At 35.6% G+C, this 72,089-nt stretch overlaps 3 protein-coding genes and 1 long non-coding RNA gene across 5 annotated transcripts; all 4 read left to right on the top strand.

Moving 5' to 3' along the window:
• The first annotated feature begins 17,760 nt into the window (after positions 1–17,760).
• On the top strand, positions 17,761–19,387 carry LOC132130823 (uncharacterized). Its single transcript, XR_009428785.1, has 3 exons — positions 17,761–17,905; positions 18,644–18,718; positions 19,325–19,387. It is a non-coding gene; the product is annotated as an uncharacterized LOC132130823 (long non-coding RNA).
• Positions 19,388–22,777: 3,390 nt separating this feature from the next.
• Positions 22,778–29,378, top strand: LOC132130819 (trichohyalin-like). Its single transcript, XM_059542635.1, has 3 exons — positions 22,778–22,795; positions 23,337–24,600; positions 29,100–29,378. The coding sequence occupies exons 1-3, from the start codon at positions 22,781–22,783 to the stop codon at positions 29,144–29,146; spliced, it is 1,326 nt and encodes a 441-aa protein (XP_059398618.1). The 5' UTR covers positions 22,778–22,780; the 3' UTR covers positions 29,147–29,378.
• A 3,883-nt stretch (positions 29,379–33,261) lies between these two features.
• On the top strand, positions 33,262–38,986 carry LOC132130371 (GTPase IMAP family member 9-like). The gene is made up of 7 exons (XM_059542069.1): positions 33,262–33,755; positions 33,976–33,999; positions 34,086–34,103; positions 34,209–34,232; positions 34,562–35,779; positions 36,489–36,623; positions 38,018–38,986. The coding sequence occupies exons 1-7, from the start codon at positions 33,734–33,736 to the stop codon at positions 38,053–38,055; spliced, it is 1,479 nt and encodes a 492-aa protein (XP_059398052.1). The 5' UTR covers positions 33,262–33,733; the 3' UTR covers positions 38,056–38,986.
• Positions 38,987–41,956: 2,970 nt separating this feature from the next.
• On the top strand, positions 41,957–53,787 carry LOC132130737 (programmed cell death 1 ligand 2-like). Of its 2 annotated transcripts, XM_059542529.1 has the most exons (9): positions 41,963–42,131; positions 44,090–44,152; positions 45,335–45,688; positions 46,290–46,568; positions 47,999–48,106; positions 50,504–50,578; positions 51,404–51,457; positions 51,725–51,836; positions 53,183–53,787. In XM_059542529.1, exons 1-9 carry the CDS (start codon positions 41,978–41,980, stop codon positions 53,658–53,660), a joined length of 1,677 nt encoding a protein of 558 aa, XP_059398512.1. In that variant the 5' UTR covers positions 41,963–41,977; the 3' UTR covers positions 53,661–53,787. The 2 variants fall into 2 exon arrangements, with proteins under 2 accessions (XP_059398513.1, XP_059398512.1); XM_059542530.1 differs by lacking the exon at positions 51,725–51,836 and having other exon boundaries at positions 41,957–42,131; positions 53,183–53,341.
• The last annotated feature ends 18,302 nt before the right edge of the window (positions 53,788–72,089 follow it).

Below are 72,089 nucleotides of genomic sequence, written 5' to 3'. Positions count from 1 at the left end.
ATTTGTCCGGTGACAGTCCGCCTCAAACTACCTCCAGCGTACAGGAGGATACACCCCGCCTTTCATGTGTCCAAAATTAAACCCGTGTTTTATGCACGTATTAATCCGCCTACTCCGGTTCTCCCGCCGCCGCGTCTCGACTTATTCGGTTAATCGTATTCTGGACTCGAGACGGAGGGGGCGAGGATTCCAGTACCTGGTGGACTGGGAAGGTTACGGTCCGGAGGAGAGGAGTTGGGTACCTGCTAGGGACATATTGGATCACTCCCTTATTGATGATTACAATCAGCAGGTAGGCCCTTCTGGGAACTCCAAGAGGCGTTCTTAGAGGGGGGGTACTGTCATGGTTGGTAAACCGTGATCTCTGGGTTTTGCACTTTGTGGTGAAGTTTGTGTGTTTCGCGTCTGCACTGATTAGATTGTGGGCGTCTCCGTTAATTGTCATCAGCAGCAGCTGTCACTCATTACACTCTCCCTATATATTGGCTTGTCTCACGTCTTGTGTTTGTGAGAACGTTGTTTCGTGTATGGTAACTGTCTTATGCTTCTGTGTTGTTCTGCATTGGATGTTCGTGTCTTCCCCCGGAACCTCATCCACTCTTCGCACCTCCACAAGCATCACCACTTACCTTCGGCTCGATTCCCCGCAGTTCCTGTGCCATCCTCTCCTGCTGCCAACTCACCATCACCATCCGGATTACTCACCGTCTCCCCACCATCTTGGATTGTCGTCTTCCCAGCATTGTTTTGTACTCTTTTTTTTGTTTATTTAATTCTCATTAAATTGTTGAACTCGCACTTGTTTCCAGCTCCTCCTTCACCCAGTCGTCACAATAATGCAAGGTATTACAGGTGCTAGTCATATAATTAGAATATAATCAAAAAGTTGATTTATTTCACTAATTCCATTCAAAAAGTAAAACTTGTATATTATGTTCATTCATTACACACAGACGGATATATTTCAAATGTTTATTAATTAACATGACAACTAAGGAAAATCCCAAATTCAGTATCTCAGAAAATTTTAATATTACTTAAGACCAATACAAAGAAAGGAATTTTTTTAAATCTTGGCCAACTAAAAAGTATGAACATGAAAAGTATGAGCATGTACAACACTCAATACTTAGTTGGGGCTCCTTTTGCCTGAATTACTGCTGAGTCCATCAGTCTGTGGCACTGCTCAGGTTGCTCTGATAGTAGCCTTCAGCTCTTCTGCATTGTTGAGTCTGGCATATTGCATCCTTCTCTTCACAATACCCCATAGATTTTCTGTGGGGTTAAGGTCAGGCGAGTTTGCTGGCTAATTAAGAACAAGGATACCATGGTCCTTAAACCAGGTACTGGTAGCTTTGGCACTCTGTGCAGGTCCCAAGTCCTGTTGGAAAATGAAATCTGCATCTCCATAAAGTTGGTCAGCAGCAGGAAGCATGAAGTGCTCTAAAACTGCCTGGTATACGGCTGTGTTGACCTTGGACCTCAGAAAACACAGTGGACCAACACCAGCACATGACATGGCACCCCAAACCATCACTGACTGTGGAAACTTTACACTGGAGCTCAAGCAACATGGATTGTGTGGCTTTCCTCTCTTCCTCCAGACTCTGGACCCTGATATCCAAAGGAAATGCTCAATTTACTTTCATCAGAGAACATAACTTTGGACCACTCATCAGCAGTCCAGTTCTTTCTGAAGCGAGACGCTTCTGACGCTGTCTGTTGTTTAAGAGTGGCTTGACACAAGGAATGTGACAGCTGAAACCCATGTCTTGCATACGTCTGTGTGTAGTAAGAACTGTGTGGTTCTTGAAGCACTAACTCCAGCTGCAGTCCACTCTTTGTGAATCTCCCCCACATTTTTTAATGGGTTTTGTTTCACAATACTCTCCAGGGTTCGGTTCTCCCTATTGCTTGTACACTTTTTTTCTACCACATCTTTAACCTTCCCTTCGCTTCTCTATTAATGTGCTTGGACACAGATCTCTGTGAACAGCCAGCCTCTTTTGCAATGACCTTTTGTGTCTTGCCCTCCTTGTGCAAGGTGTCAATGGTCGTCTTTTGGACAACTGTCAAGTCAGCAGTCTTCACCATGATTGTGTAGCCTACAGAACTAGACTGAGAGACCATTTAAAGGCCTTTGCAGGTGTTTTGAGTTAATTATCTGATTAGAGTGTGGCACCAGGTGAGATACTGAATTTGGGATTTTCCGTATTTGTCAATTATAGTCATCAAAATTAAAAGAAATAAGCATTTGAAATATATCAGTTCGTGTGTAATGAATTAATATAATATACAAGTTTCACTTTTTGAATGGAATTAGTGCAATCAACTTTTTGATGACACCTTTATACCCACACAAGAATGCAACTTCATAAATACATTAAATGAAAATTGAAGAGCATTACAAACATATATTAAATTCATTTAGCAGTAGTCAACAACTGACGTCATGCTCGTGCACGCGGAGAACAGACGAAATTCAGCACCACAGCGGTCTCAGTGCAGGCAACAACGGAGAGAGACTGATGCGCATTGATTAATACTGTGCAGCATGTAGTTATATAGAGCTAGACCGCTGCTCAGGATCCTACATCAGAACAGGTAAGAACAGATTTTCCGATCACTTTCCATTTAAAAAGGATGCTGTCGTTTGTTTCTGATTTGTAATGGGCTAGTAGTTCATTGATTCTTATCCACCGTTTGTTTACAGCACAGTGCAGGTATTTGTGAAGTTAGATGCATTGTGCTTATTATTATTATCATTATTATTAAGCGTATTATATTTTATTTATTTTGTCATTTGTGTTTTTTGCTCCATCTTGTGTACTAGATAATACCATCTGCCCTGACTAAACATGTAACAGATTTAGTGCGACAGCATGAAAAATCAAAACGTCCATAAAAAATTGCGATCTGCCAACGATGGTTTCGGAAATTGGCAGAAGAATAAATCCAAAGCTCAGTGATGCCTCATCTTGCAAGAGTAATTTAGAAGAGAGAGTAATAAATTAGAGAAAGAATATTGCTTAGTCATAAGAGCAGGGGCGTAGCCAGACATTGCTTTCAGTGGTGGCCAGATAAGACCCAGTGGTTTCTTTAAAAAAATAAAAATAAATAAACAAATAAATAAAATAAAACATTAAAAATAAACATTTTTACAAAAGACTCTTATTATATCTACATCCACCACCGTGCTCATGACTGTATATTTTGTTGCATTCGAACCGAATTCGAATCCGCCTTCTGCTGAGCTCATTCTTTTCTCTTTTCCCATCACATATCAGATCAGAAAGACAATTGGAATCGGAATGATAATTTGCAATCAATATGTTATTACTGGAAATTGTTTTATAATGTAGCCTACTACAATACTGAGGTGCAAATATCTTCAATTTTTGTATGAGATGGTAAATAAATGTAAATAGAATATATTGTATAGTGTAAAGTGAAAGTGAAAGTGACTTAACATAGACGCATAATCAGAATTCGTGCTCTGCATTTACTCTCCAAAGTGCAGACACACAGCAGTGAATACACACACCGTGAACACACATCAGGAGCATTGTAAATAGCATATCACTAACAAAATACTGCTATTTTCACTTAATGTAAATATAATCAATTTCTACTTGCACTTAAAGTATAAATATAATCTGCTATGCGGCCATATTAAAGCTGCAATCAGTAACTGATTTAATTTTTTCAAAATCAAATTTAGCGCAAGTAGCCTACATAACTAGCCATTGTGCAAAACAGTAGTGGCTCCTGACCATAAATTTAGGTGGGAAAGATTCTGGGTCGTAGTGCTATGAAAAACAATTTGTCCAGAGATGGCAGAGATGTCCTTGCTTTATCCTGTGGGTGGCACGCTAACTTTGATTGACAGAATCTAAATATAAGCATGTTTTATCAGTGTTCCGGTAACATGTTATAATGAACTATACGTCTTTTTAATAAACACCGTAATAATAATAGTTCAAAGTATGAATATTTTAGTCAGATAAAATAAAAAGACAAGATCTGTCAATGACCTTTAAACTTTACCCAAACAGCAAGTACTGCAAGAGAAACAGGCACCTTTGTTTATATTGCTTTGTGTAGAACAACGTTAGCTACATTTTTTATATTTCATAAATATTTACTAATTTTAATAAAATGTAAATTCGTCCACTGCACTTTATTTTGGCAGGTGTGTTCACATAGGGGTTTCTAGATTTAAATCTAGATTTAAATTCAAAGAGACAGTATCAATAGTCTTTGCATGACCTGATGTTTTATTCATATCCAAAATGAGGAGATGTGAATATCAGGAGCACTGAACACTCTCATGCATTGCATGTTTTATTCATACTCAAAGCCAGAGGGTGATCTCGCGCAGAAAGTCCAAAACAGACTCATCACTAATAGACAAAAGTCTCTGACGGACAATAAATACTGATGCTGAATGCCTGTGCACAGAATTGACAAATAATGTCTACACTACACGCTCCATTTCCAAGACCCTTCTTCCCATGCCTGGGGTAGCCAGCCATACCATTTACAACATTTACAATGTTCTGCATCTATCTACTAGTGATTAATGCATCCGGTGATGAGTGGCCCGAGGCAAGGAAAAGGGCTCTTCTATTTCACTGTCTTGGAACAAGGAGGGGCAACAAATTTTCTACACTCTTCCTGACACACTGAAGTGACACACTGGACTCAGCCATTGCTGCATTACAGACACACTTTAATCCTAAAATCAATGTGGTAGTGGAGAGACATGTATTTCGTAAACTTACACAAGCACCCAGTGAATCAGTTCTACATTATGTTGCAGCTTTAAGACACTCGGTTTCAAAATGTGAGTTTGCCGCTAATACAGATGACATGATCATTGTCAAAAGCACGTTATCAAAAGCAATTACAATCGCTACTTAGAGCAGACCGCTAAAGATGCAAGAGTATGGCAAGCCGTTTTAACATTTAAAACCTTTTTTTGACTATCCAAAAATATAATTTCGGATAGTCACAATTGTAATTCCAGATATCTATATTGCAATTATGACTCGTCGTAATTGGAATTAAGATATCTACAATGTGATTATGACTAGTCATAATATGCATTGAAGATATCTACAATGTCATTTTGACTAGTCATAATACACATTCCAGATATCTACAATGCTATTACGACTAGTCATAACCTTCCATTGACTTCCATTGAAAAATATTTTCAGATATCTTCAATTGAGTTTCGACTAGTCGTAATTCCAATTCAAGATATCATTAAATATGATTTGCCTAGTCAAAATACAATTTAAGATATCTTTAATTCAAAATTTTTAAAGATATCCAAAATACATTTGTAGATATCTGCAATTCATTTATGACTAGTCAAATTACAGTTGCAGATATGTTGAATTGGAATTATGACTAGTCAAAACTCATTTAAAGATATCTGCAATTTAATTATGGATATCCCAATCAGATTTGTGACTAGGAGGAACTAGATTTAGAGATATCTGCATTTAGCTTTGTTACTAGGCGTAATTGCAATGTAGATATCTGGAATTAACAATTTGACTAGTCAAAATACGTTTATAGATATCTACAATGTGCATGCAAATACACCTTTGCTGAGCCCCACCTTAAACATTTTATTTAACCAATCCTAGCTTGGAAACTGTTGTCATCTGCAATTTTGTCAAAGAGTTGTATAATAAAAGTCCTGCGTCTTTGGGTGATTTTAAACTGTTTTATACAGAAGTAATTCAAAAGTATGGAAATAAAAATGTAGCTGGAGCATGTGTAAAAGTGGTAGGCTATAGAGAGAGGACTTAAATAGGCTTTTGTCCTGTTTTATATCGTAATGTTGAGATGTGTGTGCTGTGGATTACATTTTGTTAGCCTTTATTTACAAATGAACACATGCATAAGCCTCATGTCAGCCGTTGCAACATTTGATATAATGTTAAAAGAATCAGTATCTATTTACACTAAGTGCAAGCCCGATTTGTTGTCAGAAACTACTTACACTGTCGTCCACCAACATATGATATCAGTTAAGACTGATAAACGATGTTGGATTAAGGCCACCTGTAGTGGTGTAGTGGTTACAAGCAGTGCTCGTTGGTACATTAGATCCGTGTTCGCGTCTGTTTTTGGCCAAACATTTTTCTACTTTTTCAAAATCTCATATCGTACTTGAAAGGCATTTATTTTCAATAAAAATTAAGGAAATAATTAAAAAGTTGAAAATAAATATTGGTTAGGGTAGGTGTAGGCAGGGCTTTTTTTGTCCCAGTAAGGTGGCATCCATTAAAAATGTTTAGCTAATTAAAATGATCATTTACACTCACTACGCTATTATTGCGTACTGTTTTATAATGTACTACAATACTGAGATGCAGATAATTGCCACTATTTGAAATAAGTAGTATAAATAGCAGAAAATCTTGCTATTTTAACACTGTAAATATAATCTACAGTTCTTTGCACTTAGTATAAATATCATCTATCGCTAAGAAAATATGCAATTTACACCTAGTGCAAATAGCCGCTGCCTAAAAGAATACATTGGCGCTCATCACTATAGACAAGCAGAATATCGTCTTCATGGATCTCTTGCTATAATACAATACAACTCCCACCTTGTGGGCTATTTATGGAAGCTCGTTTCCACCACTAAATAAAGAAATTAATTAATAAAGAAAAAAGCTACTTTTTATCTCACAGTTATAAAATTTATATCTCTTATCGTCTATATATCACAATCCTGATAAAAAAAAGTCAGAATGAATGGTAAGAAAATCTGCAAATTAGGCCTACCTTTCTTTAAAAAAATTAATAAAAAGCATTGTTTTTCATTGTCTAAATATATAATAGATAAATTCAGACGAGCAGTTTGTGATTTTCTGCCTTTATTGAACATTACACTGCATTTGGTCTATTTTTCAACATGATTCAATTAAAACGATGGAGACCTTTTACCACACAAGGCTGCATCCAGATATATTCATTAATCCATGAAGCACTTCATCCAGTAGCTTTTCTCTCCATGACAACAAAAGCAGACTTTTATTATGTTGTAAGCAGTTAGTAGAGTAGGCAGGGAGGAGCTGAGTAAATTTATTCTGATGTCACACAACAGCAATTCCACTAGGAGGAATTGCAATTCAGATATCTCAAACTATAATTGTTACTAGTCGAAATCTAATTAGAGATATCTCTAATTACATTTGTGGATGTATGACGCATCTATTGAAGATATCTATAAAGTATTTGAAGATATCTTAAATGGAGTTTTGACTAGTCATAAAGTATTTAGAGATATCTCTAATCCGATTTCTTACTAGTGCAATTACAATTGCAGATATCTCTAATTATCATTGTGACTAGTCGAATTATAATTATGACTATCCGAATTACAACTGTGACTATCCGGAATTATATTTATGGATAGTCAAAAAAAGGTTTTAAATGCTAAAACGGCTTGCGATACAAGTGTGTAGTTTTTCTTCACCAAAAATTACATATTTAAGGACGTAGTATAAATAGGCTCATTGGGATGCAGAAAAAGGTGTACGTATGAACATGAGGAATCGTCCTGAATGCGATCATCAGGTGAAAGGTCATCATGTGTTATTACACTTCCGGGTGAACGCTGGCGCTGTTAGCTGCCGCTGCTCAGGGAGGGAATTTTAAAACTTTAAAACTTTTAGCGCTTCAAAATCTTCCTGCACTTATGAATGCATGGATGCATCTATGAACTGTTTTTATATCATTTTAAGGCGTCTGACCTCTGTATCCACGCTGATTTGGCGGGCTTGTACGCTGGTTGATCTACCTGCGTACATATGACTGCTGATGCTCTGTGCGGTTGCCGATTAACTGCCGGTTACTAAGTGTTCTTTGCGGTACCTCTGGCACGCGGTTCAACTATGAAGATCACTGAGCTACTGGTGCGGATGAACTACATCTCGGTCGTTCTTTCTGCAGTATACCACTCGGTAGCATGGGCGATACTCCAGTATTCTCGAGGTCGGACATCCGGGACTTTTACTCCCATAATGCACTGCGCGCGCATAGCAACCGCGGCGAAGGGTAAAACAAACAAGCGCTCGCCATTAAGCAACACGAAGCGGAAGACAAACGAGCGCAGAGCTGTCGAGAAAACTGCCGAGAATCATGCCTAAAAAATTAGCAATGATTCGGCAAATTAAAGAATAACAAAATAATACCACTGCAGAGATGGCCACTCAATTTTCTGTTGCTATGATATGACATTGCTATGCATAATGGTCGGCAGCTCTACACTGATAAGCAACAATGAAATGCACTAGTTGTGTGGGGAATAAGATACGTTTCTGCAGTTAGTCTATTTTTGCTTTTTTGAAAAAACTGTGTCCCTCACTGACACTGTACAAGCTGTGCCACTGACAGATTGAGCCCAATACAGCCATTGTGTAACACAGTGCTTTTGAATAAACATCTTTTTTTTTTTTTCTAAATGAAAATAGTTAATGTAATCGATGCTTGATGGGTATTTAAACATGACTGCAAGTGTAGGACACATGGTATGTACACATGGTGTTCACACCAGGGGATTTGATGAGGTAATTGTCTGGATACTCGAGCCTGGGCCATGCCTTTGGGTTGTTCTCCCAGGACTCAGCTGGATGTCGATAGGGACAAGATTGTAACATTAAACCTACAAGCGACAGCTTTCTGTGGTACCTGGTCAATGCAGGCGCAAGTAGACTTTCTATATATTGATAAGATATTCTGTAATAGAAGAAAGAAGATCTGTATTTGTATAGCTGCTAGCGCCTTTCACATACATGTAACGTTAGCTAACGTTAGTCGCAAAGCGCTTTACATGAGTGTTTTATTACATTCACTTCACTTCTCACCACAGACATACATTCGCATACACAGATATCATTCATCATTAATACAAAGTAGTCCGTTAGTATCCATAACTGACATAATCCACAACAAAACTTCTGTGAATAGATACCTTTTTGATTTTCCTCGGGCTTTGCCTTGATTGCCTTCGGTTTGTTTTACCCTTCAAACACGGCGGCGGCTTGTTGCTATGCAGGTCACATGATTTGTGACGTAACGCCGACCAAGAGAATTCGGCGGCGGAACTTACTCAGCTCCGTTTGCGTCATTTTAATCTTCTGTCAGCTCCACATCTTCCCTTGGATATTGTGAACATTCCACGTCGGAAATATATACATCGCGGGTCTCGGCGATGAGTTATAACACCGATGGCTCATGTCAAATACGGTCCTTTTGGTCATCTAAACCACGCCCACCTAGGAGGCTTACACGGACTCGCAGTGTCAATCGCAGTGTACTAATCAACCCGGCCAGATCGGTTGGCAACGATTCTGGTAAAAACAATTTTTTCTTTGGATTACTTAATATACGATCGCTTTCCACTAAAGGACCCCTGGTGTACGATCTACTGTCTGACCGTGAGTTTGACTTTCTCTGTCTAACTGAGACATGGCAGAAACCAGACGACTTTTTCCATCTAAACGAGTGTGTTCCCCCAGGCAGTGTTGGGAAGGTTACTTTAGAAATGTAATAGGTTACAGATTACAAGTTACCCTGTTTAAAATGTAATAGTAGTGTAACTTTTTCAATTACTTTATTAAAGTAATGTAACTAATTACTTTTGAGTACTTTTTGATTACTTTTCTAAATTTGTGAAAATTAAAGAATAATAAATGAAAGCATATACATCAACTTAAATACATTTATCTAATAAGCATGTGACGTATTCTGTGTAATAAACTCCTGAAACAATGGTCTTTTTTTAAACTGCTGTTTCTTTGTATATGATGATAGTTTTCTCAAAATAAGTAAAATGCACATGAAGTAACACAGAGCAGTTCTAGAAATTATGTTTATGTGCTCGTGTACTCCTATACTGAGGCGGCAGAGGTTGAAAACACTGCGAGCTTCAGTAGGCCTATGTGTAGAAAATGAAACCATGTCTTTGCCATTAATTTACAGGAGGGGCGGACTGGGAAAAAAAATCAGACTGGAAAATTCAAACTCATACAAACAAATTCATGGACAAAACTATTTTTTTATGGACCTGACATAAAAAAGGTTTAAATCTTTAATTTGGGGACATGCAAAATAATTAAAAGTTCTCTCCTGAACTGCACCTTCACTTCCTTTTTTCTCTTCAGTCTCTTTATTTTGCCCTGTTATCCATCTCTCTCATGACTTTAATACTCAAGATTGAACAAAACTATACTTTACAATACAATACTCTACAATACTACAATATCTTTATAGAAAAATCCTAATACTGTACACGAGTCATGTTTTTCCCTTACAAAAATTAACCATGCTTTTATATAAAAGTAAAATAACCTTGGTTGTTTTTTGTTTTTTTTTTGCAAATGGATTTGTATTTATTTTTAAATAAATATATTTGTAAAATAATTTTACATTTTTGGTTACCACAGTTAAACAATAGTAACCATTTTCTCTGGATTTATAGTTAAATATTAAAATGTTAATTTTCGTAAGGGTTGTGTTGTTGTCTGTCGTAGCTCCCCCTAAACCTATAAAAACAATCTGAATTTTTTTCAGCTAAATTCCTACTGTAACATTACAACAGATAATAATGATGTCCTTTATATAGTATTTTGAGTGATGACTGATGAGCAACGTGCTGCTGCTTGATTAAATAAATAAAAAAAACAAAGACAAAAAAGCATCTTTACAGATGAAACTGACCTGAAACCCTAAACAGGAGTTCTGCTTCTCTGCTCCAGCAGTCCACTGTATTCTCTATCTCTCTCTCTCTCTCTCTCTCTCTCTCGCATTGATTACTCGGAGTCTGATCCAAACCGTTTGGCGGAGGCACGGAGAGCGTGCGAGTCATCACTAACACTTCATGACTTATTAGAGATTTAATTATCAAATGGCGGATTCGCAAATGATCGCTTTAGTACATTCGGCAGGCAATTATACAATAATGATATTAAATAGTGGGGCAAAATCGGCTGCCAGGCCACCGGGAATTGTCCTGGTTCTCCCGGTGTCCAGTCCGCGCCTGATTTCCACAGACACGCAGAATGTGGAAGTCATATATTGCATTTTTTGGGCTTAATATTCACAGACACTAGTCGATGTCATGTTTTGATTCAAGTGTACTGACCTACTTTTGATTTAGTCATCCAAAATGTGGCATATTCCGTCCGCGTTAGGCATTCCGTTTTTATGACTGGATTCTACGAACCAGACTGTGTTTCCGCATCCCGGAAATTATTAGGGCGTATGTCTTAGAATAGTCAGTGCAATTTGGGAAAGAAATCAGTTAAATCTGTAGGTGGATGTGTGTAAATATTCAAATGTAATCCCCTTTGTAATAGTTAAAAATTTCATAAGTAACTGTAATTTAATTACTCATTTTTTCGTAGTAACTGTAACTAATTACAGTTACAATAATTTTGTAATTAAATTACGTAACGCCGTTACATGTAACTAGTTACTCCCCAACACTGCCCCCAGGATATAGTTATGTTTGTAAATCTCGTGATACGGGAAGGGGAGGGGGGCTAGCAATACTCTATAAAAAGAAATTGAAAGTATCTCAGTTAGCTTTGTCTACATATTCTTCTTTTGAGTCAATTGCCATAAAAATCAATGGTGCGATTCCAACCATCCTCATAACTATCTACCGCCCTCCCAAGAGCAATAATGCCTTTTTAACTGAATTATCTGAACTCTTAACTTACCTATGTTCCATATCTTCAAATGTTATCCTTCTGGGTGATTTTAACATTCATACAGATAATGTCAGTAATGCATTTACAAGCGAATTTCTATCATGTTTGGATTGCTTTGGTATACAACAATTTAACACACTTCCCACTCATACTAAGGGGCATACTCTTGATCTTGTTTGTTGCTCTGGTATAACACCTTTTAATTGTACTGTTTCTGATCTATCCATATCAGATCACTTTCTGGTCTCATTTTGTGCCAAACTGGCCATTTTTAAGGTAAACCTGTGTCGCCCGATTACATTTCGGAATATTAAGAACATTGATTTGCCTACTCTTGCTGATGAACTTGCCATCTTTTCCAGTAAATCTGATTTCACTACTGTTGATGAACTGGTAAAATATTACAATGATGGACTGAACATGCTTTTAGATGAATTCGCACCCGTGAAAACTCGAAGGGTTTCGTTTGTGCATTCAGCTCCTTGGTTTACACCTGAACTGCGTGAACTTAAAACTAAAGGCCGTAGGTTAGAGCGGCTGTACGTCAGGTCTGGCCTTACTGTTCATAAAGACATGTATGCTTAACATATTCAAAATTATAAAAATGCACTGACTACAGCTAAATCCGATTTCTACTCCAATGTAATTGGAGTTAGCAATGGGAACTCTAGGTCTCTTTTCTTGGTGGTAAACAATATTCTGAAACCACCTGATTCTTTGCCATCTGATATGTATTCCACTGACTTATGTGATCGCTTTTTGACTTTTTTTTACATCTTAGGTTGAAAATGTACATCGGCAATTACTTACTGGTACTCTTCACAATGACTCCTGTCAGTCTATCACTCACATACCCCCCCACTCTGTCTTCTCTAACTTTACACTACCAACTATTTCAGAGATAGTGGGTCTGATAGGTAAATCTAAATCTTCGACTTGTCAATTAGACCCTCTACCAACTCCTTTAGTAAAAGCTTGTTTACCAGCCCTTTTGCCGTTGATTACTAAAATTGTTCATGCTTCACTTGGTTCTGGTTTTGTATCTCCATCGCTTAAATCTGCTATTATTACACCCATACTTAAGAAACCAGGGGGTGATCCATTTGATTTTGAAAATTTTCGTCCAATTTCCAATTTACCATTCATCTCTAAGGTAGTTGAAAAGTGTATTGCAATTCAAATTCATGAACATCTGTCCAATAATAACTTGTATGAACAATTCCAATCTGGTTTTCGTCCCCACCATAGCACTGAGACTGCTCTTGTCAGAATAACCAATGATCTACTGTTGGCAGCTGACTCTGGGCTTTTAACTATACTTGTCCTTCTTGACCTGAGCGCTGCCTTTGATACTGTCTCACATAACATACTTCTTGACAGATTAGTTTCCATTGGTATTACTGGCACTACTCTGTCTTGGTTTAGTTCATATCTATCTGGACGCAGTCAGCGTATTCAATTAAAAGGTTTTAGTTCAAGACTATCTACAGTCACCGCTGGTGTTCCCCAGGGTCATGTTTTGGGCCCGCTTCTCTTCATTATATATTTGCTCCCTCTTGGTGATATTTTAAGGAAATATGGTATTAATTTTCACTGTTATGCGGATGACACCCAACTTTACCTGTCCGCCAAACCTACCGGTTCTTTTCCTCCACCATCTTTGTCAAGCTGTTTAGCTGAAATTAAAGACTGGCTTTCAGCGAACTTCTTGAAATTAAATGGCAATAAAACTGAGGCTCTGCTTGTTGGCACTAGATCTGCTGTGTCTAAATCTAATTGTTTCTCTTTACACATTGATAATACTGCAATCTGTCCTTCATCATGGATAGCACACTATCTTTTAAAGCTCAGATTAATAATATCACACGGATAGCATACTTCCATTTGCGCAATATTAATCGTCTACGTCCTTCTCTTTCAAATAATAATACTGCAGTTCTCATTCATGCACTAGTCACCTCACGTATAGACTACTGCAATGCTCTTCTTACAGGTATTCCCTCCGAATTGCTGCATAAGCTTCAATTGGTTCAGAATTCTGCAGCTCGTGTTCTCTCTAGAACACCTTATACTGATCACATTTCTCCGGTTCTCCAGCAATTGCACTGGCTTCCAGTAAAATATAGAGTTGAATTCAAAATCTTGCTACTCACTTATAAGGCACTTCATAATCTCGCATCACAATACCTTACTCAACTTCTCCAGATTTATACTCCTTCACGTGCACTTAGATTTTCATCTTTAATTTCTCTTGCGGTACCTCGCATTCGACTTACTACTATGGGTGCCAGATCTTTTAGTTATGTTGCCCCCCGCCTATGGAACTCTCTTCCCCTCGATGTTCGCAATAGCGATTGCTTGTTGACTTTTACAAAGCGTCTTAAGACATATCTTTTTATACAGGCTTTTTTATAATATTTTTTTATTGAGACTTAAATCCACTTTATATGTATATGCTGTTTGTTTTGTTGTTTGTTTTGTCTTATGCAGTGACCTGTATATTGCTTGTAAGGTGACCTTGGGGTGTTCTGAAAGGCGCCATGAAATAAAATGCATTATTATTTATTATTATTATTATGTGGATAAATTTATTTACAGCTAAATTATTATGAGATTTAATTATTATTAATGAGTGAAAGTATATAAATGGTTTAAATGATTATTATAAATGATTATTTGTTTAAATCAAATAATAAAATGATTCAGTGATAAATGATTATAAATTAAAGAATGAAGAATAAAAGAAAGAAAGTAAAACAACAGAAATGTATGGTTGCTCTCCTTAAGCTACACACACAGCTTACTACAAAGAGAAATCCAGGTTCCCATCTGTTCTTGAGGGTTCTGGAGCCCCCACAGTACACATCTGAATGTTTATTTTATGACAAACCCAATGAAGCAGCAAAGCAGCTTTAAGATGCAGTCAGTGAGGTTTGACAGTTCTGACTTGTGCTTGAGTAAAAAATACAGCAACAAAATGCCTTATCAATATAATTAACTGTTTCATTTCTAACCCTTGATATTTGCATGCACTTGTGATGTTTATATTATCTGGGTGTAATCTGCAAAACAAATTAAACATTTAAATATGTTGAAATGCAAATCTAAATTTTTTTTTTCTTTAGAAAATCTAAGAAAAAATGAATCGATTTAAAATGTCAGGCAAAAAGATATTGATTACTGTGACTTTTGTTATTTTGACTTGCAGGTGAAAATGGGGGTAGCAGAGGTGAGTCATGTTTATATGTAATTATATAACATATGATATAATTTAAATATTTGATACAGTTTACTATATTCAGCTTTATGACCTTCATGTGTAATTCACATCCATAAATTATACAGTAGTTAATAAAAAAAAAGTATGTAGGGGTGTAACGGTACGCAAAAAATCACGGTTCGGTACGTACCTCGGTTTTAAAGTCACGGTTCGGTTCATTTTCGGTACAGTAAGGGAAATAAATGGAAACATTAAACTGCAGGTTGTTTATTACTAAACTTTTTTTTTTACAATTTGTTTACCCTTTTTTTAAATACTTTTTAATAAAATATATGTAAAATTAAAAAAGAATAAGAAATAAAATACTGCTGCAAAGTTCTCCACTAAATAAAATACTCTCAGTCTCAAACCAATATCACGTAATAAAATATAATGAAAAATATAAATAAATAACTGATTACAGTGCAGCATTACCAGACCCCGCTTGTAGGCCTGCCCATATTTAAAAAATATATATCACTTTTCCAAACTGTAAAGTGCAGCATGAACAGTTTCAGTTTTTAGACCTGCTCAGATTTCGTTATTGCGTTGGACCGATCGGAATTAAGAGCAAAGGTCTGTTTAAATGCCGACGGGAGCTGCGTTTGAATTACGATCGTTTTTTTCCTAGTTGTAGTGATGTTCACACTCGCGTGATGCCTTTTGAAAACCTTAGGCCGGTGACACACTGGCATATTGCACCTGTCAAACATAGTCTATTTTGCCGTCAATACTGTTGACGGTGTTCTTTATCAGTAGACTTTATATTTATGCTCAACATGAAGTATAGATATTGTTGTCGTGAAGACAAGATCCTGGTCTGTCGGCGGCCTCCCTCTATGTCACCTACAGTAGCGGCAGCGCGCCAGCGCCGCGTCAGGCACGTTTCTGGTGTGTAATGACACACAACAGAAACGCCACGCTCATGCCTGGCGTCTCTGCTGCGTGTCAGGAGTGTGGCGGATGCCTCGCATTTTCTGTGTCTTTACACACCAGAAGCATGCCTGACGCGGTGCTGGCGCGCTGCTGCTACTGTAGGTGACAGAGGGAGGCCGCCGACAGACCAGGACAATATCAACTTTCTTTTTTACACACCTACACCTATGCCCAGGGCCGGCTCTAGGTTATTTGGTGCCCAAGGCGAGAGAGCACACACGGCCCCCCCAACCTCCCCCCACCCCCCCACCCCCACCCCCCCGGGAAAAAACAACTCCACAGTTATTCCATAGTTATTCATTTTTAATTTTAAATGTTCACACAACAACTCTTTAAAAAGCAACAACCTGAAGGATACAGTAGAAAACAATAGAGAAGCAGCTTTCATAATATGATACATATATTTAATTAACTTTTTTTTTTTTATAATTCTGCAATTTTGCACCCCGTCCAGCAGATGGCGCCCCAGGCGGCCGCCTGTGTCGCCTGTCGGCAAAGCCGGCCCTGCCTACGCCTACTGATAAAGGACACCGTCAACAGTATTGACGGCAAAATAGACTATGTTTGACAGGTGCAATATTTGAAAATCGATAATTGTTTATTTATTTATTTGTAAAAAAATTTTTTTTTTTTTTAATTACATTTATATCTGAATTTATGTGCCTGAGACGCGCGTCTCACGCAGGCAGTCTGCAAGCTCTAATATGTTAACATGAGAGCCGAATTAAAAACAGACACGCCACGCAGCTGAGACGCTTGCGCCATGCATCCAGTGTGTCACCGGCCTTGAATCAGCTGCAGGGCGGGATTTGCGCTGAACGCGGAGACTTCCGCCACTTAATATGTTTGTTTGGAAACACAAAAATTTACTTATGTTCCATGGGCAAAATATTGCATTCAGTCATTCGGTACACACGTGCACCATACCGGAAGCCCTGTACCGAAACGGTCCGGTACGAATACACTTACCGTTACACCCCTAGTATATAGTAATTCTACTTATGTGATACTATACATTTACATTCCTTCATTTAGTGGATGCTTTGATCCATTGGGACTTACAAATTAGAAATATGTGTAAATATATCATTAAACTTTTAAAATTACTCATATATGTTGTATTTAGGTAAAGTGAGACACTTTTGATGTACTTTTCAATGTCAAAAAGTAGCTCAGTTAAGCTGAATTCATCACAAAACATTTGAAGTGTTTTAGAAAATACAAAACATATTTTAAAGAATATGTAACGAGGTGGCAATTTAATATGAATTTAATGTGAATCAGACATTTTTAGAAAAAAATGTGAGCATGAAGGTCTGCCTTTAACATCACTTTTAAACAAACATCACTGCAGCGTGAGCAAATTTTACAAAGACTTATGAATGACATCATATAAATTCATACAAATTAGTAATGTTATTATTAGTTATGAATTGCCATGAAATGGTGTTAGAATGTGAGAAAAAAATTATAATAAGCTGAGGAAAAAATGGACAGAATTTAGAAGATATAAAAACGAAGCTGTATGTTGCTGAAGGTAGAGAGATGACAGGATGAGTAACGTTCCTTTAGCTCAACAAGAGCTAAACAAATACAAATGTATTGAATTCACTTTAAGACACTTTGGATAATAGAAAGATTTTCCCAATGAATGAATGAGTGCGAATGCAAAATAATCTGTGATAAGCAAATGTGTAATGTTGCATCATACAGTCACGTCCATCACCTCCAAGATCTCCACCTGAGGAGAGGAAGAGAGAACTGGAAAGAAGAGAGAAAGAAATGGACAGAAGAGAGAGAGGACATGATAGAGAACTGGATGAAAGAGAAGAAGAATTGGATAGAAGAGAGAGAGCACTGGAAAGAAGAGCGATGGAACTTGATAGAAGAGAAAGAATGGTTGCTCATCAAGAAGGTGATGAATTGTCAGCGTCAGCAGAAAACCGACGGGGCACAAGCTCAGGTGAGATGACACTATACACTGATAAAAGTGTGTTGGATTTACATGTTTTCATCAAGTACATTGTTCCACATGAATCTCTGAGGTTTAACAAAAATAATTTGTTCACGTAAATTCAACATGTTGGAATGAAGTCATTTAAAGTTACCTGATTAAGTAATCTCAAATTGATTTCACTGTGTTCCCTGACAGAATGAATTGGTTCAGTTTCATATATTTTGCATCACATGACTGAATTATAAAATTGTACAATAGCACATATAATGCTAAATGCATTGACTGCTCCTTGAGCAGTCACAACAGGCCCTGAACCAGCCCACAGCCATAAGCAAATGCTCCACTTTTCTCCACAATGGTGGTAATTTAAACAGTCATAATAATAATGCCAACATTAAACATTAAACACTATCAAGTCTCCACCTTTTGCTAAAAATCACATAAAACAACACTTAATGTCATCAATTTTCCTCTCCTCATTGTGTCCAAAGCAAAGAATGCTGGGAACTACAGTTTAAAAAAAAAAAATGTTGAATACTTGATTGGGTCAAATTCATCCTGACTAATTTAATCTTGTACAGCAACCACATTTAAGAGAATTACATTAATCACAAGCAAAGAAATCAAGTTTAGAAGAGAAAACACAATTTTGCTGCGTAGATCACAAATAAGATGATTTGATGAGTAAAATGAGACGATATGTGTTTTCCTGTTTTCTTCTGGTGGATGGAACACAACTGGCAGACGAATCAAAGAAGATGCCGACTGAAGAACTGAAACATGTGCGACGACAGAGCATTGACAAAGATTACCCTAACAGTAAGAATTATTTAATCAATGCACATTTCAATAGACATGATGACAGAGGATCATGAAATAATTATAATTTCATAGGATACACTAAACTTTTACTTTTGATGCCAGATCACACACTGGGCCTCCAGTGAAAAGATACTGAATAATGTTATCAAATCACAACTCGACACAATGGAGTCCATAAAATAAATCCAACATACATTTAAAGTACACATGCAATTTTTCTCATTGTTGCAAGCAACACGTTACAAGTAAAACACACCACATCATCAAATTCGGTTTTAGTTTAATTTATTGACTAATAAAATCTATTGAAAACTTCTCTTCCCCGCAGCATTGTCACACAGACCTATGCAATGCATGAGTTCTGCATGAAATCCATTGTTTGCTACTAAATGTAAAGGTTTTCCGCTCTCTTGATCCACCTTGCTTTCAGTTCTTTACTGTCCTGTTTAATTGTTAAAAAAAAAAGTCAGTGGAAAACACATTTCAGTGTTAGAGTCACATTTAGATGCAAAGTAATAGTAACAGATTAATGTAGAATTACATTCAAAGTAATGTTTCACAACACTGCTGTTACAACTAACTAAACTGTCTATTTGTCATCAGTGTCTGAAAGTGTGGACAAACCTTCATCTTCTCCCTGAACAGACTATGATTACACTGGAGCATCCAGTGAAGGTTGAGTATAAATGATTATAAATGATATATATAACCTTACTGTTAGACACAGACTAATTTTTTTCTTGCATGATAGTATGTTCATTCACAATTACTACCACAGGGATCACCAGATCTTTATAAACTCTTAAAAAATACAAAAGGTTAGTGGTATTTAGATTTTTCATATTCAATTCAATTCTGTGATGTGTTATAGGTCTAACTTGTCAGGTCAGAAACAATATTATTATATGTTTTATTGTGATTACTGTGTTTTATTATGTGTACTGTATAGTGATGTTTTCTGTGATATATGTTTGACGACATGCTTCAAAACATTTTTTGCTTACCAATATGTATCAAAAAAGAAAAAAAAGAAAGAACGAAAAGATAGAAAGAGGTTTTCTTTTCTTTTTTTTGGGCCAGAAAACCCTAAGGGGGTGAAGTATATCTCTAACTTTCTTTTATTGAACTTAATTTGTCTGTTTCTTTATATTGTTTTGGAGATTTTAACAGTATTGTGATCTGATTTTAGATGTTGTCTTTTTAGATTGACACAACCAATGTCACAGAATTCATAATGTCCGTTGCTAATATACCGAAGTTTCAACTGTTGTTATTTTCAACAAAATTAAGTAATCTGCTGGAGGAGGATGTCATTATTGAAAGGGATATTTAGGCCCAAAATGAAAATTATCTCATTTATTTGCCATCATTCACCATCATCAAACGCCTGCAAACAAAATGTTTTATTGTAAACCTTAATCTATAGATGGAAAACAAGCCAATGTACATCCAATACTCTTCAGGATCAGGCAGTTTATACTGTTCATGGAGCAGATAAAATGTATATCATTTTTCTCATCATTAAATTTTTTTCTCATCATTTAACGGCTGAAATGTGAGGTTTATAATTTATTAATAAATTTTTTATTTATAAAATCTTTATTCGAACAAGTAGTAAATGTTACATGACATGTTATGTTGTAACATATTTTTGCATTTTTTTAATCTATCCATAATATTTAATGTCAATTTTTTTTAATATTTATGAGCACATAAAAATGTGTATTGTGGTGTTAATTTTTTGTTTGATGATTTTCAAAACAAAACTTGGTGAAATGATTTCAGTGCATCTATGAGTTCTTATTGAACATGTCCAGTCTATTGTAACGTAATGATAAATATGATAATTTGGTCACTATAATCATGATATGAAATTCCATATCCTTTCATCGGTTTGTAAAATACCTCGCATATTTCAAACAGATTAAAACAATGTGTCAGTTTTATTTTTTGTTTTATTTATTCATTTATTTGGTTTTTGGGCAGCTGAACATCAGGGATTTAAACTCATGTGGAGCAAATGTAAATATCATTTGTGAATGTTTGAAGACAATGCAGAAACATAATATATTTTATGTTTTATCGCATTGATGAGGAGAATATTAAATAAGTAAAGAGTATAAATGAGTATTTCTGCTATATGAAGAAATGTAAACATTCAAATAAGTATTTTTCAATGACTATCACATTATTCTTATATTTATATTCTAGAGATAATGACATAAATAAAGACTTTTTGTTATTAAGTGTCACTTTCTCTTTCCTGGACCTCATGCCTTTCTGCTGGAGATGTGTAACACTGGTGAAGAAAATGATCTTTTGCATGATGCTCTCATGAATGTCTTTGGGAAGGAGGCTTTAGATTATTAAATGATATTGTTCATGCTCAAGGTTGATGTCCATGATTCAATAAAAAATGGCTGCGTTAAGATGTGATGAACAACAACTGCAAACCATAGAACAACATTTGCATGAGAGAAAGAGAGAAAGAGAGAAGATAGTTGAGGTCAGAGAGAGAATTGTCTGAGGAGAGAGACGTCCAGTCCAGTGGATCAAACCATGAGCATCATTCCCCTGATGTTTTCACATATTTACAACTACACAAAGGAAGATTAGAACTATATAGATATTTTAACTCAGTAGTTAGTCAGATTAAAAGTTCAAATTAAATTGGGCCACAACTGAATATACAATTTTCCTGTTAGACCCTTCATAAAAAAGCTGATATGGTTAATTTTGATGATAGCAACTGAGCACAATGAGGAAAAAGATGGAGAAGCATAGGACTTTACACAAGTGAATCACAACAGGATGATGACTTTAAAGCATTTAAGATATTTAGCAGCATTAATTAATTACATTACATACATAACATACATTGGAACATTAAAGAAAAGATCTCTGTGACTGTGCTATTTTATTTATACCCACATGAGTATACAATAACTACATAATAATAAATAAAATAAATGAAAATGGAAGGGCATCACAAACATAATAAAATGTACTTAGGCGCATGTAATGAATGACGTCATGCGCGCGCACGCGGACAAAATTCTGCATCATCGCAGTTCAGACTGAAACGCTGATGGGTCTTGAACCATAGAGGTCTTGAACACACACACACACACACACACAACTGAGACTGTGTATATTTCAAATAGATTACATTGATCCAGACTGCGGCTCCAGATCCTGGTGTGCGTCACAAACTAACAGGCAAGCTTTTCCTTGTACTTGCGATATAAAAATGATTCTGATGTTTGTATAGGGCTTGTTATGGTCGTGTTGTTTCACCGATATTTTTTACATTTATTCCTAATTAACCATTTTTGTTTATTCTTGATTCTTTTGTTGATTTTGTCACAGGATGCGCAGTGTTGCCAGATTTTGCATGAGTCAGAGTTTTAAATCATAGAAAGAATTGCTAAGTGATTCATGATAGGAATCATAAAAACTGGCAGCATCAATTAAGCAAGGGCAAATTATGTATTTTAATAATTATTATTAAGGTAAGACACTACAGACTAATACGTTTTTTTATGCATTAGTCAATTATGAGATTTTTATTTAGTAGTCGATCTGCAGCTGTAAATTTCAGTTTCAGATCTTTTAATGCCATCGAGTTTTAACATATATGCATATCCTACACTCTGATTTATATGTGATTTATATGAGATTTTATTCCTAAAAACATGGTGTTATATTATGATTTATGGATTGACGAAAGGAGATATCCATAATTCCATTTGTAAAAAAATGTAAAACTAATTTTGACAAAATTACATAACAAAATGAATCAAATGAATCAAGAATTTTAAACCTGTTTTTTTTCCAATGTTCAGATTTATTCCGCAAATGTATGCTAATAAGTGCATATTTTATAGGAGTATATCTAATTTGCATAGCTAAACATGAACTTTTAGAAAACTTATAATACAAAAAAATATAGTTTTTTTTTTATTGTTATGATTATCCTGATCAATTGAATAGACTTGCCATTTTTGGCAAAAATCACTGATCATTGTGACATGACTGTGTTTTTACTTGCAGGAGAAAATGGGGGGATCAGAGGTGAGTCATGTTATTTATAGTAATTCTAATAACATATTAATGTAATAATGTTATATCATTTACAATAATTAAATGGATAGTTCACCTTTAATTGCTGGTCCCCGCTGACTTCCATGGGGGAAAACACTGTGCAAGTCAATGGGGACCAGGTGAAAAATCCCTTTAAATTTATAATAATTTTAATACAGTTTACCATATTCAATTTTATGGCCATCATAAGTAATTCACATTCATAGATGATGCCGTTGTTTATAATAATAAAAGTTTGTGATACAGTTATTCTTCTGTTTTACTTATTTGCATTGCTTTAACTAAAATAGGGCTTTACACAAGGTCACAAGTTCAGTGCCAATGTCTATTCCCACGAACAAACAGAGATGAATATATACCTTGTATAACCTGAACCAAGTGCCTTTGGATTAAAGCATGTTTTTCCCCAATGAATAAATAAATGTTAATCTAAAATAATCTCTGAGAAGCAAAGTATAAAAACAATAAAATTAAAATTTTAAAAATAAAATTTTAATGTTGCATCATACAGTCACATGCAAGAGCTCAATCCGATCCAGATATTAGAGAGAGAGACCTGGAGAGAAGAGAGAAAGAACTGAAGCAAAGAGAAACAGAACTGGATAAAAGACTGATGGACCACCAGAAAACGCAGATGGGCTGGTTTATACGTCAAATACTGGGGAAAAGAGAGATGGAACAAGATATAGAGACAGAACAGGAGAAAACAGCAATGGATCCAGATATTAAAGTGAGACAACCAGAGAAAAGAGCAATTGAACCCATTATTACAGAGAGAGAACTGGATAGAAGAGCGATTGAACTGGATAGAAGAGCGATTGAACTGGATAGAAAAGTGATAGACTTGCATGTGGAACTGAACAGAAGAGGGATGGAAATGGATATTAGACAGAGAGAAATTGAGAAAAGAGCAGAGAAAAGACAGACTGAACTGGATAAAAGCTTGATGGAACTGCATGTAAGGCAATATAAGTTGTATAAAAGAGACAGAGAAGCAATGGAACTGGATGGAAGAGAGATAGGACTGAAGAAAAGAGTGATGGAACCAGATATTAGAGAGATAGAAATGGAGAGAAAAGAGATGGAACCAGATATTAAAGTGATAGAAATGGAGAGAAAGGAGATGAAATTAGATTTTAAAGAGAGAGGACTGGATATTAGAGAGAGAGAACTTGACAGAAAAGAGAATGAAATGGAGAAAAGAAAGTGTGAAATTGATAGAAGAGAAAGTGAAATGGAGATAAGAGAGAGCAAAATGGAGGGAAAACAGAGCGAAATGGAGGGAAGAATGAGAGAACTGGAGAAAAGAGCAAAGCAACTGGAAAGAAGAGAAATGGATCTGCATTGGGAACTGAAAAGAAGAGTGATGGAAATGGATATTAGACAGAGAGAAATGGAGAAAAGTGCAGAGAGAAGACAGACTGAACTGGATAAAAGACTGATGGACCTGCATCTAAGGCAATATAAAGAGTATATAAGAGACCAAGAAGCCATGGAACTGGATGGAAGAGAGACAGGACTGAAGAAAAGAGTGATGGAACCAGATATTAGAGAGATAGAAATGGAGAGAAAAGAGATGGAACTGGATATTAGAGAGAGAGAATTGTATATTAGAGAGAGAGAACTGGATAGAAGGGAGAGCGAAATGGAGAGAAGAGATACCGAACTGGAGAGAAGAAAGAGTGAACTGGATAGAAGAGAGAGTGAACTGGAGAAAAGGCCTGACGGAATGGAACCTGTTCGAAGTAGCAGCAATGAGTTAGACCATCCTAACAGTAAGAATTATGTTATTTATGCACAGTTTGATTTATGCATGTGATGATAGAAGATCATGAAATTATTATAATTTAATTTGATACACCAAACTTGACATTTATTTTGAGGTCAGACCACAGACAGGACCTCCTAAGATAAGATAATGTACAGTTTTATCAAATCATTACTCTGCATAATGATGACTACATCTCAAGAAGACTTACAAAAGGTCTACTGTATATTACGTCATCAGATTTCTATTTTTGAAGTAATATGTAAACTAACATGCATTTTAACTTTACACTATAATACCTAATTATTGAATAGATGTAGCACACATACATTACACATTCATATAACCACTGTGCTGTTACGTAGACATATGCAATGCATGCTTTGAGACAAATAGTGAGGATTTTCCCCTCTGTTTCCATTCTAGACTAATAATTTAATCTAATGAAATAAAAAGTATTTGTAAACACTATATGGTGCTATATACACATTTGAATGCAAAGTAATAGTAGAAAAATAATGTAACATTACATTTAAAGGGGTCATACACTGAGAAACATCTTGGTTACGTATGGTAACCCTCATTCCCTGAAGGAGGGAACGGAGATGTCACATCGGGATTGGGATCCCTACCAAAGCGCCATAGGTGCTGCCCCTTCCAGAGCTGTCTGTACTCCTATTTGGTGTAGACCGGGGCTCGGAACAAGTAGTTCCACATAGGGATCAGGGCTATTAAGATGGGAGCTGAAATGAAACGGCTCTTAAGGTTGGAAAATACAGTTTCAGCTGTATAAGACCACCTGAACGTAGTACTGGGGGAGGTCAAGGCAGTCAGAGGTGAGACTAGTTGGCTGAAATTACGAATAAAACGTCGAAAAAAAATTGCCGAACCCCAGAAACCGCTGTAGGGCCTTACGGGAATCTGGACTTGGCCAATCTATCACAGCCTTAACCTTGTCAGGATCCATATGTATGTCCTCGGACGAGACTATGTACCCTAGGAAGGGAACAGACTGTGCATTTAATACGCATTTCTCCGCCTTGACAAAAAGACCATTCTCTAGTAATCTCTGGAGCACTCATCTGACGTGTTGCACATGTTCCTGGAGAGATGAAGAAAAAATCAGTATGTCATCCAGGTAAACATATATAAACTGATCTACCATGTCTCTCAACACATCATTCACGAGTGCTTGGAAAACCCCTGGCGAGTTGGAGAGCCCGAACGGCATCACCAAGTATTCAAAGTGCCCTCTAGGGGTGTTAAAGGTGGTTTTCCATTCATCCCCATTCCTGATGCGGACCAAATGATAAGCGTTACGTAAATCCAATTGTGTAAGGATGGATGCTCCTTGTAACCTCTCAAACACTGAAGACATCAACGGCAAAAGACAGGTATTCTTTACCATGATGTTGTTCAGCTCTTGGTAGTCAATACAAGGTTGCAGGGAACCATCCTTCTTACCAACAAAAAAGAATCCCGCCCCCGCTGGAGAAGAGGAAGGGCGGATGAACCTCGATGCCAAAGAAACAGAAATATATTTCTCCATGGCCTCTCCGGAATGGAAAGAGAGTAAAGTTTGCCCTAAGGGGGAGACTTACCTGAAACTAAATCTATGGCACAGTCATAGGGACGATGCGGAGGGAGAGGAGCAGCACGGGACTTACTGAACACTTCCTTCAGGGCCAGGTACTCCGTGGGCACGTTTGACCACACCTTGGTCTCCTCCTGTAATACAGAAACAGACACAGCAGGACAAGCAGAAACCAGACAAGACTCATGACAACTTTCACTCCACAAGGTGACAGTGTTGGAACCCCAATCCATTGGTGGATTGTGCTTGTCGTGGCAAAATTTAAATCAACTCTCATCAGCATAAGAGACAGACTAATTCTCAGGTATAATTAAGAAGAAAGCTTTTATTCTTTGCAAAGAAGGTCAGACAGTCATACAGCAACACTGAGTTCCTGCAGAGTGAAACCGACCCAGGAAGAGGGCAGTCCTCCACCTTATATCCCTTTGCTGCGTCAAGGTTACAAAGTCTTAGCAGCTGTAAATTTCCACACATAACAAGGAACACTCTCTATGGGCTGTTTCTCACACAATTAGGACTTAGGGGACCCCCTCAGGTCATCCTCAGGCATTGTCCCCCCACTATATGGCCCAATGACCCTCTCAGGTCATTCTCAGACATCTGTTTCCCCCCCAGGTGTCGCCCTTCTGAACCACACAGCAATTCTAAGAAAACACATGCATATATAGGCATACAGAAGCAGTGTTAAATGAATTTTTCCACCCCATGCTTGACCAGCCAGGGATGACCTAATACAATGGGTGCCACAGGGGAGTCCATGCGGAGCATGGATAGGGTTTAGGTGTGGTTGCCAGATGTGAGGAGAGTTATGGGTTTAGTGTTGTGGGTGACGTGCGGCAGTTCCTGGCCATTGAGTGCGCTGACATGGAACTGACGGGACAGGGGAAGGACAGGAAGGTTCAGGTGATGTGCAAGAACAGTGTCAATGAAATTACCTTCGGGTCCAGAATCCAGAAGGGCGTGACAGGTATGAGTGTTGTTGCCCCGCCACAGTTTCACCGGAAGGAGAGTTGACAATGTAGTTTAGGACTTCCCGGCAGAGGTCCCACCCGATAGTAGCCTCAAACTTACTACCGGGCTGGCTCTTTTACCGGACACGTGCGTAGGAGATGTCTCGAGCCACCGCAGTATAGACATAGCAAGTGCGAGTTTAGAACATTTAATGAATAATAAAACAAACAATGAACACGAAGACAGGTGGTACAGGGAATCTTGAAGGTAAGGGAGATGTCCAGGAAGAGGCAGAGCTCACGGATGATCCGAGGTGCGATGGTGCGTTGGCAGCAGGAGAGAGTGACACAGGAACTGCGGGGGAAGAGCCGTGAGGGTGAGTGGTGAGATCCGGGGATGAGGAGTGGACGGGGTTCCGGAGACAGGACAGGACAATCCAACAACGAGAAGCACATAAACAGGAACGATATAAACATGAGAAACATGGAGATTGACAAACAACGCTCTGAAAAACACAAGACAAAAAACAGGGCAATATGTAGGGAAAGGGTAATGAGTAGCAGCTGGTGATCATGAACAATTAGCGGAGACGCCCACACGAAACAAATAGTGCTGACACAAATCACACACAACTCCACCCACATAGTGCAAAACCCGAGACCATGGTTTACCAACCATGACACATGTATGTTAGACACAGCCAGAGATGGCACTCCTGGACCAAAAGCGTGGACATTGCATGACCCAGAGCTCGGAGCGTGAGGTCAGTGGCGGTTCGGAGTTCTTTCAGAGCTTCCAGGTCATGTTCACCCTTGTGCAGGTCCTTGAGTGCCTTGGCCTGGTGCAACTGCAGTAATGCCATAGTGTGTAAGGCGGAAGCAGCTTCTCCGCAAGCCATATAGGCACTGCCGGTTAGACCAGACGAATGCCAACAGGCCAGGAGAAGGCAGACTTAGGACACAATCACTACCGCCCGCTCCACTGGGATGGATCGCCGAATACCACTTCATTGCACCGCCATTGAGGGTAGTGGGGGAGGAGGAGCCCACCAGCCGGTTTGCCGTCCACGACCTGGTGAGCTCATCAAGCACTTCCGGAAACCAGCACGAGCCACCCCGAGAAACCAATAATCCAGCCTTGAGGGCTTGGGAAGTGTTGGAGACCCCTGTTCTATGATGTAATAGTGTGGCTAAACTCCGCCTCCGCAGAAGAAGATCAATGCCTGCTTCTACAGCACTGCCTGTTTAGCCCCGGCCACCAAATTGTGCATGTAGTGTGTAAATAAAAAGAGAAGTGAATGCAGGATTACGCTGAAATTAAATGTAGCAAATTAGCTCAAAAGGTTAAAGATAAAACAATGCTCTGAACACAACAAAACACTGTGCAGAGTCAAGTTGCGTAAAAACAGGCTTTGCATCCCATGATTAGGAAAGAGTGGTTGAACTTTATTTTTAATGAAGTCCCAGACCGCGTCAGTAAGAACTCTGTCCTTTGTTCACTTTATTTCACCGCTGATTCCTTTACAAACAAAGCTCAATTTGACGGAGGATTTTCAGAAAGATTGAAACTAAAAGATGAAGCTGAGCGACAAAATTGGATCCGATGTCGCCCCACACCAGTGTGAGGAACTGTTTTCTTACCTGCTCACTATTTTTTTTTTAATCTAAATTACAAGCAGTGTCTATCTATGAAGGATGTAGTTGTAAAACATACAGTGAGCAGCAGTGAGTGTTTACGTATACAGAAAATATCCCATTACTTCTGAATTATGATGTTTTCTTATGTAAAAATATTGATAAGTAGACCTCAGAGAACAGAACAAAATAAAAAACAAAGGCAGTTCATGACCCCTTTAAACTTAATGTTCCTTTAAACTTATGTTTGTTGAATTTGTTCCTGATAAAAGAAAGGCTAACCTTAAGATATGACATTTAAATTGTCTGTCTGTCTGTTTTCATTAGTGTCTGAAAGTGAGGACAAATCTCCAGCCTATCTGAATGGAAATTGAAGCGAGTTGAAGTATTTTCCAGTTTTCCGGTGAAGGGCGAGTACAACTGATCAACTGAGTTGCTTTAAATTAAACCATCTGCTAGCTAAATGTAAAATGTGAATTCAAGTTTTGTAAAAGTAGATGAAATCATAATTTTCACAAGTTCAGTCTAAAGTTGTGGATTTACAGTACAGTTCACTTAGCCTATATAATGAATATGACATCAGAGTTTTCTTCAATCCATTGCATATATTCTTTTTTTTGCATCTATTAATGTTTTATTTTAAATGTATTTAATATTTATTTGCATCTGTTCTGGTTTAAATTATTTATTTATTTATTTATCAAACAATTCAATAGAAACGTCACTTGTAAGCAAGTCTGGGAAGGTTATTTTTAAAATGTATTTCACTACATATTACAAAACACAAGCTTTTAAAAAGTAATATCAGTAATGCATTTCTTTAGATTATTCAGGTTTAGTAAATTAATCTTAATACTTAAGAATAATTTAAAACACACAAAGGAACGTATTAACTGGATGTCTTCTTTTTATGCTTTCCAACTCTAAATAAAAGTAATAAGATTTGTGTTTTCTTTGCATTTTATTTTTAACAACAGCAGTTTTCCACAGAATTTCTATGAACAACAAAAAAATGTTATGTCATTTAAATCTTCCAATCAATAGAAATTCAATTTGAATACAATGAATGGGAATCCGTGCTGTTTCATGCTGCATCGCAAGCTTCAAAGTGATTTCAGATACAACAAACCAGTGGCGTAGAAATGTCATGTTTGTGATTTTTATTATTATTACTATTATTATTCAATTCGTTATTTTAATGGTCTTCAAATAAGGAAACAGGTGCAGTTAATTACATATATGTAAACAAAATAGGATAATCGTGAGGATGACTGGCAACAGCTGGTCTTAAATTCTTCAGACACCGCACACCAAACAGCTTTGAACGCCGACTGAAAACACTGACTGACCTCAAAAAACATTCATAACCGGCCTGACAGTATGTTTCCTGGCTTCACAGAATGAACTAGTATGCATGGTAAACTGTCTAACCATTACTTGCGGACTGATGGACGGACTTTCTCCCTCATCAGTGCAAGGGATTCACACCTCAGATCTATCTTTTGGGAAACACACCTCAGATCTATCCAGTTTGTGAACCATTGGTTTCCACACTGGTTTCATTAAACAAAATAAATTATTCTTTTAAAAGATTGATTCAAAAGAATCATCTGTTCACGAATCGGATCATGAACTCGCGTTACCGAGCCAAAGATGATCTATTCTTGAACATTTCGAATGAATAAAGACTTCAAGTTCATCTGTATAGCACATAAAGCTATCGTTTGACTTTATAAACTTTTATTTCATGCATGATTCGTATGGATCTGTTAACTGAATGCAAAGTGTGAATGATGAGCATGTATAATTACATGTATTGTAGAAACATAATTTTCTGTAAAGTTGCTTTGTAATGATTTGTATTGTAAAAAAGCGCTATACAAATAAACTTGAATTGAATTGAATTGAATTGAATTGAATTGAATTGAATTGAATTGAATTGAACTGAATGTATGCATGCTCACTACGAGTTGCTAAATGAACAGCTGCTGCTGCATGCAGTTTTTTTGTTTTAACGGAGAATCAATTGCGGTATTGGTTAAAATGTGACAAAGTGTAAAGTAAACACTTTGGTCATCTTAAATATGTTTCAGATGTAACTGTAATCTGATTACCCCTTATTTAAAATGTAATTATAACGAAATACAGTTACTCATATTTTGTATTTTAAATATGTAACGCTGTTACATGTATTTTGTTACTCCCCAGCCCTGCTTGTAATGTCTGCTCACTTAGTCCAATGGAGGTTTCCAGTGCTAGCTGAAAGTTTATTGCATGTTCGTTCCTTTTAGCCTGCAAAGTTATTAAAATTAAATTCTAATCTGACTAATTTTTATAATGATCTTGCATTTGATCTCTAGCAACTATCCAAACCAACCTAACAACCACCCCAGGTACCCTAGCAACCGCATAGTAACATCCTAACAACCACCCTGGGTACCCAAACTTTTTGTTTTTAAAACTACTTTAAACTTCAGACTATTTCAGAACTAAAAACCATCTAACTTGAAACTTTTCAAACTTTTTCAAACTTTCTGACGCAGCTCTCTAAAGCCAACCTAAGTTTGTTTTGACAATTTTTAATCTAGTTATTATTATTATTCTGACCTTTGATTATCCTTGTTCACTCTTTACTTTATATTTACTCGTTCTTCAGGAATCTCTGTCGCTCAGGATGTATCATGCCGGCCAATCATAGGCGGAAATCGCGGGGGGGTCGGGGGGGTCCGGGGGGTCCGGAAGTTAAGTTCAAATTCCATTGTATTTTGGTGGCTTGATTGTGTAACCAACTTCAAAAACATTGCAATGAAAAAAAAAAATTTTTTTGAAGAATGTTTTGGTCAATGTTTTGGTCAAATGTTTGGTCAATTTTTTGGTCAAAATTGTTAAGTACAATTTTGCCTGTTTTATTTGGTGTCCCCTTCATAACTTGCTCGTGAGAAATTATATGTTTATTGTCCTCCCCAACATTTAGATGAGATTTTAGCCCCTGTAGCCGATGTACATGTACCCCATGATCCCAAACTCTCCAGTCTGATCATTAGTCAGAGGTTATGAAAAACTATTTAATAGACCGCCTCATGCTTGTCATTCTTTAAACAGTGGTTCTTTAGCCCCCTATAGTCACATATGTAACAACTTAGCTAAAGCTCAATAATCAGCACTAATGCTAGTACTATTTGCTTAGCCCCCGATAGTTAATATTACTACGTACAAGTTAATTAAAGCTGAGACCATAACCAGAGGTTATGGGCAGTATGAAGTATGCCCAAACTATGCTAATAATCCAACAGTATTTTGTCTAGCCCCCCATAGTTAATGTAACTGCTTAACAACTTAACTAAAGTCGATCAGTTAGTCAGAAATCTCTAATCTCACCTGATGTGCCCCATGCTCCATCTAACCTGAGATTTAGTGTGTGCTAACACTAGACACAGATTTGCGGTAACATACGTCTACACTTAATCTACTTGAGAAAACCATTTCAGAGTAAGTCAAAATAGTGTTTTCCCGCATTTTCTCTCAGTGAGATGTGGAAACAGATGTCTGTATGTTAGTGCACTCTCTGTCTGTTGTGTGTCTCAGATGATCAAAGTGTCTGACGTTCTGTAATTCTTACATTACTATGATACTATTGAACTGGGAAGTATTTGTTGCAGTGTTTTGTTTCTGATTGTTACAGTGGATTATTTGTCTTGGCAACAGCTGTACAATAATAAAGTCATTTAAATTCAGAGCAGTATTTTTGTTTCTATGTATTTATTTATTTGTAAATACTTTGACACAAACCAACTAATAGCACAAACATCAGAGAAATCATCAAGTCCATTGCTAACTGTCACAACCGGGATACAGGAAAATACGGAGAGGGATCCAAATGCGGGTATGTCATTTATTAGGGGTAATCCAAATCGTAAACAGTCAATGCAGGGGTCAAAACCAAAGAATCAATCCAAACAACATAAACCGACAAAAACATAAGGCAAGAACAAGACTATGAAATGGACGTGAATATCATACAAGGACTCCGTGCCACATACTAAGACAGACAGGGTATAAATACACAGGGAGATGACAAACGCTAATGGGGAATTGACTGAGTGCAATGATTAATGATTAGTGACAGCTGAGTGCAATGCGAAGACAAGGATCGTGGGAAATGTGGTTCAGGAAGTGACAGACACCGTGGGGAAGGAGGACATCTAGTGGTTACCCAGGGAACACAAACCAGACACTGTGACACTAACTTACTGGGGTTTGTGTTGTGGTTTTCCACCAAAATGATGTCACTTCCTGAAGGATGATGTTGGTATTGAAATGACATAAAATAAGGGATAGGTCACTCAAAAATGAAAAATTATTATCATTTTCATCATTGTTTATTAACCCTTATGACAGACCTCATTTGGAAGATTTTACAGGTTTACAGTGAAGCCCAACTGTTGAAAGTGACAGACCAAATACCCAAAACACCTGCATAAGGAAAATATACCACAGACTCCAAGCAGGCAAATATCAGATTAAATCTTCTGCGCTTTGTGAGCAGCTGAACATCGGGGATGCCAAATTAACAACTCGTGTTTGTGCAGGAAATGTAAATAGCATTTTTTACAGTTTAAACATATAACATCTTATGCCTATATTGATTCTTGCTACTTCAACCACCTAATCTCTATTATCATATTTCACGTGATACAGACCTTTCTTTTCTTCATTCTGTGGTCGGCTCTTCCGTTCTGAATCTCATTTGCAAGTAAACATGTTTCCTGTTCTTAAGTATCAGGTCTGCTGTCTGCATACAGTTGGGTTATACTGATTTTTCTATACAGATCTGAATTAATCGTGAATCGGACTCAAATATATCAGGAATATATTTTGTCTGGGTCCATGACAGTTTCAGTTTTAATTTTCTCATAATCAGTTGGTCTTCATCTTTCTTTCTATACCAAACAAACAACAAGATGGCATCGATATCAAGAGGAGGTAACACTTTCAATATTATCAATCAGAAATCAGTATTATTGATCTGCATTCTACTTATGAATATTTCTGAGAGTTTAAATTAGTTTATGGTTCTGATGCTTTGCAGGTTCTGTTTTGCATATTTAGTAATTCCTGTAAATTATTTTAATTTACAAACTGTGCAGCTCAGTTCTTGTTATGTATCAGGCACGAGTAACAAATGGTATTGTGTGTTTTTTAGAGCAAAGTGAAGATTCAGATAGGCGTGAGTATAAAACAAAATCACACTATTTTCATTGGTACTCCAATAAAGAGCATTAATATATCTGTTTCTTATTTTTTTCTGTGCAGTCCCACTCATTAGTCACGGTAAGTGTTTTGTTATTTCAGTAATTAAGTATTTTACTATGTACTCAGTAAAGAAACAAAACAATAGCGTTTAGTAAAATGAGTTTTAACATCTTTTTCCAACAGATCAACAAAGAGATACACAACAGTGTAAGTAATATTCCAGATTTTAGTCAATTTAATTTAATTTAATGTTACTTTGCACTACAATCCTTTTTATTCCCATTAAATCCATATACATTTATGAAGCTATTACAAAACAAACATAAAATTTAACATGCAATAAGCTGTTAACAAATATAAAATGTTCAATTAAATTTGAGATTTACAATAGGATACCTCTGGTGTGATAGAGGTTTTTGCTGTGATCAAAAGCAAAGGCATATATTTTAAAATAATGTCAAATTATGTTCATTAAATACATACAAATTATTTTAGGCTTCATAGAAATCTGTTTACTTTTCACTTCTTTCTAACAGATGGCACAATCACTGGATCCACTGGCTCCGCTACAGAGCTTAGATTTATTATGTTCTGCGGTGATGAAGATCTTATGGATGATGCATGTGACATCATTCTTAGGGAAAGAGCGAGAAGACATCAAATAATGCACAGAAAAGGCCATGTCTTTGGCAAAAAGGTCACTGTGGTGAAAACACCCTCTACCTGGATGAGTCATGTGGCAACACTCTGTCCCTTCTCCTCAAGAGTCGAATCTATCAAAGATGAGATGGAAGATTGTGCATCTCTGGTCTTTCCTGGACCTCATGCATTTCTATTAGTTACTGACAGCATGAAAGTGACTGGGAAGGAAAAATACCTTTTAAAAGCAATCGCTAAAGTATTTGGCAAAAAAGCCTTAGACTATGTTATGTTACTGATTATTAGAAGAACTGAACTGGAAGGGATTGATAGTGTAAGGGAATACGTGAGAAAGTTTTATACGTTAGAGGACACTGAGCAAAGTGTTCAAAGTCTGTTCAGAGAAACTGAAATAATGACACAAAACAATGAGTCCACTTTCTTTATTCAGCCATCATATGAAAACCTCATGAAAAAGGCATTTTTATCTTGGGAAAATGAAAGAGATGCTGAAATACAAAAACAGCATGAACAAGAGATGACTGATTTAAAAGAAAGATTCAGACTAACTGAAAGTAATTTAAAGAAAGAAATTGACACTTTGAGAGAGTTAATCCTGGCAACTATGATACGGCTAAAGAAATACAAAGACAGCGAGGAGCAGAACCAGCAAGAGGCTTCAGGAGCTCGAGAAGATCTGCTGTTCAAAGAATGTAGCGACACTACCTTAAAAAACATGTTTCCATCCATCATTGATGATTTTACTGAATGTGAGGATGCACTGAAAGAACAGCTTGTGGATTGTAAAGAGAAAGTGAGCACATTGAAGGATATGTATTCATCCTTGACTGATGATTATGTTCATCATGAAAGTCAGATGAAGAGTGAAAATGAGAAGCTCCAGAGAGAACTAGAGCAACACAAACTCAAAGAAAGAGAGTGGGAACAAAAACTCAAGGAAGTGGAGGACGGATTAAGACTGGAGACAGATCTGAGGAGAAGAGAGAAGGAACTGGAGTCCAAAGAGAGAGGAACGACAAAGAAAGAGCAAGAAATCCAGACTACTGGAGAGGAGCATCATCTACACAGCAACATAGAGCTAACTTCTCCTGGCTGTAAGTACTGCTATACGTAATGTTGTAGGTTTACCACAAGCTTGATGATCCAGATACAATAATTCACTTTTAATGAAACTACATTCAGTATTTGCACAACAAAAGTACATCTTTACGTATATGTCCCTGGAGCACAAAAACAGTCATGAGTCTCTGGGGTATATTTGTAACAAATACATTGTAAATAACAGTCAAAATTATTGATTTTTCTTTTATGCCAAAAGTCATTAGGATATTAAGTAAAGATCATGTTGCATGAAGAGATTTTGTAAATTTCCTACTGTAAATATATCAAAACTTCATTTTTGATTAGTAATATCCATTGCTGAGAACTACATTTGGACAACTTTAAAGATGATTTTCTCAATATTCAGATTTTTTTGCATCGTCAGATTCCAGATTTTCAAATAGTTGTATCTCAGCCAAATATTTTCCTCCTTACAAACCACACATCAATGGAGAGATGATTTATTCAGCTTTCATATGATGTATAATCTCCATTTCGAAAAACTGACCCTTATGACTGGTTTTGTGCTCCAGGGTCACACAATTCACTGCTCACATAGTTTACTATATTCCACAAATGCTATTGATAGAGTTTTGAAAGGAACTTATTTCATATTTTGTTTTGGGAATATTTTTAATTGAGATTTAAACAAACAAAGACTTAGTTTTTTGTTAACATTGCTTTGTTCCTCTATACTCCTAGTATCTCAAGAACAACACAGATCTCTAGATAAAGGAGAAGGAGAGTTAAACAAAGATGAAGATTCACGTGACAGTGAATCACTTGAGTTTGGAAAACCTGTGAGATTCAACAGTAACCCATTCGCACCACCTAATAGTAAGTATTCATTCATTAATCTACATTCTGGCAAAGAAAAAAATTGCATTTGTCTTTTAAAGCAAATGCATGTAGTTTTATGTATTTTACTGACTTTGGAGATCCTTGCCGTTAAGTGAGTTGTATTCACTGTTGTAAAAGCAATCCACCCTTTTGGCAGAATTTCATACACCCTAAACTTACAAACTCACAGAACAGACTTTTAGAAAGAAAAACAAGAATCCATTCACCTTTTTGAAAGTCATTATATCATCAAAATGATTTTGAAACTGATATTTCAAGGTTAAAAAACTTACTTTCAGTAGCTTACAGCAACCAGCTGACCCACGAGACTGAAGTATTGCAAGCTCTGCTAGCTGTAGATCATAATTTATGTCTGGAAGAAAATGACTGATAAAGGTATATACAGTACTGTATAGTTTACCCCAAAAATAAGCATTCCATCATCATTTACTAACATAATGTTCAAAACATGTAAGACTGTATTTGTTGCTGTTTTCCATGCAATTACTGTAAATGCACACTCAAGCTTAAAGATATCATAAAGGTCCACACGTTAGTATATTTCAAGTGCTCTTTTGACTTTAAGTGTAAAACTCTTCTTTATTTGAAATGAACTGATTGCAGGGACAGATACATAGCTGATTAAAACAAATCTCCAATTAATGTCAAACTATTTATTCAGTGGTTTATTTTTAGCAGGTTGTGGGTCAAGAAAAGCGAATAAAAGTTCTTTATAGAATCTATTAAATCTTTCCATTGTGCAAAGGTTATTCATAATGAAAAAAAGGTTCTTCACACTAAGAGAAATTGTTCTTTTAAGGGGAACCAAAATGTTTAGTTCAAAACCAAAAAACACCTTTATTTTTAAAAGCAGAAGTTATACTTTATACTATACTACATAATGGTATTATACAAGACTCTAACATAAAGATATCTAAAATCACTTTATTACAAATGTTTTAACGTGCAGTTATAACTAAGCTGGGTTATACACTGTGGTAGAATTCACTTCTACACTACACTGCACTGAGCTTGTGTGTGTGTGTGTGTGTGTGTGTGTGTGTGTGCGCGTGCATGTGCATGTGCGTGCGTGCGTGCGTGCGTGCGTGCGTGCGCATTTTTTGTGACATATCAGGACACAACTCTGTATAATGACATGGGTATGACACAGGTATTACAAGGAGAGGGTGACTTATGAGGACATAACCCAAGTCCCCATTTTTCAAAACGCTTATAAATCATACAGAATGAGTTTTTTTGAAAAAGTAAAAATGCACAAAGTTTCCTGTGAGGGTTAGGGTTAGGTGTAGGGTTTGTGTAGGGCCATAGAATATACAGTTTAAGAATAACTGCTTTAAACTTATGTACTTAAAATTGTGTTTGCCCCCTAGTGACTGAAAGTGAACATGGACCTCTAGACACTCTCTGAATGAACAGACTTCAATTGAAAAGCATTAAGTTTCCATTGATTTCTCACTTCATTTAAAAAATATTCAACAGATGGCTCAAAATGCGCCAGAGGTCAAATATCAAGAATACATGCATGTGTGAAACACAACACAGAACACAAGCTGGATGAAACAACAACTATGAAAACATGCTTATTAAGAGAAAGATGAAGATGTCATGTCATTTTGAAACATTTCATCATCTTTTACATTGTTGTATATGTACAAACATTTAAGAATATTTAAATCTGTTATTTATGTTTCCATGTGTTGAAGAGTCGAGGAGAAGCTCCATAAGTATTATAAATGCACCTGCTTTATGAGTAAATGTAAGAGTGAAATATGTGTGTTTCTCAGACGATTAAACAGACTTCCTCAAAAGAGTAGTTGATGCAGTTGGCAACTAAAATGAGGGGGGGGGGGGGGGGGGGGCTATGATTCCCAACCGCATTGATTTGTTAAATGCTGTCTTTTTACAGCAATTATACCCCAAAATATAAATGCTCATATTTAGCCTTTATGTTGTACAAGTGCTACTAAAATCATTAAAATGACAGGTAGGCCTAGATTCTGATATAATACGTAAATATATAGTTCTGTTTAATAGCTGGCAAGACAATCTTAAAATACTGCATAATAAAGAATAAGTATTTAATTCAAAATACTCTCATGAATGCTGGTCCTGGAAGGTGAAAAACTATGTAATGCAGTGTCGCCACCTGCTGGAAAATATGATTTATTAGTCTAATGGTCTAATAGCACCATCTAGTGAAAAAGAGTAGTATTACACGCTGCATATTTAAAGGGATAGTTCACCCAAAAATGAAAGTTATGTCATCATTTACTCACCTTCATGTTACAAACCTGAGTTTCTATTCCTCTAAAAACAAACAAAAATAAATTAATTTTGAGAAATATTTTTTTGGCCTCAGTGTTCTTTATTTTGTTTCACTTCATGACATGAGGGTGAAGTTAATGATATAGAAGTTTCATTTTTGAGTGAACTACCCCTTTAACAAAACCCCTTTTTTTTTTTTTAAATAAAGGTACTTTTATTACAAAATAACGACATGCATTAAAAAACGACGCTTTCTTATTGTCCTCTTCTGTTCTGCAGTTTCGCTTCTCTAGTCGTGCACTGTTCTGGCTTGTTCTTCAAATGTTTTGTGCCACTGTTAATATTGTTGGCTCCTTTAGGATAAATTACTTCTGTTTTTCTTTATTTCCAAGACTGGTTAGTCTGGTAAACAAATGAATGTCAAATCTCATGTTCTTGTTTTTGAGTTTCCACTTAATCTGTATCTTTTGTTGTCTGTTGAAGTGTACTTATCCAATGGTTTAACTGTTCCTCAGAATCTGCCATGAAAGCACTTTTTCATTAAAGCGCCTCATCTAGTGGTCAACATTATGTGAAACCACTCTCAAGAAACGGATGAAAGAATGAGTTAAATAAACACTGAGTTGACAGAAAACAGGTCAAATGATGATCAGTTACCAGGAAAAGTAAACCGCTTCATCAACAGGATCAAATGACCGAGTCAAACAATGCTCAAACCAAACATCTTCACCTTGACTACAATCACACAAGCAGCAGTCATTCAGTTCATAGATACAGCGTTTGTCATTCTGTATTTTTTAAAGAGGGAGTTACTCTACTTTCTTAACAGTAAATCTTAGTCATCGCATCAGTGTGATATATAGAACTTCCTTTTTTTTATTATTCTCATCGCATCTCTGAGAATCAGTCACCAAAAACCTCTCGCTTAGTTTCTCAAACCAGTTTTCTTCCCTGGATGATGAAACCGAAGATTGCAACATATGTTAGATTTGGAAATTACTTCATGCCATGAAAAGCACAGAGGGATTTCACACATATACCTGTCACACACTTACATTCTCCTTTCACATACATGCATTTCCACCTTTTTTTTGGAATCCATTACTTCCTGTTTAAGCAGGAAGTCACTCTCAGACCAAGAAATACATGTGCAAGACTTGCTCAGCTCTTCTTCGATATTTTACTGTGATGCTATTCAGAGCATTCCTGTTTTCTTTTTGTTTTATCATTATGTAACCTACGTGTTCTACAGATCTGTGTACAAGTGTTAAGACACTGATTTTGATCGTATTGACAGGGATCAACGCTAAGGACATTTTCTACTGGTCCCGTTTGGCCACTGGTTTCAATTTTTTACTTGCCCTGGCAACATTTTCACAGGCCTTGCTACAATCAATCAATAAATCAATAAATAAGAATTAGTGTTTTCATTGTTGACTGTAACATTGTAACATTGTATTGTAATAAATGATAACCATTTTCACAAATCGGTACAATAGTTCAAAGATTAAACTGAAATGAACCATGCTTTTTCAGCTCTTTCAGGTCTAACTCTATTCCAGTTAAGGATGCACTGATCAGGATTTTTCCAAATGGCATTTTTATTTTATTTTTACAATCAAATGAGTTGATTTTATACTTGTGTTTTTATAATGTTATTTTATTTATTTGGTTTACATTTATTAAATATTTATTTAGCTCTGTTACTGGTCAAACTAACCTTAAACAAACAAACAAATATAAAAAAATGTACTCCATTGCATGTGTGTGTGTGTGTGTGTGTGTGTGTGTGTGTGTGTGTGTGTGTGTGTGTGTGTGTGTCAAGTTTTTTTCCCGTGTCACTCTGTAATCTACAGGTAGTAACATGATCCCACGAAACGAGTCTAGCCTAAAAAAAAACCCTGCTAGACATGGGAATCTTCCTCATATTAGGTGCGTTTCCAGGAAGGACAAGGAAATCACATAAAATATTAAAAACCACATCCTTGAAATCAGAGTTTGGCGCCCCACGTTCCTGGAGGAAATTACATCATATCTGTAAATCTGATCTAAATGGGAAACCCAGAACATCTCGATCATACTGTGTTGATGCCAGTCAGTTTCTCTGATACCACCAGGAAGAGGATTTACCCTTTTAGTGCAGTTACATGAGCACCTTTCAGTGCTATTGAAATTACATGATTTTTTATTTTTCACCTCAAGCCATGTAAACAAATCCCCTGATATTATTTCCTGTAACAATATGCTTCATCCAAGTCAAAAACACGTAGCATTACATTAATGCATAATCCACAGATCATGTGAAATAGATCTAGTTATTCAACTCTCAGTCTGTTCTTATGAGCCTTATAAGCTGTTATGATTTTCTGGTCATTTTGAAGTTCATTACATGAAAGGGAAGGAAGAAAACATATTCATACTGGACATATGTGAGTCAATGATGACAGGTTTTTCATTTCTATCCAAGAGCGGGATGTTGAAGTGTTTTCAGATGTTTTATCTGAGGAGATGTTGGGAAATGAAACTGAATTCCTCAAAATCCCTCTCATGTCTCTGCTTGTCAAAATGAAACATACGTCTTGTGAAACACACAAAGGGAAAATATGGGAAGAAATACTCTAGTGTTCAGGAGAAACAGACAAAGCTGAGAACTTCCTCTGGAGAAAGTAAGACTATCCATCCATCTATCTATCTATCTATCTATTTATCTATCTATCTATCTATCTGTCTGTCTGTCTGTCTGTCTGTCCGTCTGTTTGTCTGTCTGTCGGTAATGTATTTTTTGTAAGATCTATCCTGTCGCATCACGAAAAGCGCTTCTTTCTCTCCTCGGTTAAGCGTTTATAGATACATTCGCTGATTTATTCATGAATTCCGCTTTTTTTATTATTTGATTCAGACTGGAATCGAGACTTAATGATGTCAGCTGACATGTTCATTCCACTGATGGTTTACCGGATAGTGTGCTGATTTAACGGTGCTGTCATTAAGTTCCCGGTATCCGTAGATGAAAGGAAGCTAAAATCAGGATTTTCACCCCCGAGACTCGCTTTTGTCAAAAGCCCATGAGCTTCTCTGACGCGTCACGCATCAGCTGCGCGCGGCCAATGAGCAGCGAGCGCACGCGCTTGAAAATCGTTTACATCTGCTTCTCTCCGCAGAATCAAAACAAAGATCAGCAGCTCACAGGCACTTCTCATGTGCGCCAGTCTTCATTAAGTAAGTTAACATTTCATGCATAACATGAGCTTTACCATTAGTTACATAGCAAATCAAAAGTCATGATTTGTGAAATAGAGTTTGACTGTTGTGTGTTTGTTTTGTCATTTTATAGTTTTACCATGTTAATTTTCAGCCTGCAGTGCTGTTGACAGTGTGTGATAACCATAGACTGTATAAAAACAGTGATAACACACAGGTTTAACATCCTGTGTTTGCTGCGTCTTTTGATGTATTTTTGCAACATGGTGCACCTTAAAAAGAGGCCGTTTTTTTGTCTCATAGCTGCCATAGATGTTAATGGTAATATCTTTGGTGAATATTGCTTTTTTGGGGGGGTGTTATGCTGTATCTGCAGGCTCAGAAAGCTGAAATTCACATTTATTTGAAAGAAAATATTAATGAATGATGCATTTATATAGCCATTTTTATTGTGTATTGTTGATAAAGCATTTTACAATCATTTAGTATTGCAAATTTTATTAATTGAATCCTTTATTTATTTATTTAGTTTTAAATGTGCCATGGTAAAACAATGTTTTCTGTTGTTTCTTTGCATACCACAAGGTGTTTAAATTTTTTTTTTTTTTTGCAATGGACAGTGACATTCTATTCAAATTTCACTATGTAAATCTTCAGTTACTTTAAATATAATGCTGTTCAGATATACAGGCGTACAGTAACCTATACAGAGTATTAGTTAGCTGGTTTATACTTCTAGTTAAGATCTACGCTCTCAAGAAAAAAAAGGAAAAAAAATTCAAAAGGTAAAATTTTTTACCTTTTTTTTACTTTACCTTTTAAAGTACTATGTACCTTTAATGTACTATTTTTAAAGGGTGATAAGTTGCATAAATATATCTTTTACCTTATGTACTGGTAATGCCCCAGTGACAGCTTTGTAGCTTGTTTCTGAAAGTGTTTAAGTATGAATTTCCTCATTTAGGCTACAGTGGATGATCTTTAGAAAACCCATCTGCGTGTTCTTAACTGGATATAACACATTATTGGTAGATTAGGGCTGATATCACAAAGGTTGTTGGTTGAAACCTAAAAACTGAAAGGTTAGCTTGCCAACCACTTAACCCCGGGTTGCCCAAGGGTTAGTCACTGCACGCCAATTTTCTGAAATGAAAAATTAGAAAATGTTTTTTTTTTTTTTTTCCTGTGCCATTAACTGTAGTAACACATGAAAATCAACTGTAAAAAGCCACTAGTTTCCTGTAGTGTTAAAATTCAAGTAAAGTGCTGCTGATAATATCATCCCTCTTAGTCTCAGTATGAACACTTGGATGAAGAGATATATGTCTATTTATGATCCAAACATGCTGTCCGGAAGATGCTTTTGCATACTGCTCAAAAATGTAGTGACTCAACTCAAAAATTAAGGTTGCTAGGGACCAAGAAACAAATAAATTGTTAAAGGTCCAAACTTTTGACTGAACATGAACACACAGTTGTGAGAGAGTGAGGTATTATTATGATACACATTACATTATGAACATTTCTCGTGCTTAACATATACATCAGAGCTTCACCGTTATGGAAATTGCTGTTGGTTGGGAAATATTTGTGAGACTAAAAGGATGAGCTTCATTTAGGACCTTCCTGAAGAAGAACAGTTCCTTTATTTCTCTGCCTTTGTGAGTTTTTCTAACTGGGGCTCTTTAGGTTTTGTCCCGCGTCTGAATCAGTTCATGAATCATCTACATGCCTGATGTCCTAGATTTGACTTATGTTAGGCTTATTAATTGCAAAAATAAATCTGCTTTGTAACTGTTATTAAGGTAGACTTTGTTGGTCCGGTGGCATTTGTAAATCAAGAAGTACTGCACTGCTGATTCATTGTGGTTCATGACATCAGTGACATTAGCTGAAATGCATGCACTCAGTTGATAACCAGCTCAGTTGGGCTCGAGATCAGGAGGATCAGACTGATGTGTTGTGTTTATGTGCAGGGGTCATGAGGGGGACGCTGGTCGTCATATTTCAGGCTCTGCTGTGGCCTGTCTCAGCATCAGGTATGACTGATATCCATTACACTTATCTGTCTGTTCTCTGTTTTAGATGATAAAACATTAATCAGTGGTTCATCCCACACTTTATTTGGATTCAATGAAGCAAACAATGTTTCATCTGCTTTAGAGTTTTAGTTTAGATCGCAGTGTTGTCTCATACTGTGCTCCTGTTTGCCGGAGATCTCAGTATGAACTCATCACATTTCTCATCAAATGATCTGAACCACTCTCTTAATAGCTTTAGACTCTTACTGGATGGTGACTTGTTACTCATTTGAGACTAATTTGATACTTAAAACATTACTGAGAACTCCTTAAATCTCATCCGCTATGAAAGAGCAACATTTGAGTGATAAAAAAAATTCCATTTCACTTCCAGTTCTGAATAAGTAATTCATAAAGTGACTCTTATATTAATATATTAGGATAATTAAAATTTCAGCCAAAATACACTGTAAAAATTATTTTTAAAGTATAATATAACTATATTCAGTAATATTTTATATAAATGTATTTTCAATCAATATTCTCGCATGTTAAAAAAACAGTTACAGTGTATGTACATTTATATATATATATTACTAAATAAATAATAAATAAATTACATATAAATAATTAATAAATAATTATATATATTTGTGTATAAATATATATATATATATATATATATATATATATATATATATATATATATATATATATATATATATATATATATATATATATATATATAATTATTTATTTAAAATTGTAAACCGATTATTGAAGTCGTTTTTTTTTATGCTATTTTAGTCAATCTACTTCCAGTTTTTACTTTTAATTCATTACTTAATTATTTGTAATTATTTGTCAAATTTACTATAAATTGTGAAAATTACGTTTAATTGTAAAAAAAAAATCTAAGTTAATTCTACACCAGATTTCTTTCAGTTTTGTAGGGAGCCACTTTTACTATAAATGTAATTGTAGGTTACTGTAAATGTAGTTTTCTACCGGTAAAATAATAGTTGCAATGATTACTCTTATGTCAAGCAAATTTTAAAGCACTCATAGGAGATGATTGTAGTTCTTTGTTGAGAACGCTAAAGTTTCCTCATAATTCTCTTGACATTGAACTGTGTATATCTCTGAAATGCTGATGAAGATGTCTCATCATCTCTGTGATTCTCCTCTGTCTTCCTCCAGCCATGTTTACAGTCAGTTTACAGGAGAGCACCTATGAAGCAAAGCTACATGAGGACGTCAATCTAGAGTGTTTGTTCTCCTCAGTTAAAAGTCCTTCTGACCTCACTGTCATATGGAGCCGAGTCGAGCCGAAGCCGTCCGTGGATGTGTATCGGCTGGAGAGAGGCAAAGAGAATCACATTTACACCAGTGCCATGTTCATAAAGCGTGCACAGCTCATCCACGAACAGCTGAAGGATAACCGAGCGGTGCTGCACTTGAAAAAGCTCCAGATAAAAGATTCAGGCACATACCGGTGTATCGTAAAAGATATAGATGATGGAGACTACAAGCAAGTCATGCTCCGTGTTACAGGTGCGTTCGACTTACAAAACACACTAAGATATTAGTTGATTTGCAGTTGGTTTGCATGACTTAATTAACTGCTGCAATGTGTATGTATATATATATATATATATATATAGGGAGAGAAATACAGAGATTATACATTTTTAGATGCTCAATATTCAATACTGACCATAACCAGTGTGTCAGCAGAAAGAGTCCCATAATGCATAGCTGCAGTGCATTAAAATGTCAATAAATTAACCAATATTTCTGCTGTATGAATATTGTTACATTCCTGTAAGCAGGAATTGCTGTTTATATTGCAAGGATGCAGCTCATATATTAATATATATTTAAAGAAATGTATGTAATTGTACTGTATTTCAGTGAATTGCATTCTTTAATTTCTGAGGTGCATTTTCTTGAGCATATTGCATTGTTTTATTTATATTGGCAAATCTAGTAGGTCATGCAGTTAGGGTTTTGATTTTGAGTTCAGTGTATACAGTAACTTTGCATACTGCAGAAATAGTCCTAATGTGGCAGAAAACTCTTTCTAATATATCCAAACTTGAACCAGATTGTCATGCTTATGACTTTAGCTATATATCATGTTTATGGTTTCCAGCTCCTTATACTCTCATTAAGAAGGCCATCGTGAAGACGGGTCAGGATGAGGTCGAGCTCTCCTGTGAGTCTCAGGGATTCCCGTCCGCTCAGGTCATCTGGAGCGATGGCCAGAACACAAACCTCACAGAGATGTCCAACAGCACCACACGGTCTACAGATGAAGATCTCGTCCACATCATCAGCAAGCTGACGGTCAGACGAGACCTCGTGAACAACTACACCTGCTCGTTCCTCGTGAAGGGTGAAACCCAGCGGACGGCCACCTTCAGCATCCCAGGTGAGTCTGATGTAGGAAAGGTTTATTAACTCGTGTCAGTCTAGTATTCAGATTTGGAGAACTGTAGCATTGCATCAGTGTCTCAGCAATGGATGCTCTGCAGTGAATGGGTGCCGTCAGAATGAGAGTCCAAACAGCTCATAAAAACATCACAATTATCCACAGCACTCCAGTCCATCAGTTAATGTCTTCTGAAGTGAAAAGCTGTTTCTAACTGTTGCTTCTGGCTAAAATATGATTCCATAATCCATAATAATGCTTCCTCCAGTGATTTCTCTTCTTATTCAGACCAGACCACTTATTCTGGCTCATTTAATGATGGATTTGTTTCTTAAAAACATTCAGCTTTTGTCTTCTCCAGATGTTAACTAATGGACTGGAGTGGTGTGGATTATTGTGATGTTTTTATCATCTTTCCGACGGCACCCATTCACTACAAAGCATTGGTGAACATGTGATGGAATGTAACTAAAAACTGTGTGATCCAAATGAATTGACATTTTATATGCAATTAGTGTGAAACTTGGGGCGTAAAGCTTTTTCTAGCACTTTCGGGAAATAGATCTTTCAGTTAATCTCTGTAGGAATTAAAATCAGCCTACAGATTTGATCATTGCATTTGTTTTTCATCGCTTATGGTTTGTGTGAGGCAGATTTTTCTTGATGGTTTTCCCCGGATGTGAGGGCGTGTGATATGAAATGCGTAGGTAAAGGCATGACAAAGGGAAAACACATCGCTTTCAGATAAATGTGGGGGAGTGCCTTTGATACTATTTTTTTCCAGCAGACATTTAGCTCATGTCTGATGCAGATTTATTCATATGATGTTTGTTTCGACCTAAAGCAAGAAGGTCATTTTTTTCTGTTACATAACAGAGAATATCCCACAGTTATGGAGTGTATAAGTGCAATTAATTTAATTATTGTTTCATAGCTCTAATATCTGACTGGTTTAGCCATGTTCGAAGCAGGATTATCATTAACTGAAACTAAAACCATAAAATTGTTGAATTACTTAAAAATAAGATTAAAATAAAAAAAAACTCCAGCAATTTTGCAAAGGCAGCAAAAAACTTTATAAACATATTAAAAAATATATTTTTAAAAACTTTAAAATTACAATCACAACAGAAAATAGAAAAACTAAATTTTACTTTATTTATTTTATATATTTTATTTATTTATTTAATTTTATATAAATATATAATATATATAGAGAGAGAAATTTATATATATATATATGTATGTATGTATATGTATATAAATGTATATATATATATATATATATATATTTATTTATTTATTTATTTATTTTTATTTTAATTATTGTTTATTTATTTTTTTGTCCATCTTCTGTCCTGCAGGAAAATACATTATGTGAATATTTTAAGCAACAGATATTTAATGCCCACATTTTTCTCTTTTTACAGATGAAATCCCTCCTCACTGTTCTACTCCATACGCGTGGATTGTCGCTGTTTTCGTCGTGCTTTTAGCCATTGTCTTCATCTCCATCATTGTCCGTATGAGAAAAAACGGTACTTTGACATTTACATTCCACACTTATTTATCTTTATTTAAAAAATGCTATTATATAGTAATACTTTGGGTTTTGGATCGTTATATTATTTGAAGTACCTTGTAGTAGCATGCAGTTGGTATTTAACATGACTTAACCTGTTTACATTTCATCGGTCACTCGTTTTACTGTTGGTTCCAGTCCATGTGTTTGTTCACAAAGCGTCTACATCAGATATGGTGAACTGGTTTTTGATGTGACCGGTGTAGATCTGCTTGATTGATTTGTTGATTCTTTTAAAAAATAGTCTTGTGAGTCAACATCATGATGATAAATAGCTTGTAAAGGAATCCCCAGTTTCTTCAGGAAATGGAAACTGGGATTTGTCAGCTGACACAGGTGAAAACCTCATTAGTCATTCGGATGCTATGTGTGACTAGGCACTTTTGAAAAGGTTTGAGCTTAAAAATTCAGAAAAAGCAATTAGTTAACTTTAACATGCATAGATTTGAGCTTCTGTCTCTGTTGTAATGTGAAACTAGAACATGCAGAAACAGGAATGACCCAGTGAATTACCCTTCTTTAACCTGGTTACTGCACTCTACAAACTACTGGGTTAAAAACAACCCAATTTGGGTTATTTTGGCAACCCAGCACTGTGTTGTTTTGACCCAACAAGTTGGGTTATATGTTTGACCTAGCATGCAGGGTTGCTTTTTTTATGGTTTAAAAAGACATTACATTAAACCTACAAATCTTGTTCATTTTAAAATCACTTTTACACACACAGAATGACTATGCATTAAAAACAAGAAGAGAAAGCAGTCAAAGTAACATGCATATAAGAACAAATGCAGAAAAGTATTGCAATGATTATGCATTAAAAATAAAACCTGTTTAATGAAACTTTTAAGATCAAATTTGACCTTTTTGGCAAATTTTATATATTATATAAAAAATATTATACAACAACACTATTATACAATAATTAATAATTATGTATATAGTGTGTGTAACTGTAGGGTAAGTGTTCATTTGACAACAATGTAGCATACTACTATTTTAAAACATTTATCAAATAAAAAATGTCTACTATTTCACATACTACTTTTTGAAGTATTCAGTCCCAAAATGATGGAGGCTTAATTCCGCTTTTTTCACTTAATTCTGAGAGAATTGCAAGATGTACACTTGAAATTTTGAGAAAAAATCTAAATCATGAGATGTAAACTCACAATAGCGATGTACAGCGATATCGTTGACTTGATTGCAAATAAATGCACAGACACTATTTAACTGAACAGAGATGACATAACTGAATCCAATGATGAACTGCCTTTAACTATCATTTTTGCATTATTGACATTGTTTTCCTAATGAATGTTGTTCAGTTGCTTTGACGCAATGTATTTTGTTTAAAGCGCTATATAAATAAAGGTGACTTTGACATTGACAATAGAACGTCTGAACTGTGAGATGTAAAGCTGCAATTGTCAGAAAAAAGGCCAAAATGAGTTTATAATTTGTAAATGCCTAAATTTTATGATATACATTTGCAATTGTGAGTCTGAATTGTGAAATACAACCACGCAATCCAGAGGAATAATGCCTGAGTCAAGATTTAAACTTGTACTTTTTCAGAAAAATGCATGAATTATGCAATATAGTCTCATAATAGTGAGAAACAATACATCTTGCTATTATAACTTTATAACTTGCAATTGTGCGATACATACTCCTAAACCTAGACCCAGATTAAAATGCATGTCTGAACTGTTTTAAATGAATGAGACTTGCACCGACATGTTTTTATATACATCAGCGTCATTGTTTATTCTCAAGATGCTCACCAGTAATGGGTTTTCTTTTCTAAGGAATGTTTATAAAAGATAACTATGGACTAAACCTGGCTTAGTCTAAGCCCTGATGTGAAACCAGGTCATTAAGTCACAAATAAGCTTCCATACAATTCCTCCATTGATTAGAAAGAAGAAGCACGTGACAAAGAAAAGTCCCCAGTTTAATCTTCAGTATCTACAGGGAAGAAAACAGGTTTTGTCATGGGGTAAATACCACATCTCTCATTCACGTGTGGAGAGACTTTAGTATGATGTTTATGTCAAAAACAAAACATTCATGTGCTTTTGCTACAGTAAGCTTCACACATGATCTGACCTTTAAGAAGAAGGTTTCCTGACTGGACGTGTAACAGAAATAATCCATTGGCTTAATGTGAGCTGAATGCTTAGAAGAGGCTTTGAGTGTCTGTCAACAGCTGATGATCAGATTATAAAATCATTACAATGCAAAAAGCTGTTTCACATCCTCTTTTTGTGTGCAGCCATGGGTGAATTCCAATGAAAAGTGATAAAATTTGTACTTGACCTCTGTCTCCATCACCTTTGTCTATTTCCAGGTCATAAAAACAGACTAGGTGAATCATCTAATTGCGCTTTCTTCCTCCCACAAGCATCCTCTGCCACCACTGATTGTGAGTTTTTACAAATACATTCACCTCATTTCCAGCACATGAACATTATATGCTTTTTATGATATGAACGTCAATATAAACTGGCTGTAAAGGCACTGTAAAAACAATATGTTTCCTGTTGAGAGCATACAATACAATACATGCTGCTGATGAGAGATTAACTTCCATTTTATATAATATATTAAAAAGTGTGTGTGTGTGTGTGTGTGTGTGTGTGTGTGTGTGTGTGTGTGTGTGTGTGTGTGTGTGTGTGTGTGTGTGTGTGTGTGTGATTTTTATTTTGAAATGCATATAGAAAACATGCCTTAAAATAATAAATAATACAAGTCGACTTGAATACTTGTAGAAATATTATCTTCACATAAAGATATTATTGAGAAGGTTTAAAGACTTATTTGCTCATTTATATATATATATATATATATATATATATATATATACTTATATATATATATATATATATATATATTACATATATATATAAAAAAGTAAATTTTTGCAAATTATTTTGTATTTTTATTTTTCCTGTTTTTATTTTAATCATTCATTCATTCAATCATATGTCTCTAGTTTTTATTTCAGTTTTAGTTATTTTAGTACATCAAGTAAAATGAAATAAAAAAATAAGAAATATTGCTTTGGCAACTACCTTTGTTTACGTTTTTATATACAGTATATTGTTTTATTTCAGTTCATGTTTATTTTATTTCAAGTAACTAAATTAGTAAAAAAAAAATTAGCTTTAGTTAATGATTACCCTGACTTCAACACAATTAACTATATATATTTTACATTTTATTGATCATACTTCTCTTTCATCCACAGCTTTATTGACCGTGAACGAGAACAAGCTGCAAATATGTGACATGATCTCAGAAGGTAAAGCATGTTCTGAAAATGAATTATGATGAGAAGTTAATGATTAACCTGCAGACGTTCAGTACAGTAGAACTATTACCCCTGAGGCCCAGACTGCGTCTGTACTGTAATTCGTCTAGTATCTATAGCACGCTGTGAAGCACCTGGAGGTTTCATGTGATTCTGAATCACTGAAGCCTGTTATGAATTTATTTGATGTGAGCATTAGTCAAATGATTCTGCATATTGTTGCTCTTGTGACTCCTGCGTGTGTTTTAATTTGTGCAGAAGCTACAGATAAACCTCAATCCCTGAGGAACATGCTTATACGACAGTATTCACAGCTCTACACAAACGCTGAGATGATACACACTCTTGTGTCACATGCACTTCTCAGCAAGTAAGAAACAGATTGACATGAGGGAATTATGAATGTGACACAAACACTTAAACATGTTAAGAATCACTCATGTGTTGAATCACACTGGCACATGACAGGGAACTTCCTTAAATAAAGATTAATTACTGTCAGGAAGAACAGTGTACACACACAAACACACACACCTACACACACACACACACACACACACACTCACACACACCTACACACACACACACACACACACACACACACACTCACACACACACACACACACACACACACTCACACACACACACACACACACACCCTGATTTATGAGCTTACATTGCTCAGTATTTTTGTTGTTTTCCAGTACAAATATCTAAACATTATTAAATCAAGACACATTTACTTGAAGTTTTAAGATATTGAGTCTTTTTGGAAAATAATCAAAATTAAGTGAGTTTTTGGAAAGATATTGGTTGGGAAAGAAGAATAAAGTTCCAAGGGGAAACAAGATTAAGATAATAAATACTTTTTTTAAAGCAATAATCACCTAATATATATATATATATATATTTAAAATTGTATTTTTTTTTTCAGAAGACAAGATTTGCATCATTTTCTTTCTCAAGTAAATTTATATTGATTTAAGATATTTATTTATTAATTTATAAATTCATAGATTTTTTTATGGAAATCTTAAAGAAAATGCTAAGTAAAAAAAAAAAAAAAATCTTTAATGTTTCATCTCTGTCCATTAAGAAAAGTAATAATTCTAATTCTAAATAATTCTGAGCTTTTAAATGGATCCCGAACCAGCATATGTCATACATTTTATATTTCTTTATAGCTTTACATATTTATTTGTATTATTTTATAAGTATTCAACAATTTTGTATTATTTAAATATTTATGTATTTAATTATTTGTTTGTTTGTTATTACCAATTTATTTTTTATAAATGTAAATATATATATATATTATTTTATTTTATATTTTGAAAAAATACATTTATTTTTATTTTATTAATTTTGTTTTGTTTATATTTAAGTATTTAACTTTGTTTCAGTTGTAAATATATTTAAATTGTGCATTTATTTGTTTGTTTGTTTTTACTTTTACATGTATTTAAATGTAATTCTTTTTAAATGCATGTGCTATATATATATATATATATATATATATATATATATATATATATATATGTATATATATATATATGTGTGTGTGTGTGTGTGTGAAAGTGGGTAAGGTCAAACTGTTTCCAGTGAACTGCTGATAAACACAGCTCTGGCTAATTGCGAGGTTATCAAACCACAATAAACACACATTCCTCATTGATTTCCATGTTTAACCGTGTCATCTTTCCCTCTTGATTCCAGAGAAGGCCGATCTCTAAACATCAGCTCCATCCTGCCTGATAAGAAAGAAACCATCCTTCTGCTTGGAGATCCAGGCAGCGGGAAAACCAGCGTGGCCCAAATGCTGTCGTCCTGCTGGGCTGAAAGTACCACGACAGACCCCTTCAACATCCGCCAGCTCCATCTGGTTCTCCACGTGGACTGTAGCCGAGCGAAAGGAGACTTTTTCCAGGTGGTAAAGTCCAGCATTTATCATGAGAAACCAGTAGACGTGTCTGAGCTCAGAGAGATGCTTCTGGGCCTGACGGACTGTTTGCTCATCCTGGATGGATATCAAGAGCCAAACAAGGACCTGGATGAAACACTCGAATGGTTTCTAAAAGTGCGGCAGACATGCAGGGTGTTAGTGACATCACTTCCAGGAAAATGTCCAGCCTTGGAGAAAAACACCGGGACAGTATTCCGACTAATTCAGAAACCGGACGAGTCTGGATCGTGAAATCGGATACATTTCATATTTGCACGGACTACGCTTTTGCAATCTCATGTTGCAGCAATGTGCAAATTCAGCAGGTTTAGTTGATGGATCTGCCTTGTGCTTCTTGGGAATTTTTAAGTTCTGCCTTTTGGTAGGAGACCAAACCGTTTCACAATACTTGAATTCAGTTGTTATTTGTTTTTTTCAAAGACCAAGTACAGGAAAAGAGAAATGAGATCACAGCTCTTAAACCTTATTTCTGCGAACACTGAAGAAACAAGTGTGGAAACAATTTGCACTCAGAAATCAGTAGTAATAGTTACAGAGAAACTGCTAGCAACACATTGACTTGATTGTGACTTTTCTTGTAAAACGTTTTATTTACAGAATCATGTGCACTTCTTATTGGTCAATGCATATGTGTTTAACTGTTCCAGGAATAACAGAGGTGAGATGTGCATGTTTTCTGCAAAACATAGTTACAAACTTAACTTATACAGTAACTACCGTTTTATATGACAGATCATTAACACTCATCAACTTCTCTTTTAGATTTACTTCAAACTTTCTGTAACAACGACGTACTTTCGTTTTGTTCATTCATGTCAAATGTGATTTATTTTCATAAAAAAACTAATGAAAGTGAAAAGGTTTAGTTTGGTCATTGTAGACTCTTTCAGAAGCATTCAGCTTCAGCTCATTTCGACATGTTTGATGGATGCACGAGCGTTGCACAAGTGTAAAGAGTCGTTTGTTTCACTTTCATTTTGCTTTGACTCTCAACAAGATTAACTTCCATTTCTGAGAAAACACACGCTGCTTTAACTGGCAGTGAGACAAAAAAGGAAGTGAAGGTTTCCCGCAAAGGGAAGCCAAAAAAAATGTAAAATGCCTGAGACACATTTTGTGAGCTGTTGCACTTGTGCAGGATGCCTTTTTGACTATTATGAAAGCATTAAAAAAAGAAACGAATGCTGGAGATCAAACGGATGAAAAGGTTGCTAGGTTTAAAGCATCTCTAAGGGGAAATGACGTTACCTAAAATTAAACATTAAACTTTAACCCTTTGATGTCGAGCATGTCTCTCTGTGTAAAAGAAGCACATCTTACAGGTTCAGATATTAATCAATGAGCTCAGGATCTGTTGAGCACCAAATCCTCCAGCATCCTGTCAGTCATCTCTCCTTACTCTCCTCTTTTTTATTTCCATGAGATTTGCGTCTTGATCCCGATCCACTTTGATGCATGTGATGTTAAATAGAAAAGTAAGAAGATTTCTTTTTAGTTTTGCATGAATATATTCCTTTCTTTTCTAAATCATGAGTTCATCTCTATCCAATGAAATAGCAGATAATAAATAAAAAACACAAAGGTTAATAATTGGGTTTAAAAGAAATTGCCCATGATGTTTTGCATGTTACATCACATCCACAATAATTAAAATATATACTTTTAAGTGCGTTCACCATAGACAACACCAGCATCAGAGGGTTAAAGTGTCATTTTTGCTTAAAAATGACTTTTGTTGTGTGTGTGCAACCCAGTGTTACACCACTAAAAGTCATATACATTATGATATTTCTATGTTTTGTTTTTGTTTTTGTATTCCTGTAATAGTGCCACATCCAGATCGAGTTCATTTTCTCCTAATGAGCTGATTGTTACCACTTGAAGCTCATTTGAGGTTACTCAACAAACAACGCACCGCAATGCAAGCAGACTTGGTTTAGCAGGACAGAAGTGTGTTGGCATGGAGGGATTCCCCGAGTCTCGAACCGCTGATAATTCCTAATTCCTAATTCAACGAGATTAAAAAAAAGGAACAAATTGAGCTTTTGTTGTGCTTTCTGATTTAAACTATGGCACTAAAAACACATAAATGCTGCAGAGGCTTTGGAGGGATAAAACCCCCAAACTCCCGGGATTATTTTGTAAACTAAATAAAATGTTCCGCTGTTAATTGTCTAAATGCAACTGTCAGTTGCATGAAATAATCACCCTCAGGCCATCCAAGGTGTGGATGGGTTTGTCCGATTTGGAGAAATTTTGCATTGCATCACTTGCTCTGCAGTGAATGGGTGCCGTCAGAATGAGAGTCTAAACAGCTGATAAAAAAATCACAATAATCCACACCACTCCAGTCCAGCAGTTAATGTAATGTACAGCCAAAAGCTACATGTTTATAAGAAACAAATCCAGAATTAAGACGCTTTAACTTCAAACCATTTCTTCCTGCTAAAATACGAGTCCTTAATATCGCTTCCTCCAGTGAAAAAGTCCATCTCCTGTTGTCTCGCAAGTCAAAATCCACCCACATCTTTTTTTAAGAGCTATTTTGCCTTGTAAACAGAGCTTGATCTGTGCAGATGTGCAGATGGAGTGGTGTGGATTATTGTGATGTTTTTATAAGCTGTTTGGATTCTGACGGCACCCATTCACTGCAGAGGATCTATTGATGAGCAAGTGATGCAATGCTACAATTCTCCAAACCTGATAATGACCTGTTTCACATGAACTATTTCTTTAATAGATGAGCTTTCACTTGCATATTCAATGTTACTTACTATAATTAATTGTTGTTGATTTATTTGCAGATAACAATGTGCTATATTCCCACCTTTCTTGTCTCTTTACATCTACACTTTAATTTAGACGTGGTTTTTACCACCAATGTGTCAATGCACTGTTTTAGTCACAGTATATCAGTTATTTTGTAATGCAGTGCTGTCCACGAATGCTTAAATCTGGAATGGCATTGAGTTCCCCATTTGAAACAATGCATCAGATTCAACCAGCTGATTGTGTTGGTTAACGTCCGGGTTTGCATGTTAAAAAGTGTATAGTGGACAACACATGTAACCTCAAGCCTGTTTACGGTCAGACGGGAATCATCGGTGCTTTCCAGCCGACTCATATCTGACCTCTCTTAACCTCTGGACATCAAGAAACACAGACACTTTTAGCAGAGGAATAAAAACACATTTATAATTGTTTCTTCCAATAGAGCCACTTTTGGGCTTTTAGAAATAAAGATTTAAAACACCTTTCCCTAGTTTGCACTGGTTAAATTTGTCAACTGACCAACAGTGGACAGACATGCATTACATAAAAAGTCATTTTTGCACTTTTCGGACACATTTTCATCATTATCAGGTGGAGGAAATTACATTTTAGCAACATTTCTACACTAAACTATTTTCTACATGATATATTCATGTTGTCATAATTTCTTCAAATAAATCCAGAAACAACATACATCTTATATATTTTAAATAAGCGTTTAATGGCATCTTTTTAATGAAGGCCAGTATCATTAAAACCAATGCTGCTGTTAAATACATTTCCCCATAGCCACTAATTATAACCATTCAACATTTAACTTTAGGAAAATATAACTTTTAAGTGAACATAAACTTAGAATTGTATATGCATGCACTAATAAAAATACATAGATTAATCTTTATTCAAGGAACAAAAGTTAATGAGTGAGCGGAGCAGTGACTCTTTAAGGGCATTTAGGACTATTTAAAGGTTACTCGCTAAAAACAGGCATTTTGACAAAACTCTGCTTGGTTTTTGTCCGTGAAAGAGAAGTCATTGCCCTTTTGTTATGCTTCGTGGACAGTGTCAATATTGATGGCTTCACACAGCTTCAATGTGTTTAACTTGAGACCAGATAGGGGTTAAATCTGGACTCTGATCAGGCCAAAACATGAACCTGAGTTTCTTGAGCCACTTCTTGGATTGAAAAATAATATCTGATCTTTCCTCTTTGGATATAGTTTCAGTTGTGGGAAGTGAGCCATATATATGAATATATATATATATATGCACACACACATGCACATACATGCACACACACACACACACACACACACACACACACATAATATGGGGATGCATACAAACACACAGCTGTCTAGTCATACTTTGGTAATGAAAGTAAATGTTTCCCAGCAGAGCTCACGTTCTCTAAAAGTATCTCAAACACATTGTCTTTATGAGGGAGATTAATGTCCTGTTTATGAGAAGGATGTCAAATCCTTCTGACATAACTTGAGTCTAATATGACCTTGAGAATAAAACAGCTGCTGAAGAACTGCTGGATTACTAAACAAGGAACAAGGAAGCTGAATGCAAACACAGCATGCACCAAAACAGATGATCTTTTATACAATTTTACATAACAGCGCTGCAGACTTCTTCCTGGTTACGTTTATTTGTGTCTCCCTCCTGTTTGCCTTTAATATTTCCTGGTGACCTTTGAGACCGTTTGCAAATGTATTTTGGGAAACACTTCATTCTATTTATTGTTCTGTATTTCTATTCAGTGTTCTAAAGATCTCTTCAGTTTCCTTGTTCTGTTCCGTTATTGTGGGTCTCAAAGTGCAAAGTTTTGTCTGCATGTCGACTCAAGTGCTGTAAAGAGGAAAAGGATGACATGCTAAATTATCAAAAGTTCACTAAATGCATGTTGTTGTTGTTGTTGTACATCGGCCCTATATATCACCCGTGCAGCTTGTGGGATGCATTATATCATCAGATGCAAGTATATTTTGGAAACATTTGAATAAGCATTATTTTGCTGTCACACATAACATTCATACACATTCTATGATATTATTTTGTTAAATAAACAATGCAATGTAGGTCCGTGTACTTTTTCATTCTGGTTTCGAAATTAAATTTAAAATGCAATATTCAAAATGGCAATGTATTTCTGTATTTAAATGTTCATTTTACAAAACCCATACATACATGCAAAGTTTAGTAAAATGAAAATTTCTAATTTACATTTGCCATTTCCAACTGTAGTCTTAATATGTAAATTGCATACACATTTTAACGCTTTATAAGCTGCTAAATGAAAATGTGTTACACAAACTGATCTGATATGTGTAGCATGTCCAAGCAGAAATGGTATCAAAATGATCATTTTAATTCTATTTGTTCTAAATGGAGCACAAAACTAGTCCATGTTTTTAAATTGAGATGTATTTAAAAACTGAAGTAATAAGCTATCCATTGATGTATGGTTTGTTAGGAGGACAATAATTGAAAATCTGGAATCTGAGGGTGCAACAAATAAAAATACTGCTTTGAAAAAAAAACGCTTTTAGAGTTGTACAATTTAAGTTGTTAGCTATGCATATTACTTATCAAAAATAGTTTATAATAAATAAGTTTTAATATATTTACAGTAGAAAATGTACAAAATATCTTCATGGAACATAATTTTTACTTAATATCCTAATGACTTTTGGCATAAAAGAAAAATGAATAATTTTGACCCATACAATGTATTTTGCTACAAACATACCCCAGAGACGTTTGTGCTCCAGGGTCACACATAGAATTAAAATGATCATTTTGCTTCCATTTCTGCTTGGACCAGTTACACATATCAAATCAATTTGTGTTATACATTTTCATTTTCATTTCGCAACTTATAAAGCGTTCAAATTTGCATGCAATTTACATATTAAGACTACAGCTGGAAATTTCATTTTCCTTTTGCACCAAAATTTGCAGGTATGGGTATTGGAAAATGTACATTTAAATACAGAAACACATTGCTATTTTGAATATTGCATTTTAAATTAAATTTCACTTAAACATAGGCAGAGGCATTTTTTTGGTCGGAAGTGCGCCCTCTTGTGACCATCATGTGCTCCTACACCCATATATTGAGCAAAATAATATCTGTCAGTTACATCATTTTAGTACTGATCGATCATCGAACTGATAATAATGTTAGAATAAAATAAAAATTGACATTAACGAAAAATTAGATCCGACAACATGCCATGTTGGACTAATTTAAACACTTTCTGCACCATGAAGCACCATATATCATCATAACGCATTAATTATGCATGAGGCACGCTTTTTCTTCTTCTTCTACTTATTTGGCAGATGACATGGTGAACAACTTCCTTAGAGCTAGACTTAAAGTTGCTGGTCCCCATTGACTTGCATAGTGTTTTCTTCTTCTTCTTCTTTTCCCATGGATGTCAATGGGGACCATCAAATGAAAGTGAAATATCCCTTTAAGGAATGCAATTGGTGAGCATTTTAAACAAGCACCATTTTGAAATATCTGAAGTTATTTAAGATATTTTTTGCCATTCTTTATTTTTATTAACTTAACTTATAATATTGTATTTATTATTGTATTTGTTATCTTGTTTTTATGATGTTATTTTGTCATTAAATCCTTTGATATTTGTATCATTTTGTATTCTATTAAGTTGTCCAAGTTGTTAAAAAAATTGCATAGATCAAAAAAAAAACAAAAAAAAAAAAACAATGCAAAGAACATTCCTTGGCCAATGACGTAATGATTATTTATTCTAAAATAAGAAATATAATCCGCTGCCGCCCTCTCGTGGTAAAAAGAGGATTCTACATCAGATTAAAACCCGATCCTCTTTGAACAGGACTCACGGGACATGTTTTATGTCGATTAAAATTTAATTATATATTTCTAAAAAAAAATTAGATTGATAGATGTCTTATGTCTTATTAAACATCCATTTTCATTCTTGTTTATCCATATGTATTTTTCATGTTCACCACACGATGGCGCATCCACACAGGTGTAATGTACTCAATCGAAAGCTGTAAAATATATTTGTATAAATAGTGTGAATGATGACTGATGAAAAACATTCAGGTCACAACCCTTCAGCAGATCTGAAACATTAGAAGAGCTGTAAAATAACCAATAATAAAAGACAAGAGCTAAAAAAAAAAATGAATTAACATAATGCATCTAAATAATAATTATAATACTTGCTTCTTAACACATACAAAGATAACAAAAACTGGAAAATGTTAATCAAGACAAACCCAAACCCTATCTGAAATCTTACAATTTTTATTTAAAACATTGACTTTTAAAAGTTTTAGATTAAGGATGAAAGGATGGTGCAAAAAAATGCACCAGATGTTATTTATTTATCTCCTCAAAATATGGACTTAAAAATAAACAGAAATTCAGAGCACTGGGAAGAAAACTGCAGTGGAAAAAAAAACACGTTTACAGTTGCATCTAGTGATTAAAATATGAACTAATATGTAAAATATGATCTAGAATATTAATTACAATACATGCTCTTTGTCAACAATATGATAAATACATTAAAATTATTTCACTAAATAACATCCATAAGTACTCATCCATAAGAATCAGCCATTATATTTAGAAATCAATGTTCAAAGCTATGAATTATATATATATATATATATATATATATATATATATATATATATATATATATATATATATATATATATGTATATATTATGTATATATATACGCCATGCAAACAAACCTCTTCCATCATTTTTTGTTCACGTTAGTCAGGCATCATAATTAATCACAGGCACCCAGGTCATATATTGAAAATATAACTGGTTCACTAACATTTATATATTTCAAATATCACTTTGCAAAAACATTATGAATTTTCCATAGGCTTTATTGCAAATATTGCAAGCGTATAGAATATACAACAGTACCTGCAATAACAACTTCATTTTATTTTAGACTCTGCTTCGAATGCAGGAATTGAATGCACATAATGTTATAATGGGGTTAAAAATAAAGTGATCACCTCTCATAGACAGACTTCATTCTCTTCACACAGTAGATCTGTTTCGTTCACAACCAGATCAGTATCCCACAACAGAAGAAATGAACGGCTCCTCGAGCACAGAAGGAGATCTTAGAGAAGTCTTCAGCTGGAATCTAACGTGAGTTGGGTTTTATGTTGTAAAAATCAAGACTGTGATGATGCTCAGGACTGCTGTGTAACAGAATCAGAATCACTGTGGTTCAAACCAGTATTGCTTTCTGCCGTTATGAAGAGATATTAAAGTTAAACTTATTTTTTATGTTTAGAAATTGAGTATATGTTGTCTTATAAACAATATTATTTTTATTCTATCATGTTATACAATTATATATATATATATGGGCCCACTTGGGAACCACTGCTTTAGACTCTTCCAGATATATATAGATCTGGAAGAGTCTAAAGCAGTGGTTCCCAACCTTTTTCAACTCGCGGCCCACACAACCAAACACATATTTGTGCCGCCCACTGCAAAAATATTAACTGACCCCGCTATTGTTCAGTGAACTGCTGTTGTTCTATATGCAGCAAAAAATATCTAAGATAAATTGGCGGTTTATTCTTAAACCAATCAGCGAGCTCGAATAGTGGAAGCATAGACATTTTTATATGAACAATATTATTTCTTTTAATAGTAGCCTAATTGGCGGCCCACATGCAATACCATCGCGACCCGCAAGGGGGCCGCGGCCCACAGGTTGAAAACCACTGGTGTAAAGGACTCGCATCTGTCTTCACTGTGGAGAGAGACACTCGTTCCGCGGAAGAACATTCTAACCGGAACTAATTCTTTGAGTTCATGTCTATGGCGATTCACGCAGGTGTGTGTTACTCCGCAGCGGTGATGAAACCGAACAGGCTACAATAGTCCAAAAATAATCACTTATTATAAATATATCGTAGTGATTTGGGATAAGACAAAAGGTCGGGTTGGTAGATTAATTTATGGTGTACTAGCTCATATAAATCATATGTTTGCAAATTTTGAACACATAATAAGTTAAATAGTTTTGCTTTAGAATGCTGCAATTTTAGTTTGGATGTTTTATGTTTTAGAGTTAAATAGAGTAAAAGTGAATGACATGAGGTTGTTAACAGGTGGTGTGATGCACTTTTATTATTATTACTGATCTCATGTGTTGAATCTATGGTCGTATACAGTATATTGTATAATTTATGCTAAAAGTTAAAATTGAACAAACCTTGTACATGTTAGAACATTTTCATTCTTTTAAACTAAAACGTTTTTCTATTTATGTTTCCTACCAAAATAACACACACCACTGAGAAGATCAAATCATATGAAAACTGAAGCATGTGCAGTGAAAGAAATTCAAATATGAACTAACATGAAAATAATTTAAGCTTTTAACTGCACAGTCAACATTTCTTAAAGTCCGCTTCCTCAAAACACAAGAGAGAAGGGAAAATGATCTGACTTATGATTTCATCTTTTACTTAGCTTTTGCTGTTGATTAAATGCAGAAATCGTTATTGTTTTTAATGCCTCGAGTATGTTTCTTATTTTGAAGCTGATTCAGTCATAGTTCAGTCAAATCAACTCAATCTTCTGAGCTTTTCTATCTTTACATTATCAAACCCATATTGTGATTTTTTTTTATATAGATTTTTATCATATCTGACTTGTGTGTTTGACTACAGGAAACAGGAGACTACAGATTAAATACTGTACATTAATTTAGCTATCATGTAGCCATTTGCACTGTTATTGTCCAATAATAACAGTTATTATTATTATTATTAGTATTATTATTATTATTTAAAGCAGTTTTGAATGCAGGCAAATTTCAGATTCAGGCATTTTGGTTTTGCTGATAGAGATGCTGTCAGGAGGACGGGTCCAGGAGGTTTTTAATGTGCTCTAATCGATAAAGAGAAGAAAAATAATAGATTAAAACTGTTCAGGGACGCTCTTTCATCATTATTTCCAAATACTCCTTCATATTAATGAGTAGAAAGGGATATATTATCATAACTGATGAGGATTGGTTTTCTCTTCTCTTCTCTTTGGTGAATATCTCACCTCATATTTGATCCTCTCTGACAAATCATGACACTTCACAGGTCTGTCTGCATCATCATGAGCCACTGGAAATAAAACAAACTAAATCTGTTCATGTGTAAAACTGTCTCTGTCTGATCTGTATTTGTAAAAGAAAGGAACACAGCTAATACGAAACTATGAAGATGATAATACTCACGACAGGGTCTCGGTCCATTCATACTGTTTCTCCTGGTGAGCGCCGTACACTTTTCTCTGCTATTCCAATTATTTTCATCACTTTCTGTCTCTACTCCATTTCTCACAGTCTTTACTCTGTTCATTTCTCTGAGTTACGCTTCACGTTTCCATCAGAACTTCATACAGAAGATGTATGAATGCACACTTATACATTACAAAACGCATAAAACCCTGCCTTTCTGGCATCAGTCTGAGTGTCCCTGGCTTACCTTTCTATGTTTACTCCAGATCTGATGTCATGCAGCGAGTTTGAACTTGACTTTGATGATTTCTGAATTCTTTGAACAACTGTAATTGTCATCAGAAATACTATGTTCAGTCTGCTTATTTTATGCATTTACGTTGCATGTAAGCTGTATATTTTTATAATTCATGCATTCCATGGAAATCAAACTTTTTGTAAACAGTGAAGTAACATTTTTTTATTATTATATATATATTGTAATTTTTGAAAAATTAAATTAAATTATGCTCCTGGCTGCATTTCTTCAAATGTGTTATATGTTAACCATTGACCTTGAAATTTAGGAAACTGAAGGTTGTTCTCTAATTTTGTTTCTGTATTTCTGTATAATTCTGTACATCAATATAATAATATGAAAAAAACTGGTGTGATGTGCAACACACACACACACACACACGTTTCGTATGTCTTCATGGACACTGGGTGTGATTAACATTTCTAAATGTTTTCTCATAAAACACAGGAACATTTAGTCTCTTTCCCCTTCTTCTCCCTGGAAGGAACATGTTTGAGCAGGTGATATGGACTTCATTCAGTGTTGGACAGGCAGGTATATTCCAGTGCAGTATACAGATTTGTTTGCTTCAGAGGAATTTCTCGAATTTTTCCTGGAGTGTGGCTTTTCTTTCTCTCTTTCTTTGCATGTCTCTTTACAAAATGTTCTTGATTTACACATATATACGAGGTTACCCTTGCGTATATTAACTGCAAATGTCAAAACTCAAAACTAACTCCCCGGTTTAAAACATGCATTATTGTTTTAAACCCGTCTCAGGTCCGGCCCAAGCCTTTACGGCTGCCTCAGTGCCGCAAGTATGATTACTTATTGTCAATGCTTGATTATTCACACACCCAGTATTGATTTTATTTGTTGTAGCTGTGTTGCTTGCATCATACTAATGTCTGCCTGTTATGTTTTTACCCTTCTTTGATTTTAAATTGTAACAGTAGCAAACCCACAAGAGTGGTCAGGTGTTAATCTGCACTTTAACATTAAAAGTCTTAGTAGTTAAGGCCACTTAAAGAAATACTCCACTATTTTTGAAAATAGGCTCATTTCTGAACTCCCCTAGAGTTAAACAGTTGAGTTTTACCGTTTTCGAATCCATTCAGCCGGTAGCACTTTAATCTTAAAAGGCGCAGTGAGCGAGATGCTAACAGTCTAATCAGATTCAATGATCTATGCTAAGCTAAGCTAAAAGTGCTACCGTCAGACACCGAGATCGACTGAACGGATTCAAAAACAGTAAAACTCCACTGTTTAACACTGAGCTCACTACAACATGCTATCATTTCACAATATTCACTAGAATATGATGTAATCAGTATAATATTCAAAAAACTTCCCCTTGTTTCAGGGATCTAACCTAACCTAACCCTAGCTGAAATATTGCGAGAACATTGATAGTTCACATGACATGGTGGAAGGAGGAATCCTAAATCTCACGAGAACTTTGATATTTCTCGTGCATGGGGGAAAGAGAAAGCATATTTCTTGCGAGAACTTTGATATTTCTCGTGCATGGGGGAGGAGGAAGCATATTTCTTGCGAGAACTTTGATATTTCTCGAGCATTGGGGGAAAGAGAAATCATATTTCTTGCGAGAACTTTGATATTTCTCGTGCATTGGGGGGGAAGAAAACCTAATTCTTGTGGTTTACAGGGGAGGAGCAAACATATAAAAGCTTGCACAGAGGCCTTCTGAACCATTTCTCTTTCTACTCTGTGAGCTCTCTCTTTATGCTTTCTCTCTCGGTTGAAAATGGCCTCTGAACAATGAGAATCTCTGTCAATGAGATTTTGTTTCAGTTTTTTGACAGTGAAAGGTGCATAGAGGAGAATGTGTCTAAGACAGACGATAATATTGAGGAGGACCCTGGTTATGGGGGAATCTCAGAGCCGTCCCAAGGCATAAGCGAACAAAGCGGCTTCTCAGGACCCCTGTGGCCACCAGGGGGCCCCCAAGAGTACATGAAAAAAAGCAATATTAAATATTAAAATCATTTATACCTGATAATAATGTATTATTTCTATAGCGACGCATCATGCGTGCACAATAGCGCTGTATGACAGATGTATGACTTTTATTTAGATTTTACTTTTTTTATTTAAAATATTCACAAACTTGTTAAGTAACTATATGATACAGCCTTTTCTGATTGTCAAATATGTGTAAATTAATTTGTTAAAATTAATTGCATTTTGGAGGTGGAGGGGGGACAAATTGAACCTGTGGTGGGAGGGGCCTGGCTGACTCGTTAATTAGCATAGCCTAGGTAGGTTATCTTCTTGTTTTAGGAAAGTTCATGTTTGATTAAACATCAGTAAATTGCCTTGACATCATAATATTCCCTGCCTGCAGCATGCAAGGTTTTTCTTAGGTTGTGCATCATATAGAACATTACATTTACATTTACATTTAATCATTTAGCAGATGCTTTTATCCAAAGCGACTTACAAATGAGAACAATAGAAGCAGTCAGGTCAACAAGAGAGCAACAACAGTATACAAGTGCCATGACAAGTCTCAGTTAGTCTAGTATAGAACGCATAGGTAGGTTTTTTTTTTTTTTTTTTTTTTTTTATAAATGAAAAGACAAGAAAAGGAAAAGTGCTAGGTTAAGTGCAGGCGAAAAAGATGAGTCTTTAGATGTTTCTTGAAAATGAGTAAAGACTCAGCTGTACGAATTGAGATTGGGAGGTCATTCCAGCTGGGCACAGTCCAGGAAAAGGTCCGTGAGAGTGATTTTGAACTTCTTTGGGATGGTACCACAAGGCCTCGATCACTTGCAGAACGCAAACTTCTGGAGGGCACATAAGATTTAACCAGTGAGTTTAGGTATGTTGGTGCCGTGCCAGTGGTCATCTTGTAGGCTAGCATTAGTACCTTGAATTTGATGCGAGCGGCTACTGGAAGCCAGTGTAACCTGATGAGGAGAGGAGTAACGTTAGCTGTTTTTGGCTCATTGAAGACAACCCTCACTGCTGCATTCTGGATCAGTTGCAGAGGCTTGACAGTACATGCAGGAAGGCCCGCCAGGAGAGCATTACAACAACATTTAACATTTAACATTTAACCCTTAACACATTGCTCTGAAATTAATTTCTGCCATCTAGTGGTTGAACGTGAAAATAACAGTTTGTTCAAGTCTTATTTCCATGTTCTTATTTCATGTGTGAGGTTAAGAGTAAAACCAGAACTGAACTGAAGATGAGGAGACAGTGTTACTTCAGTAGTTAAAGCTCACAACCATGTTTTATATTAAAGATAAGTGTGTGTCACTAATAACATCAGAAATGTGTGAATTTATGATGCATTTATTTGAAGAAATAATCCACCATGGATTGTCATTATCACTAAATATAGAAACATTCTTGATTCTTGCGCTGTTTAGCAAAATCATCTACTGAAGTCTATTGCAGATATAGATATTCATGCAAGCCTATAACCAAAGTCCCTAAATCTTTGGTATAATTAGGGTTGCAAAGACTAAAATACCATAAAGAAGTAACAGTTATGTACAGTAAATGAACACAACACACTGATGTTTGTCATTATTTATTGTTTGGATGCAAGAAAGTGTTTGCACATAAAACTTTACATTGAATCATTCTTTCATGCATCCAATTTGTAACCATTTCAAGTGCACACTTAATTAAAACATTTAAATTTAAAGTAGATGCTATAAACATCCTCTACATTTTCTTTTATTAGACATCAACAATGACAGTCTACCTACTGCAATACAACATAGTCACAATCTCTATTTTCTGATCGGCAGATCTCTATTCAGGATTATTGCTACTGTAATGTTTTGCCAATAGTTAGCACTGTGTCATTGCAAGTTAAATTAAGACATTTTAATACATATGTTACACTCTTAAAATAAAGTTGTTGCTGTTTTGCATTGATTCCACATTTTGGAAACCTTTCAGGGAACAGTTCCTAAAATAATCATTCATTTATTAGTGTGATCAAATTAACATTTTTCTACTATAAAGAAACTTTTTGTGATTCTACGGATGTCAAAGACTCTTGCACTGATGATAAATAATGATAACACATTTTCATAATAAGCTATTTATTTATAGCTGTCTTAAGAATGTTTTATAGTAAAGACTCTCTCTGTGACACATACTTCTCTACATTAAAAAATCAGGTTTACAATAAAGTGTAGAAATATAGTCTTACACTAGATGAGTTACAGACGATGTGTGTTTGTTATCAACAACAGCAGGAAAACATTCTGCCTTTAGTCACATGACCTACAATTAATAATGAAGAGCATTTATCAGCCGTTTGATTCTTCATAATCAAGTTACACATCAATTCACAGTACAGCAGATATAAAGTTATAAAGCTGAATGTACATACATACACAGTATTATATTTGAAGATAGTCAGCTCCAGCTTTGAGATGGGATCAATGAACATTCCTGGTGGACAAAAATAAATAAAATAAAAAACTCACAATAATAATATTTATAAAAAAAGAATTTAAAAATACAAGTAAACAGTCATTAATAAAATAATAAAAAAATATCAATTTACAAGCAATAGCACAAAAATACAACTGGACAAATAGACAAATGAAAGAGAAACTTTTAGCAGTAGTATTTAGATATGAAATACTATAATGTATCAATTAAATATAGCTTAATCCTTATTAAAATTAAAGAAGTTAAGTCAAGAGCAGATTTAAGCAAAGTGATTTCATTTTCCTTAGTTTTTAAAAAAAAGCACATTAATGACACAAGACAGCAGCAGGTTTATAAAGCAGTTTTTTTCTCTCATGATAAAAGCCAAAAGTGAATTCAGGTCAGTGCTGTCTGAAATGGGCTCTCTGTGTGCAAACAGAAAACAGCAATACTGTAAAAAATGCCAGGACATTATTCATAAAATCTAAGGACAACCCTAAAACACAATGCAATGAAGTGCAAAAATTCAAATACATCTGTAAAAAAATCAATACGTAAAATTCCCTTACTGTAGGCCTTACATTCTCTCTACTTTCTGAATAACACGTGGGATTTTCACACCAAGCTGCCAAAGAGATAAATCTCCCTCAAAACCTGGAGCTGAACTGAACATTGAACAACAGCTGGTTGTTATTTGGAGTGAGACAAGGATGTGGACCAAGCTCCTGATTGGATGGAGCCAGGCCTGTAAACAATTAACTATTGCAGCTCCATTTGAAGAAACGTGAGAGATTCATAGAGGTTTGTCTTGTTGGCGTTCAGATGATCTGCTGGAGATTCTTCAGGACCCTTTAAAAGAGAGAGATGGAGAGAGAGAGAGATAGAGAGAGGCGTTTCACTTGACATTTCACTGATCGCATCTGAGAAACATTTGAGCTGAAGATCAGCTGAACACTTAGAAGCATTAAAGAAACGCATCTTAAAATATTTAAGACTTCAGCTGAGTCTTGAGTCTGTCTCTGTGAATCACTCACCTCGGCTTTGATTGAGATACATCCGAATGACTCTCAGGCTTTTCTGCATCACGAGAGACTGAAGATGCAAAATAATACTGCTTATAATTATCCTCATGTAGTTCTTATGTGCTGGATGAATTATTGCATGTTAGAAGAGGTGCATGAAGAGGATGATAACATAAAAAGTTAGCTGCTCTCTGTTTATAACTTCAAGTTAATGACACACACACACACACACACACACACACACACAAATAAATAAATCGCAAGCAACTAAAAGGTGAAGGATAATGCACTGTTTGGATTTCTGTTCAAGTCTTAATATATTCATCAGAGCTGTTAAATACTCACAGTTTGGTATCACAGAACTCAAGCTGCTCGATTTAACAAGTTTCTCCACATTTGCTGGTTTTGATCCACTGGCTTGTGAATCTTCCTCCCTCTTCTTCTTCATCTCTCTCCTCTTCTTCTTCATCTCTCTCCTCTTCTTCTTCGTTTCTGTGTTTTCGAGAACAAATAAACCGCGCGAATGGATTGTTATCATCGGAGCAGGGCACAGTTTTACAAAGCGGTTAAATACAACACAACTTTAAAATAAGCACCTTATTATTCCCTTTAAGATTCCCAGCGAGGAAATAAAGCAATGTCCACAGAAACCGTGAATCCAGAGTTGTTGTGATCAGTTGAATCCGCCTACAAAAGAAAAGCTTAGGAGTTAACTTGGGACGTCCCATAACGCGATGAAGAACGGAATCTCTATCTGTTTAGTAACAACATACCAATGTTTCGTTACGTACTGGGTCTACGTGTTCTCCAGCGCGTGCACTGTTCTGATGTGAGCAGTTTGCCAAAGAAAAGCTGATAAGCATCCAAAGCATCACACATTCAGGGTCTTATTATTTTGTCATCCGAAAACATGGAACACTTAAGTTTCATCTTTGAAGCTTGGCTGTTTTTTAAAATGATAATGAAAATCTACTAAATTGTGCAGAAATCGGAAACATTTCAAAATGTTTACGAATGAATTAATAGCCTATGGCAGGTCAAATGTGTTCAATGGCAGAATCAAACAATGCAGTTTGCACTTTCACATCCAAAAAAAAAAAAAAACTGAATTTTAATCTTAAAACGCATTAGGCCTACGTGTTAATTAATGTGCATTTTATGATCTGACATTTGAATGTGAAATCTGTAATTCAAATCCCAAACTGCACTAAAACTTAAGTCCTAAAAAAAAACTTACTAACACATACATATAAAAGAAGTAATATTACGTTTTTTATGCATGCATCTTTTTTTCATATATCTTACTAGTAAATTACTAGCCCTTAAAAGTGTAGGCTAATATAAATAAGACTCGACGCTCACGCGGGTTGCCAGATTGAGGACACAAAGCAGGAATGATAGATAAATAAATTGATTTCTCCGCGTTGTAATATGCTTCTAGTCGTGCAGCTTTTTAGATGGATGCTGAGGCTTTATAGTTCGGGTAGAATGCGATTTCTGATCTAATTCATTTACTGGTTTCCCCGCCTGCAGCATGCTGTGTTTTCTGCAAACTGGCAACCCATACTGCAAGTCAAGAGCTTTTGTTTTTGTCAAGTTGTATCATCTTAGTTTGTGCCCCATATAGACCATTTAACATATTTGTCTATCCCGACTTATTATATAGCCCATCTCTGTCACTGGACTGAGTATAACAATTATTACGAACACTGACAAAAAAAAAAAAATCTGCCATCTAGTGGTTGAACTCGAAAATAACAGTTTATTCAAGTCTTATTTTCATGTTCTTCTTATCTTTTCTTACTTCATGACAATGCTTGAAAATCACAAGCTCTTAAAGTACCTGTATTTTTCATTGGTTGATTTATATTCTAAAGACCAGCAAGAACATCCAATACAATGCAAAGCTTATGAAAGTATAGCAAAAGTTTAATTATACTTTTATAAAATATATATTAGCTGGAACACACTGCTGGAGATGTAAATCAGCTGGGTTTTACAGTTACAAAACCACCGTATTCTCATTTTAAAATATAAACAATTCAATATCATGCATCTTAGTTTTACACATTTCTTTGTGACAGGCTAAAAGACACATGTATTGCACACTGCTGCAGTGCAAAACCAACATCAACAATAAACAGAAGTATTGCAATAAAGTCTACCATGGGCAGAATGACTAAAACACAGACACTTGTTCAGGTTTAGACACTGACACTTACATGAGCTTTCACACTGAATCTTTCAGTAAGATTAATTAAATCTTTTGTTTCTAGCAGCTGAAAAACAGTGAACATTATGCATTTGAACAAGACACTTAACCTCATTTATGACAGCGTATAATCGGATGTGTTTCAGGTAAAATAAAATAAAAAAGGTATTCCAGTCTCATTCTGAATCATTGACTGAACGTGATCTGAAGAGCGTTCTCTCAGTTAGATCAACTGCAGCTTTCTAAAAAGAAAACACAATGTCAGGATTTATATGGTGATTTACACAGATTTATTCCTGTATGTACAGTATGAGCTGGGATTTTCTCACCTCTTCTTTGAATTTCTCCGTCGTATCTGAATGACACGCAGGTCTTAATCGTTCTTGATCAAGAGAGACTGTCAGAAACAATGACAACAATCTTAGAGCCTGTATCTCAACTCTTATGTGTGTGTGTGTGTGTGTGTGTGTGTGTGTGTGTGTGTGTGTGTGTGTTTTCTTACAGTTTGGTGGAAACTCTTTATTGCTGTCTGTCTTGTGCACTGTTAGATGTTCTCTGAATCCACAGGCATTTTCTTTTCCTCCCGTTGTTGGTTTTTCCTGTTGTGCAAATTTGACTTCATTTCTCAGTGCAGCTTTCTTGCTCTGCA

Source organism: Carassius carassius, chromosome 47 (genome assembly GCF_963082965.1).
Source record: "Carassius carassius chromosome 47, fCarCar2.1, whole genome shotgun sequence".
Classification (NCBI taxonomy): Eukaryota; Metazoa; Chordata; class Actinopteri; order Cypriniformes; family Cyprinidae; genus Carassius; species Carassius carassius.
This window is presented reverse-complemented; position numbering and strand designations above follow the sequence as displayed.

Bases quoted from the DNA above. Each gene is read 5' to 3' on its own strand.
- LOC132130371 (XM_059542069.1), top strand. From the start codon at position 33,734: ATGGCATCGATATCAAGAGGAG. The intron at 35,780-36,488 runs GTAAGTACTGCT...CTATACTCCTAG, and splicing joins AGAGCTAACTTCTCCTGGCT to TATCTCAAGAACAACACAGA. The intron at 36,624-38,017 runs GTAAGTATTCAT...TTTGCCCCCTAG, and splicing joins CCCATTCGCACCACCTAATA to TGACTGAAAGTGAACATGGA.
- LOC132130737 (XM_059542529.1), top strand. From the start codon at position 41,978: ATGAGCTTCTCTGACGCGTCACGCATCAGCTGCGCGCGGCCAATGAGC. The intron at 45,689-46,289 runs GTGCGTTCGACT...TATGGTTTCCAG, and splicing joins AGTCATGCTCCGTGTTACAG to CTCCTTATACTCTCATTAAG. The intron at 51,837-53,182 runs GTAAGAAACAGA...TCTTGATTCCAG, and splicing joins TCACATGCACTTCTCAGCAA to AGAAGGCCGATCTCTAAACA.
- LOC132130819 (XM_059542635.1), top strand. The intron at 24,601-29,099 runs GTAAGAATTATG...TGTTTTCATTAG, and splicing joins TGAGTTAGACCATCCTAACA to TGTCTGAAAGTGAGGACAAA.